This window comes from Cornus florida, unplaced genomic scaffold, assembly GCF_030987335.1.
Source record: "Cornus florida cultivar Cherokee Brave unplaced genomic scaffold, ASM3098733v1 CherokeeBrave_3.0.0_Hap2_Chr11, whole genome shotgun sequence".
NCBI lineage: Eukaryota > Viridiplantae > Streptophyta > Magnoliopsida > Cornales > Cornaceae > Cornus > Cornus florida.
This window is the reverse complement of record NW_026775581.1, coordinates 43,700,345-43,772,433: the sequence shown is the minus strand read 5'-3', so window position 1 is coordinate 43,772,433 and position 72,089 is coordinate 43,700,345. Positions and strand designations below refer to the sequence as shown.

Below are 72,089 nucleotides of genomic sequence, written 5' to 3'. Positions count from 1 at the left end.
TAGGTCAACTTCAATACATCAATAACCCTATAATGTATTTAGAACAATTTATAAACATATTAGATCCCACTGGAAAGCTCAAAAATAAGCTTGAGCAATTAAGTCTTCTTCCATCCCTTAATCGTGTACAATGTGCATAAAATTTTATACAGTTTGTTCCGTTAATTTAGAGGTAAACTTTAATCAATTAAAAGACCTCTTAATACCCAAAGTTAACTTCTTAATCCCCATGGCAAGTCCCAATATATATTTTTTTTTACAGTTCCAACACACAACAGCTTCAAACAGTGCATTAAACACCTTCCGGAAGCAAACTGAGCGAGAACAGGTTATGAACAAAGGTGGAGCCGGCTCCAATTTTTATTAGAGCCTGCTCTACTTGGGTAGAGCCGGCTCTACACTTCCTAGAGCCGGCTCTACACTAGGGGGGAGCCGGCTCCCTCCTCCATGGAGCCGGCTCTCTCCCTCTCTAAGAGCCGTCTGTCCGTCTGTAACTTCTGCGACCTTCTTCTTCAACGCCGGCCGCTTCCCATCCATTTTATTTAGTTTTAGACTGTTCCCAAGGGTCCTAACTATGTCCAATATAATCCCCATGGAGTGTTTACAACAGTTGAAATCAAAAACAAAAACTACAAGTTCCACAGACAAATCATGCTTAGGAAAACAACTACTGTAATGAACTTTAAAAAAACCATCACCGAATTCATTCAAGGCAAAGATAAGGTTAAATTGACATATAAAAACATGCTTAATTCAATTATTGATCCATTAGAACCCTAGAGTATGTCTAGGTGCACAGAACACAGGCCAACGGGAAGGAGGAAGAAAAGAACTTGCCTGAAGTTTTGGACTCAAAACTTGTCGCCGTCTTCCCAACGTCCGGTAACCACTGCAACAATGTCTAGCCTCCTAATACCTCCTTGGTCCTCTCTGTACACTTCCTCTTAAGCCTCACTCTGTTTTCCCCACAACTGCTCTCTGTTTCTCTCTCTGTATCTTTGGTACGTGAATAGGGTTTTTTTTCCAACCCTTGATACAGAGTAACCATATATATATAGGCGTAAAAACATAAACCCTAATCCGTGTTTAATCAGAGACAGAGCCCTAATTCTAAACCTAGTCGGCCCATGAAACTACCTTTGTTACGGCTTACCTAAACGTGAAATTTCCAACCCCAAAGTTAACTGTAACTTAACACAGCATTAAATAAAAAATAATTAAATAATTAAATCCGCTTAACTAATTAATTCCAATTAAAAACCCAATTAAATAATTAAAAATACTTAATTCAATTTAAAACACATGACACATAGGTAAATAACAATTAAACCAAATAATCACATAAAACAATTTAATTCAAATTTCAAATAACCAATTAAATAAAAATGCGATAAAGATAATAAAATAAATTAAAAGGCAATACAATAAATATGTTGAAAATGCTGAGACTATCCTTTTTAAAATCAGGGGTATTACATAACCATCATTAAAAAGTCCACCGTAATGATAAAAAAAGAAGTATGTAAAAGAAAAGTAAAATTGAAAGAAAGGAGTTAAGAATATGAATAAAGATAAGTAATCTTAGATTACTTTAAAAATTATCAAATAAAGTATTTTTTGAAAATAAGTATATACCGCAACAAATGAAGTCCATACTTTCTCTTTTTTTTTTTTTTTTTTTTGGTAAATAATGAAGCACATACTTGATCACTGCATTCTACCACTTTCATAACCAGATTCCAAGAAAATACACTTTTGTTCAACATATCCTAAAAAAGCCTATACTTTTTCTTGATAGCTTTCAAACGATTAACACAATGTTCTCAATGTAGTGACAACTAAAAATTTGAATTTAGAACTAAACAAGTTGCAGTATAAGCATGACCTTTAAAACACTTATCTACTTTATAGTGTCATTAACTTGATGCACAAGTTCCAAAATAAGACAATTATTCATCTCTTTAAACCATACCACATTCTTGCCTTTTTTCTTCCCATTTGCCTTTTTTCTTTGGCTCCATTCAAAGAAAACAACAATAATTCAACTCTTACATTCCAATAAAATTAAACTATACAATTCTAAACAATTGAAAATTTTACCAAAAACTCAACATTTGATGGAAAAAAATATTGTCATTTCAAAAATCTTTAGAGTATAAACAGGTGTTAGTATTACTAATTAGCCTATTGGTTATCCTAAATAAACTCAGCAAAATTGTATCATTCAAGGCCTACTAGGGTCATAGGGGTTTCAAGACAGCTATATATGGACTAAGTGTTGGAATACAACCAAATAATAATAATAAATAAATAAATAAGAGTTGTTGCATATACGCCAAAACAAGATGCACTAAAACAGACTTCCAAAGCAATTAAAGGAGCTTAAAAGGGGAATAAATTAAATAGAATGATGAGTAAGATCAATAATTGAAATTCATAAGAACTTTATTGAGGAAAATAGAAATGCACTACAATCTAATAAATACTTTTGTCCACCAAAATCAACTTATGTATACAAGCAAGAAAAATAAATAATTATTTAATAACTACATATAACAATATTAAAAACAAAATGCCAATAAGCAAGTTTACATTAATGATAATATAAATTCTAGCGACGTCCATGCCACATTTTGTTCATTATTTATGTTCAAATTCTCTTGTCTTCCCTTATGTCTTCATTCCTAGTTAAATATGTCTCAACAACATCACAAGTAGGTGTTCGTTGAGTGCAAATCTTGCTATCAACATCATTTAAAAGTAAATCATTTGGCTTCACTCCCCGAAGGTGGTTGTGCATGATACAACAAGCAATCACTAACTTCACTTCAGTGTTAACATAAAATATTGATTCATCCACTAAGATTTGGAATCATTTTTTTAATATCCTAAAGGCTCGCTCAATTGCGTTCTGTAATGAAGAATGTCTATAGTTGAACAATTCTTTTGCAGTTGTAGGAACATGCCCTCTTATTTCATTTAGGTGGTATCGTGTGCTTCTGAAGAGCGTAATATGATTCTCTAATAGAGAAAAACCCGAATCTGCAAGGTAGTAGTTACCTAAGAAAATTACAATAGTAGTTTTAGTAATTTTTTGGAAGTTTAAAAAGGATCATATATACTTGAAAATTACATAATTACTCGGGGGACGTGTAAGTTTATTTTCCCTATGAGTGGCACCTTCTAAAACTCTAGAATCAGATACCGAACCTTTCCATCCAGCTAGTACATAAGTAAATATCAAATCAAACGTGCAAGCTACATGAGGTATTTTCTATCATGAAATTGTACTATATATATATTCAGTTGGAACTTTTGCTGGGAGGTGTGTAACGTCAATTGCTCCCACACAATCCTATATTAAAAAAATATCTATGAAATTAAAATATTTTAGGTATTTTAAAGTAATGTTAGTTTATTTAAATGAGACCATACCTTAAAATATGGCCACATTATATTGTTATCACGTATCTTCTTTAGTGTCTTCGTTTTAGAGCTAGGTTTCTTTAAGAAGTCTTCTTCCATGCCTATTATTGCATCTAACACGGTTTTAAAATGTCAAGATATATAGTTTCACCTGAACGCTTAAAGTAGTATTTTACACTTTGATTTTTAACACTACGATACAATGTGTAAAAACATTGCAAGTTGCTCCTCAATGTAACAATGCATAGTGTCTTTTAGCCTCCTAGTTCCCCGAAATTTGTACACAAATCTTTGAAAAGATTCCACATTCATCCACAATAAGTTACGACAGTGTTCATTAGATTGTATAAAGTCACTTACTGTAACGACCCAAACTTGATAGTCTGGATCGCTACCCGGGTCCTTACCTAAACCCGAGGTCATATAAGAGTACTACGGTCATTTCTCATTTAAAATAATAGTTCTAGAGTCCCCAAGGGTAAAATACTCATTTGGTATGGTCAAATATGGTTTGGGGCCTAAAAATGGTAAATCTGACATTTAATATTGTCATTCAGTGATTACTAACAAGTTCAGGGGATAAATATGTAATTAAAACAAAGACTGGGGTCAAAGTACACATATTGGACCATCTGTGTGCACACTTGGGTCATCCTATCGATTAGATCAACATTTCTGTGAAGACAACAAACTATAAGGCCATTTATACGTACATATGAGGGGATCTGTGCGCACTGTTGCCCATTTATGCGCACACATAAAATGATCTATACTCACAAATGCCCATCTGTAGGCACAGATAAGGAATCTAGCCAAAATCAACCACTGGCAAGTCCATGTAACCGTTAAGATAGGAGCATTTGACCAGTCAAATGGTGTCCAAAATCCATGTGATCGTATAGATCACTTTCCCAACCTATTCCAAAGCAAACCCAAGGCAACTAACATGATAATAAATCCCAAAAACATTATTTAACATGTAAACAATTCAATGAATTTTCAAAATAACATCATATATTCATCATTGATAATTAAATCACCATTTAGACATTCTTACATCTTTGAAATGATAAAATGAACCCAAAATGGTATAATTACATGCCAAGGCCTTCGTAGCCACAAATACAATGGTTTCTCATGAAACCGACAAAAGAATAAGGTCATCACATGTCTTTAAAATCCAAACAAATGCCTTTACAAAAAAGATGCAAAAGAAATCATCAAGCTAACACTAAGCTTATGAGGGAACATCATCTATCACATCCTTGCCATTTCCTGAAAATGTTAAATATAGGGTAAGCACAACGGCTTAGCAGAGATAGCCTAAAATACACCTCTTGTAGTCCTGTGAATCACACGCAAAGCATAGGGTACAAGAAAGAGAGATCATATAGATTGGGGAAAAATAACAATGAAGCATCAACATTAAACTTTCATGCTTTTTAATAATGAGATGAATGCCAGGAATACACTCTCACTATTTCCCTAAAACCAATCCCGTCACAACACAACCCACACTGAAAATGTTAACACAACCCGACCCTGAGTCTCTAAAGCATCACGAAGGGAATTGACTAGCTATCTATGACCTAGGGCGTCTCCGTAACGTCATTTGGGGCCTAAGTAGTTCAACTATACATGTCCAAGCCGTCTTGTGCCCCTTCTAGGTTGGCTAACCCCGGACCACATGGCGACTCCATGTCGTCCGTTTTCACAAAACCATTTCCAAAACTCCTTTCCAGAACTTTCCAAAATCAATATTTTCAAAATAGTTAGAAACCATAAAACATCATTTCCAACCCAAACCCAACCAATGGCCATGATATGTAAGTTATGCATTATTCATCATCATTTTCTCAAGAATTTAAAATATATGCATCATTGTGACGACCCTGAATTTTTCAACCCAGTGTGCCTTGTGATGACCTAATACGGATCCAAAATGCGGAAGCAAAAGATATAACAATGGTCTCTAGAGATACAACACTCCTCTAAGACACCAATGTGACCCTCAACAAGGTCACAAAACCCAAAGGAAGTAAATGCGGAAGCAACGTTTCAAAAATGGATAAGAATGAACCTAGGGGCAAAATGGTCATTCCACACTGAAATAGGTGCCACCGTGCACACCATTGGAAAGACAACGAAAAATCAACAAGAATAGACTCAAGAATCGCATGATTCGGAGTCCGGACGACAAAAATATCAAGTTATGAAGTCGAAGGAAGGGAAACCCTATCCCGGTTCGAACCAAAAACAGACACTACCTTACTAAAACTCAAATATCTTGAGCTAAAAGAATAATATGAATCTTAAATTGGTACCATTGGAAAGCTTACTTCAATGCGGTCAATTTAGACTCAAGAACGGACCAATTCGGAGTTAAAACGAAGAAGATATGATGATTTGAAGTCGGAGGTGCAGTGCTGAACTAAGACACACATACACCTGTGAACATTAACTAGAGCGCTCGAGTAAGGACTTTGAGTGCTTAAAAATTGCCCCGAGAGTTCTGCCCAAAGTTAGAGCGCTCGAACCCCCCCTTTAGAGCGCTCGAACTACTGTAGGCTGCACCTGTAATGCCAACTTGAAATGCAATTTTGAGGACTTTCTGGGCCTTTTTGAGAAAAACACGAAGAAGAAACTACCTTCAAAATCATGTTTTCTAGCCAACCATGCCAAAATAAAACTTTAATTATCAAGTGAAAACCCCAAAATGCCCTTATGCTCAGTTTAGGCTTAAAACGGCAAAAATGTGAATTTTCACCAAACATACATTTGACCCCAAATGCACTTCTAGGCTGAAACGAATATGCACGCAAACGTAATAAGTGATTTTGAGCACGCGGGAATGGTCCGCGGCTCCCAGAAATGGTCGAGTCAAAATCCGACCCCCCAACGGCCAAAAAGGCGAAAATGAATTTGAAATGGGTATTTCGAAAACGAAATTTAGCAAATGATTAGAAATTACCATTTGGCCCTTGGTCACACTTCATGCATGATTAATGAGATCCTACGGAAGAATCAAAATGGAATTCCCACACCCGATGCAAACATAGTGAGACAAAACTTAACATTTTTTTCAATATTCTCATAATATTTCATGAAGTCAAAACTACATAGAATACAAATACATGTCATTGGTCTCCGGCCTCATCTCATACATGTCAAATACATTGTAAGGAGTGTACTCATATACACATTACATATATGAAATCAAATATACACGTTTTGTCAAATAAGACTACAATTGACATTCCGAGCCAACCTTCACAAAGATGGAAGTCTTCAAGTCCACAAGTCATCCAAGCATAATGGGAGTCTCAACTTTAATTCTTGTACCTGAAATATGCCCCAGTATCGTAGGGGTGAGTAACATAAAGCTACTCATAGGAAATGAGCATGCATCGACCTACGTTTTACAAATTTGCATGATTTAATTATTGTGGTTCATTCCACCTAACGTCTATGTCAAATGTGAGACTCAAGGAGCATCCTAGCTACCTAAGATCATTTCTAGCATCAATCACCTCATTCGTACAATTTTAGCAGCATAGGGTCATGCTTACACAAAGCAACAACATATAAATTCTCAAGGTAATCAACTTGAAGTCTAAAATGCAACATCAACTAAATATAACAACTTAGCATAATTAGAATATCTAATACCACACATCAAGACATAGGTTCTCTAGGTTATCAACTAGAACTCTAAAAATGTGAAATCAACTAAATATATCAATTTAGTATGGATGTACTTAACAACATCAAAATGATTCATTAAAGTCATAAACGTAGATGTACTTAACAACATCAAAATGATTCATTAAAATCATAAACATGGATGTACTTAACAACATCAAAATCGCCACTAACCAAAACCACAAGTTACAATATAAACATGATTGTTAACTTGGAATTCAATGTGAAACCAAATAGTGGAAGACTTGGACATCTAAGCTCGGAATTCTGCCGAGACCTCAACGGTTATTCCGGGCATTAACCCGCAGGGAAGACCACCCTAAGTGCGCACTATCTCAATTAGGAGAACTCATACCTCCCGCACTAGAGCCAAACTCTAGCCATGTTACTAGTAACCATGTCCTAAAAGAATCCAAAATAATTAAATAAGTTCACAACTTATACATAACTTATATAATGCATGAAAACACCTTCCATGCACAAGTAGGTTGAAACCACACAATCCATGGCTTAGAATTTCAATTCTAAAATGACATACATAATGTCAATTACAAAGTGTGCAATTCACTACACATGGCATCAATATATTCCATAAAGAAAACATGTTCTCATGAATATAAATATAATAACAAAATTGTCCAATGCTCAAAACACAACAAAGTGAATACATAACAAGTTCAAGTCTATGATTTGAATATAGAAACAACTTCTAAAATACCAATAGATCCATAGAGCCATTAGATAGAATTTAATTAAACAAGATAATCAAATTCTCTAGATTTCAAATAAAATTCGAATAACCTCAAATTAATATATGTTAAACAACATAGTATGCTCATTACATATATCAAATCAAAAGTATCAAATGAGCAAGATAGCATTATATAGAATTTAATTAATTCAAATTAATCAAATCTCTAGATTTCAAAAGTTATTCAAATTATTCTAAATTAATATATATCAAGCACCAAGTCATGGTCATACCATATCTCAAGTCCAAAATGGGATACAAGTAAAATACAATTTACTAGAATTTAAATCAAATTAAATCCATTTAATCTCTAACTTTGAAAACTCATCTAAATCATCCCAAATTAATATATATCAAAGATCAACTCATGGCCATGCCATTTACCAAGTCTAAAATGAGTTATATGTAAGATATGATAAATCACTAATTTATCAAATTAACAAAAGACATGCATACAACTTATATAAGCATCAATAGCATGCAAGATAACAAAAATACAACCCTAAAACATCCCCTACTTCACTAGAGAAGTGTCTCTCTAGAATCCAAGGCAAAATCAACACAAAATAGCAAACCCTTCTAGGGTTATGAAGAGGAAGATGAGGGGAACAAAATGTATTCCGAAGTTCAAGATTGGAAATCAATGAAAGGCTCTCAAAAATCAAGGTCAAAGCTTAAGGCTTTAGGCTCCATCCATGGAGGCTAGGATTTTCTTTACAAGAGAGGGAGGAAATGGAAAATAATGAAGATGAAATGTGAGTGGAGGGGATAGAGATCCTCCACTCACTATGTGCTCTTACACAACCTCTCACACACACACTAATGCAAGATCAAATTGTGAGCCTACACTTGTCACTCATCCAAGCATCCATTGTAGGCTTAATCCTAAGCCTACACTTGTCAACCATCTAAGTTAACAAGTGCACCAATCATTGGCCAACAAGTGAGTGAATCTTCACCCTCTATGTGTCATCATCCAAGGCCTCAAAGTATTTCCACACACATGTCAACAAGTGGACCAATAAGAGTGTGACACTTGTCACACTTTTCGAAAATTACAAAAAGGTCCTTTTTGAAAATATCTTCCAAATTAAATTGCAAAATGGTCCCTAAGACGAAAAATAATTACTTTACAGTAATTACACAAAAATCCCAAAAGTTAGGAAAATTACAAAAAGGTCATGCATTTATACCCTTTATAAGAAAAGTAAGCACTTAGCATGCTTTTCTACAAAAGTGAAAATGCACATAGGACGGAATTTAAATATCGTGGATGCATGCAAAACCAGAATCGAATCCGAACACAAAAAGTGAGGTTATGCCAACAAGTGATAACCGAGAAAAAGACGGAAGGTAAATAGTGGCACAAAAGTGAAAATGTGAAAATGACTCGGTCCTCAAAGGAAGTCGTCAATCCACGGAAAAGAGTCTTGGAAAACATCCCCGAGCACTCAAGATGACACTAAGTGACGATTAACCGAACTCAGAAAGGAAAAGATCAATGGAAAAAAAATATCTGTGAAAATCTGAGAAAATGCAAGGAAAGAAAATAATCGGGTCATTACAATAATCATCATCAATATAGCAATTCTTAAGAAAAACAATATATAATATCATAGCATTTCTTAAAGAATCAACATATATACATCATTATCATCACAATAGCATGTTTTTGCCCAAATTAAACACATCTTCACATATATATATGTATAACATGAACTCATGAGAAGCAAAATAAATCTCAAAAATCTCATCAAACAAGAACACATTTTTAACGTAAACATGTTTTCCACAAAATCATATAAAGAAAACTCACAAAACTCAAGACCTTGTAGTTTAGACTTCCATACCTCAAATGAAGATATATAGCTCAAGGTCTAAACCTAAAATCCACACAAAGTAATGCAAGACCGGTGCTAATACGTTCCCCTGGTCGAGATCTATAACTTTCCTCGTTATGGCTTTTTAAGAATCCTCCTCTAACATGGAGGAAATCTAGAGCGAAGAAGGAGAAGAAAAGAAAATGAAAATGAAAATGAAAATGGAGAAGAAGAGAGAGTGTCAAGAGAAATGAGAGTGGTGATGCAATGACCCGGTCATTTTTCTTCCTTTCCTTTTTCTCAAATTTTACGGATAAATTTTTTCCGTTGAATTTTCTTTTCCGAGTTCAGTTTTTTATCACTTGGTGTCATCTCGAGTGCTCGAAAATAGTTTCCGATGCTCTTTCCTTTGAATTGACAACTTCCTTAAAGGACCGCGACATTTCTACATTTTCAATTTTTGGACACTATTCACTTTTTGTCTTTTTCCCCATTTGTCACTTTTTTTGGCACAACCCCGCTTTTCATGCTCGGAGTTAGTTTTTAACTTTATGTACCTTCATTTTAATTGGTTTCCACGAAATACGTATCTTTACTTTTGTAGAAAAGTACTCTAGTTGCTTCCGGTGTCCATATGGCATGGATGCAAAGTTTCTTCGGAAACATTTTCTTTTCTTGGGTTATTTTTCATAAATATTTTTTGAAGATATTTTATTTTGGGAGTTTTTAAGAAAAATTTTTTAGAAGATATTTTCTTTTCGGGCCAGTTTTGCAGTTATCCCTTTTTATAGGACCATTGTGCAATTAACGAAAGTTATTATAAAATGCTTCGTCTTGAGCTTGGATTCTCGTGCGGGATTCATTTTCACATTTCATCGAGTCTTGTAATATTAGAATTGTCTTCCAGTCAATCTCCCCAATTTAGGGTTTTCGGCCCCAGTTAGCGCCAAACTTGTTTGGCGCATATCTCTCTGCTTGGGACTCAATTTTTGACGTCGTTTCTTCTGTTGTTCATTTTTTCTCATTTTTGTTCTTTTTAATTTATAAAGTTTTGCAGTTTGAGCGCGTCTGCCCAAAATCCACTTTTTCGAACTCGATGGGGCCCGTTCGGGTCACTTTTAGGGTTTTTCTATAAATAGGGGGTTCTAAAATGAAAAGTTAACCCATTTCATCTCTTTCCCCTCTCTTGGCCAGCATTCATTGTGATGACCTTGGTTTTTTAGGCCAGCGTATCCTGTGATGAACCGTAAGGATGATCCGATAACGGATCCGAATGCGGAAGCGAAAACAGAAAACAAGACTCTAAGAAGTCAAAGTGACCTTCCACGAGGTCGTGGAACTCAACAAGAACTGATGCGGAAGCAAAAGATCGAAAATATGACAAATAAGCCCCCAGGGGCAAAATAGTCATTTTTGAAAATTGTAGATTCGGGTGCCACCGAGCACACCACTGGAAGGACAACGAAAAACTAATCAAGATGGACTCAAGAATCACATGATTCGGAGTCCGAACGAAGGAGAAATGGCATGACGAAGAAAAACGAGCACTTAAAGTAAAAAGGGTAAACTGGTAATTATCCAGGAAGAACCGGGTGCAACCGAGCACACCGTTGGAATGACAACGAAAAATTAGTCAAGTAAAAAAAAAATTCACTTGAATCGGAGTCCGGACGAAGGAGAAAAGCCCAAAAGAAGAATTGACGTCGCGGCGGCCCGACGAGGGGCCATGACGCACACGGCGCCCATGCGCGAGCCCACTGGCGTGCATGCCGGCGCCCAAAGACATGGCTGGTGGCAGCCCTTGGCTGCTGCTACATTTTTTTTTGATCTGCCCAGAACTGAGACTTGAAATGGAGGTCAAGACGAGTTTTTCTGGAAAAACACGAAGAAGAAACCCCCCCTAAAATCGAGCTTTCTGCCCGACAGCGCAGACGGAATCGGAAAAAACCCAATGTGAAATCCCCAAAATGCCCCTAGATCAGAACTGAACAAGAGGGTCATAAAGCTGCTAAATGAAAACTGGAAGCTAAAACTTCATGAGGGATTACCGGTACCAAGACGACATTTTCCGGAAAAACACGAAAAAAACCCCCCCCTAAAATCACGTTTTCTAAGCGACCATGTCGAAAGAAGAAAAAAAAACTGAGGTGAAAGGTCCATAATGCCCCTAGATCAGAATATGCAAAAAAAATGCGAAATGAATTCACAAGAGGCTCAAAACACAAACGATAAGGTTTTGCCCGGAAACGACCATGCACGCAAACGTAACTTACCTATTTAGACGCGCTACAATGGTCCATGGCTTAAAAATATAGCCGATACAAAATCCGACCCCCCAAAAGGCAAAAAGGCAAAAATGGACTTGGAATGGAAAACATGGAATCCAAAAATGCAAAACGAGATCAAATAACCGTTTGGCCCTTGGCCACACTTCAAACATGATTTATAAGACCCTATGAAATAATGAAAACGGAATTCCCACACCCGATGCAACTATGGTGAACCAATGACTTGCGACTTTTCAAGGTTTTCATAGCTTTTTAAGAAATCAAAAGATACATATGATACAATATAATGGTCATTGGCCTCCGGCCTCATCTCATACATATCAAATACATTGAAAGGAGTGTACTTAAGTACACATTATATACATGGAATCAAATATACATATTTTGACATATAAGTCTACAAAATGACATCTCATGCTAACATTTGCATGAAACGGAAACTTGAAAGCTACACGACATCAAAGGAATGCTAGGCTTCACGAACCAAGTCTTCATACCTAAAATATGCCCCAGTATCGTAGGGGTGAGTAACATAAAGCTACTCGTAGGAGATGAGCATGCATCGACCTAGCATTTTACAAATTTATCACCTTAAGGTGAAACATGTTAAAGGGGTTCATACCACCTAACGTCTATGTCCAAGTGAGACTCGGGGAGCATCCTAAGCTACCTTAGAGTCTAAGCAACAAGAATCATGATATACATACGTGTATGAAACGAATCATGGTTGGGATAACATGAATTGCATTCTAAGCAACAAGCATCCTAATCTATGCTTGAGCATAGATTAACATGAATTGCATTTTCAATACAATTGAACTAGGTTTAGAGTAATCCATACAACATGACAAAAGCATATTTGAATACAACTTAACAAAAATCACATTATCCATGCAATTCAACAACAAAAAAACATGTTATACAATGCAACAAGGTTTAAGTTCTCAAAGCCATCAACTTAGAATCTAAAGCACAAAATAACAGTAGTGGTTCATGCCACCTAACGTCTATGTTATAAATAAATCAATAGGATCAATCCTAAGCTTTATTAGAACGCCAAAACACGATTTTCAGTATCGATGCAATTTAACCAACATTAGAACTTCCAATACAACGCATAAAACACAATTTCGCAAAGTTAACATCATGTAACTTAAAATGGAACGACAAATAAGAAACAACAAGTTACAACATCATCTAGTTATCAACTTGAAAATGAAATGCAAAATCAAACAAAGTGGATACTCGGACGTCACGCCGAATCAGACCGACAACATAGTTACTTTAGGGTTACTAGCCCATGGGTAACCTCCCTATGTGCGCACTAGACTATATATAGAGGGACTATCCCCCGTACTAGAACCACATCCTAGCCATAGTCAAATAACGACATTCCCAAGTTTCCAAAATCAACAAGTTGTGCAACAACGCATATATCAACAGGATTATGCAAGATAATCAACTATCTACTAAGCACAACCAAATTTGGAAACCTATACAATACATGCTCTAAATCCACAACTAATATGATATGATGAATGTCGAATCTTCAGTGTGCGATTCATTATACGCTATGCATGAAAGATGTTAAACACGAAGTGTGCAAATTATTACACAAGGCAACAATATATTCAATAAGGAAAACATATTCTCATGAATACAAACATAGCAATTATGTTATCCAATGTTCAAAACATAACCAAATGAATATACAACAAGTCCAAGTCCATGATTTGAATATAGAAACCACTTCTAAAACACAACTAGATCATGGAGCAAATTGATAGAATGTAAATAAATAAACACAATTAAATTCTCTAGATTCCGATTCAATTTCAAATAACCTCAATTTAATACATGTTAAAGGACATGGCATGGTCATCACCTATATCCATTCTAAAACTCAATTAGGTTGTTGGAACAACAAGGTAGAACTTTAATTAAATCATGCTAATTTAATTACCAAGGTTCTAAAGCAACTTCAAATGGTCCACAATTAATATATACTAGTAACAAGTCATGATCAATACAATTATCAAGTTAAAAACTTAATTAAGCTAAGGGGACCATTAAATAGATTTTAATTAATTCTTTTAATTAAAATCCCTAGATTTTCAAACTTAACCAAATGCTCTCAATTTAACATATCTTAGAGAACATGCCAAGGACTAGTAAAATATCATATTACAAGTTTATTTTATTCAATTTACGACCATGTGAATTAAACTTTCACTAAAGTTAAATATAAAATAAAAGTTGCAATTCTCATGCAATTAATCTCAATTTTATATATTTGAACAACTATACCTAAGCTTAATTTTCTAGCATGCCACAATTCAATTCCAAGTTGTATATCACCATGAGGATTAAATCTTAAACAAGGAATTTAATTAAATGAAAGGTTTGAAAACCTAACCGAATATTCTAAATCAAACATATGTGAAGCTATATGGCATGTAAGTCAAGAATATCAAGTCGGAATTTAAATAGAGTGAATAGTGCACTTGAGGCAAATTAATTAATCAAATTAATTAATAATTACTAATTTTCAAAACACCTCCAATTACTTTCAAATTCAACTATGTTGGAGAGCATGTAAAGGCCTAATTTAATATGCTAACACATATTGATTTTAAGCTAGTTAAGGCCATGTGAATTAATCTTTTACCTAAGATAAATATTAAATAAAATCTTTAATACTTATTCAAATGTTCCAATTTTAATACACGACAATGAGCATATCAAGGGGCAATATAAAATCATGCTACATGTTTAAACCAAGTCATGAGCAACCGGGAAAATTAGATCCCGTACAAGAAAAATAAATAATAAAATTTCTAGATTTTATATTTAATCATGCAAACAAGTAGTATAAGCATCACAAGCGTACTATATAACAAGAATTTAAACCTAAAACATCCCCTACCTCAATTTGAGATGAAAATCCCAAAGGCCCACCAAAATAAAAATGCTCCGAATTCGACGATACCGAGAGGTTTTGTTGGGGACAACACCGTGAACATAACCCCCATCAAAGCCCCATCAAAATCATAACTTGACCTCAAAACCAAACTCAAGAAATGGTCAAAACTGAATTCTAATAAGGGGGAAAGGTAGAGCACGGCGAGGGGAACAACAAACGTTAAAGCCGAAGACTTTCCATTAAGGAAAAGTAAACCAAAAGAGGAGAGAGAAGATGGCAGCACCCCTTGGGCTGCCATGGGAGCTTCAGGTTGTGCGTGAAGAGGGGAGAAGATCAAAAATGAAATATCTCACCTCCCCTTTTATAGAAATCTCAAAAAGTGCCCCGAACGGGCCCTGCCGGATCCGAAAAAGTAAAATTTGAGCAGACGCGCTCAAATGGCAAAACTTTGTGAACAAAAAAGATTCAAAATGATAAAATATGAATAATGGAAGAAACGGGCGTTAAAAACTGAGTCCCGAGCAGAAAGTTATGCCCAAAACAAGTTTGGCAAAAATCGGGGCCAGAAACCCTAAAACTGGAAAACATCGACCAGGAGGAAATTCCAAGAGTACCCAACTCGACGAAATGTGAAAATAAATCCCGTACGAGGATCCAGGCTCAAAACAAGACATTTTGTAATAACTTTCATTAATTGCATAATGGCCCCTCCAAAAAGTGAAAACTGCACTTATAGCCCAGAATGAAAATATCTTCCAAAAATATTTTCTTAAAAACCCTTGAAATAAAATATCTTCAAAAGATATTTACGAAAAACACCCCAAGAAAAGAAAATAATTTCAAAGAACTTTGCATCCATGCCCCTATGGACACCGGGAGCAACCAGAGTACTTTCTTGCAAAAGTAAAGATACGTATTTCGAAGAAACCACTCAAGATGAAGGCACGTGAAGTCAAAAACCAACTCCGAGCATGAGAAGTGAGGTTGTGCCAAAAACTGACAAACAGAGATAAGACGAAATAGGGAAAATGACAGAATAGGGAAAAGATGAAATAGCGCATAGTGTCCGAAAAACGAAAAATGCGAAAATGACTCGGTCCTCAAAGGAAGTTATCAATCCACGAAAAAGAGTCTCAGGAACCAATTCCGAGCACTCGAGATGACACTAAGCGACACGAAACAGAGCTCAGAAAAGAAAATTAAACGAAAAAAATTCATTCGTAAAATTTCAGGAAAAAGAAAAGGAAGGCAAATGACCGGGTCGTTACATTCATGGCAACCCAAGGGGCTGCCACCTTCTCGCTCCTCCTTTAGACTTCTTCCCTTTAGTAAAATGCCATAGTGCCTTAGGCTTTAATGTCCTCCTTGGCAAGGCCTTCGATTCTAACCGATTGGAATCTTGTTTCGGTCATTTTTCGAGTTCGGGTTTGAAGCCAAGTTTGGATTTTGGTGTAACTTCCTTGGGGTTTAATGTTCACCGTGTTGTCCCCAACGAAACCCCGAAGTTTCATAGGATTCAGAACGGTTTCATTTCGGTGGGGATTTGAGATTTTTCATCTTAAATTGAGGTAGGGGATGTCTTAGGTTTATTGAAATATTGTATTGATTGTTTTATAGGCTTATACAACTTGTATGCATACTTTTGTTCAAGTTCTAGAATTTAATTTAATTATTTTCTATGTATAAGATTTAATTCTCATGGTTGTGTATAGCTTAAAATTAAATTGTGGCATGCTATTAAATTTGGCCCTGAGATGTTTATTAACATATATTAAATTAGGAGCATTTGACTAAATATTGCAACTTTCATTTAATAATTTTCTTTTATGAAAGTTTAATTCACATGGTTGTAATTTACATGAAATTAACTTGTATTGTGATATTAAAATAGGCCTTGGTATGTTCTTTAATTTATGTTAATTTGAGAACTTTTGGATGACTTCAAAAATCTAGAGATTTTAATTAAAAGAATTAATTAAAATTTATTTAATGGTTCAATTGGCTTAATTAAGTTTTTAACTTGACATTTGTAATGACTAGGACTTGTTTACTAGCATATATTTATTTGGGACCATTTGGAGTTGCTTTAGAATCTAGAGATTTAATTATCATGATTTAATTAAATTCTACTTTACTGTTTCAATAACCTAATTAAGTTTTTGAATAGATATATGTAATGATCATGTTATGACATTTATTAATTAGGGATTATTTGGTTGAGATTTGAAATTTAGATAAATTAATTAGTTTATTTAATTAATTTCCGTTTCTATTGTATGTATTTGACATTGGTTGTATGTTTAAATCATGATTTTGGGCATGTATTAGATTCATGAGTTTATGTTTTTAATATTGAATGACATTGTTATAGCGTGTAATGAATCGCACACTGAAAATTCGACATATGATGTTATTATAGCGTATAATGAATCGCACTATGAAGATTTGACATTTGTCTTGCCACAGTAACACTACAACAGATCTGACTTTTACCAGCGCTCAAAAGTGCTGGTAAAAGTCTTAAAAAGCGATTACCAGCGCTTTTTCAAAAGCGCTGGTCAAGCCTGCGTCGGTAGGGCTTTACCAGCGCTTTTAAAAAAGCGCTGGTACAGGGGTCATTTTAATTTTTTTTCCCCCTATGCCAGCACTTTTTCAAAAATCGCTGGTACTGGGGTCATTTTAATTTTTTCTTAATTATTCTATTTTCCCTTATACCAGCGCTTTTTCAAGAAGCTGGTACTGGGGTCATTTTATTTTATTTTTTATTATTTTATTTCCCCTTATGCCAGCACTTTTTCAAGAAGCGCTGGCACTGGGGTCATTTTAATTTTTTTTTAATTATTTTTTTCCCCCTATGCCAGCGCTTTTTCAAGAAGCGCCAGTACTTGGGTCATTTAAAATTTTTTTTTTTATATTATTTTTTTTCCCCTATGCCAGCGCTTTTTCAAGAAGCGCTGGTACTTGGGTCATTTTAATTTTTGTTTTATTATTTTATTTTTCCCTATGCCAGTGCTCTTTCAAAAAGCGCTGGTATTGGGGTCATTTTATTTTATTTTTTATTTTTTATTTTTCCCCCTATGCCAGCGCTTTTTGAACAAGCGGTGGTAGAGCGGTCATTTTAAATTTTTTATTTTTTTAATTTTTGCAGCTACTAAATGTTATCCAATATAACACAAATCAATATAAAAATACCGTCCAAATTGTTTTTACATGATACAACCACAAGTTAACCTGCTGCCAATATGAAAAATACCATCGAAATTGGCTACTAATTGATAAAGTTGGTAAATGTCAACCAAAAAGCTAAAATGTATACTAATATAACCACAAGTTAACCTACCAATATGAAAATACCATCCAAATTGTCTAGATAAAGCTACTAAATGTCACACAAAAAGAATTAAGAATTTTTGACAAATGTAGTACAAGTTTTTCAAAAAGGACCCATCCAAGGGGAAGGAAATTCAGAAAGCACAGCCACGACCCCATCTTTAGCTTCAACTTCAACAAGTCTTCTTGCCCATTTGATTTGAATTACCCTACATTTTTTATAAATTCATTAAGCGCACATTATAATAAATGAAAATTTAACATATAAGAGAAATTGAAAGTTCATAACCTTAATTGAATTGGCATCATGACTAGAAAATGGACTCAACATCTATATCTTCTGTGCGTCATAAACATCTATATCTTCCGTGCATCATTCCTCAATAGCAGATTCATTATAGTAGAGAGACATTTCCTTTGCTATGTTTTCAGTACTAGTTCACATAAGGAACCTAAAAAGTATTAAAGAATGTCAGTAACATTTAAAGTAGCAGAGGGAGCAATTTGAGACATTTTGAACCAACAACTAGTAGATCATTTATCCTGTGTGGGGAACTAAGCACTATAAAAGGTGACAAAAATCAAACTAGACTTACGAAAGAGTTTCAAAACATGGGCATAATGGAATGAAACAACATAATGATACAAGGATAATAAGGAAATGCAAGCATAAAGTACAACATAATGTGCTGACTATGGTCCAAGTTATTATAAACAATGATGTTCTACCACCCTGTACTTAAATATGAAGGGGTCACATGAATGAGAGTTACTAAGATTCCAAGTCTCTGTACATTTTAATTTGAATGTGTTCCTGTATATGATTTCTACCATTCAATGACTCTAAGGCCTGAAGACATCTAATACTGAGCTCTTGTTCCATATAGCAAGGTTACATTAGTTTTTGCTAGAGAATTTTTTTTAGTTACAAATTTCTAAATTCACATTGAACATGATATAGTTGTGTGTCACACAAAATTGTACTACATGTTTCCTCACAACTGAGGAAACAAAGCTTGTAAAGTGATACAAGTATTCTCTGGGCAAGTCACCTCTCAAATCTGTTAAATTTTTAGTTCTGGTCAGTTTTACTAAGTCCGTTTTTCAACTTGTTTTGTTTTTTCAATCTCACTGCTCTATATTCAAAAGACCATTGAACTGGTATGAGTAAGAAATTAACATAAACAACAAACAACAAATAGAAAATACTTCTCCTCCACAACACAAATCAATCAACAAGAAGCCTCCACATACAATGATCCCATACTCCCATGCTTTTCAACAAATACAAGAAAGTAAATTGCCTCCACACGGGCCGATTAGAAACAATGAAATTAAAATGCCTCCACACGGGCCGATGATTTAAAAATTGGTCACTTCAAGGCATGTGTAAACCCCTAGTTTTCAACCCTAGTTTTCAAAAGAATAAAATGGGAATTAAATTTTAATTTTTATTGCATTTTTATTTAATTATGTGACTTATGTGTTTTGATTCCTAAATTGATTAGTGGTGAATTAGTTTTATTATTTGCGTAAGTGATTAAGGGTGTATTTATTTTAATTTAATTGTTTAATTAAAATTGTTTTAATTTTAACTGTTGGTTAAATTAAATATTTAATTAATGATGTTTTAAATGACGTGTCTTTGGTAGATTATATTTGGTAGTTTTTAATTGGTAGCTATAAAATTTGTTTATTTATTTTCTTTGTTTCAATTACCTCTTTGAATTAGGGTTTTATGTTTTATGTATTCACGTTGGGTTAAGAAGTTAGGTTTAGCCAACTTTTAAGTCATGTTGGAATTAGACGTAGGTTTAAATAAAAGTCTATATATAGAACAATATATGTGTCTGCAAGGGTTTGAGAAAACCCTATTCACGTAGTGTTTGGAGAGAGGAAAAATAGAGAGGTTGAGGGGAAAACATGAAGGGAACTAGGAAAGGGCTTTGGATTGAAACTCATGTCAAGGAGGAAGGTATGGTTACTGCAAGATAGAGCTGAACAATAGGAGTTCGTCGGAAACTCCATAAACGGTGTTGTAAGGTTTCAAACCAAAACCTAAAGGCAAGTTTCATTCTCTCCTTCTTGTAAACTTGTGTTCTGTGCATTCTGTATAGTCTCTAGGAATTAACTCGATTTTTAAAACTGATGTTTGATGCATGTTTGCCGGACTGTAAACTGATTAACGTATAAATCACTGGTTTGTTTTCCTTGTATAAGCTATTGGATTGTATATTAAACCTTTGTAAATTAATTTATGATGGATTTTAAGGAGTTGCTAGGATGGTTAGGAAGTTAATTAAACTTTCAAACTGAATTTTGATGCATGGGATCAGACTTAAAACTGGTTATTTGTTCAGTTAACTGTGATTGGTGTTCTTGTATAAACTGCTCTGTTTCTGTTTAGATTTTTGGTCAAACAACTTGGAGTGGAATCAAAAGAGTTTCTAGGAGTATTAGGGCTTAAATTGAACTCTTAAAATCCTTAAAAAACTTAGGATAGATAGTTGGAATTATCGCCGGAAACGAAGACGAAGAACAGAGGAAGCAGAGAGGGAAACTGGAGGCTAGGTGAGTAGAGGCGGCTCTACAGCAGGTAGAGCCGGCTCCATAACAAGTAGAGGAGGCTCTACAAGAAGTAGAGCCGACTCCAAGGGTTTCCAGAGCCTGCTCCCTTGGTTGCTAACACCTACGGGTGTTTTCATGTGGATTTCTAGGTTTCAGGGGCTTGGATGTGATTTCGGGAAAATTGTGGGAGGTTTTAAAGTTTTAAAATTAATCTGTTTAAGCATGAAAATAGTTAGTATAAGCTAGTATGCTAATCTTAAAAGGTTGATCATGAAAAATAAACATATGATTAGGCATACTGTTAAGGAAGGATGAAGGATCAAGTTGCTGATTTGTTTAGCAACTTAAACGAACTGTTACTAAATTGTTTGTGAGACGTTATATGATTATATATATATATAACAAAATGAAGGCTCAGGAAGTTGGTTTAAAGTGTGTTAATAGACATCATGAAATTTTAAATAATAATTTGCATGTCGTCACGGAATATGAAAGGGTTGATGCTAGCGGCTATTTTAGCAAAGTAAATGGACTAATAGGAGTGTGGTTATAGAATCTGAGTGTGTGTGCTTAGTTTATATATCTGAGCATCATTATATCATACTCCGGACTTACAGTTGGGGATTTAATAGTTGCCATGAGAATTAAATATTAATTTGCATGCCGATAAGGATTGAGGAGGATTCAAAAGCTAGTCTCCGTTTTAATAGTGTAAATGAACTAGTATGGATGTATTAGTTGGGAATTCTAGTATAATGTGCAGTTTATAATTCTGATATTCATTATATTATGTTAGGGATGATAATTGCTGAACTGTCGTAATTTCTGTTCTGTCAATTATATGGAAATGGATGGTTTAAATTGTTAATCATTACATTAACAATTTAATAGAAGGATTAATGATTATAATCATATACTGGATGCATGATGGGATCTTAATAATATCTATTTTCTATTATGCTGGTTTCTAGATGTATTTGATGTTCATTTGAATGTGCATCATCTGTGGATCATATGCATGTATGTACCGGTATGGGACGGTAACATACGGAGGGACGGATTAGGTCAAAACGCTAATTCCAACCCATTCATACATAAGGAATGGATTAACTAAAACAGTTAAATCCTACATGGTTGCATGTCTTGTCAGCTAAAATGGTTAAACGACACAATGGTTATTTGTTTTTATCTTTCTGCACTAGGAAGAAATTTATATATATACTTATAGTGCCGTGATACGAGCTTGAGTCTCCTGATCTCGGTTAGGGTGCGTATATCGCAAAGGTTGGATAGCTAGATATAGCTGATGTTCCCTGGTAGGTTTAGGTACTTGGCCGCTGTAAAGCGTATTTTTATGTCACCTTCTACTCAGGCTGAACTATGTTATAGGCTAGTGAGCATCCTTTAGTGTGTATATATATATATGGACTATTTTAGATATTGCCGAGCTATCTAGGATGTATCTGCGTATCGGGTTTATGTACGGAGGGTAGTAGGATGGAACTTGCATGTGGGCCTGACCCACCTTTATTTTTCAGGTGTTCATGAGTATCAGGCTTAGGGCTTGATCATGGTGATGCAGATACATTCACTCACTCTTCCGACTACATAGGATTTCATTTCTTATTTTAATTTTGAATTTTAATTCTGTAAATTTATTTATCAGTTGGAATTATTAGGGGTCCACTAAATGGATTCCCGAGTTGTACGGATTTGGAGGATTTAAATAATATTAATTTATTATTCAAAGTTTGGGGATTTTTATTTTAGTTTCTTTCAGCGCATTATTCTTTATTGTTAATTCAGTTTATTTATTTATTCCTGCTTGTTTACATATTAATTGTTTGGTATTCCTCGGATCTGTGCTCAGACTTGATTACCCGTGGCTCTAGAATTGAGGGGTATCTCAGCATGTGACCCCCTAATACACCGCAAAGAGTTTAAAAATTGGTCACTTCAGGGCACGTGACCCCCTTTTTGCAACATGGAATCATGAAAACTTACAATCATCTCCGAAGCAGCAGCATCAGTAGCATTGCCATCCTTATTTATATGTGTACGAATGAATAAATCTGCGGAGGTGGTTGGGATGATTTTGAAGTTGAAGCTTGGGTATTTTTGTTCACTCACTTTTTCCACTTAACTAACCGTTCGTTTCATTGTCAGCTTATTATTTATCCTTCTTGGAAAAGCAAACAAAAAGGTAATCTATTAATAATCTATTAAGTTCATATATTTTGGCTTGGAGAGGGAAAAGAGGTAATGAAATTAAGCTAGCTGGGAATCAAAACAAAAATGGAAGAGGCAAATTATTGATGATGTCATTTGTAGAAAATGAAATAAAATTTATAGCTGTTGAAATAGTTTACTCAGTTAACTGCCAAAAAAAAAGTTCAATATGATTTATAGTACATGAACAGAAGGTGAGCAAATTAAATATCAATAGCTCCTATCTGTATAGCATTAAGGAATAAGGATAATAAGATAGAGCCAAATCAAAAATATAATGGAATATGTGTTTTAACTAAGAGTCATAACACTGGAGAAATAGAAAAACACATGAAAGACAGAATTAATGTATGTTGTCTCAATCAACAATCCTAACATGAAATAATTTTCCTGTGTACAAGAACAGTCACTACACTATCTTAATTACTATCTGGAATGCAAGGAAGGAAGACTTACAAAAATATAGACAACAAACTTCCCAAGAGTAGAAAGTAGCCCCCACAAGCACCACAAGTTCACACTTCAAAATCCAACTTAAAGCCCCATTCTAGTTTGAAAACAAAAACATCAGAGAAACAAAAATTAAAAAGGGATCTAACTTGAAGTCCGAATGACTAAGTCGGTCAACTTCTCTTGCAGCTCAGATGGATCGATGTTCCTCCCATCATTCACCTGTGCACAAAATTAGGAATAACATAGTGTTGTTGCAAGAAAACGTGCAATTAGAAGAAGAAAATAAATAAATAAATAAATAAAAATAAAAAAAGGTGCAGCAAATCAATCAAAGGTTTTTAGTTGCATTCAATTTAATAGTCTATCCTTCTTTTCAAACAAATGGTAGCAAAATACAGTACTAGTGTACCCCATAAGCCACGAGACACTTGAAACCTCTAAACACTATAAGAAAAATGCAGATCCCTTTGATCACTAATGGACTTAATTTGGTGTTCAAACCCTTCTAAGTAACCAATGACCTCAATTTGAAACCTTCACCTCCGAAGAAATTGTAACATGAAAGGGGAAAAAAAATAAAATTACAACCAAAAAATCTGAAACTTGATAAGAAAATGCTTTTACATATAACAGCAACTGGCAACAGAAGAATCAAAATTTCTTTATAAATGTCTCAGGCATATCAGCACAAGAAACAAAACATTTTATCACAATGCATAAGAAACATAACATATTAATTTTCCACATGCACACTCAACTCTGAGTTGGCCATTAATTCTTCATCAAACTGCTAATTTACAGAAGCGTAGCTTTCTTCAACAGAATGTTATATTTGGTTCAATTTGAGATGGCTATAGTTTTTTACTGACAAAGAGAAAAATAAAGTGACTTTAATTTTTTCCTGAAAATTAAATGAACTACTCATTTTGTAGGTAATACAAGAACCACTCCTAAGCACAAAAAATAAGAAAATTTATGTTAAAAGAACTTGATAACTTGTGATTTAGAAATTATAACACCACAGTAGAGCATGGTTCTAAATAAAAACCTTTAATACATTAAAGGAATAAACGTGATAAATTAACACAAAATGTTAAAAAGGATAATATTATATACACAATTATTGACTCAACCATGAGAGGGTTTTGCAGAAATCCAAAGTTTTACAGATTCAAAATCAGAACAATTTTTTCCTAAATTTCCTGTGCATATCAAAACAATATATGTACATACACATATATATGATCCAAAGTTTTACTTCCTTTACAAATTCAGAATACAAAATTTGAAGCATATAAATAGTTTGAGGAACTCAAAATTCTCACCCCCACTGGTCTTTGATTGTGTTGGTGCAACTGGAAGAACCTTTTCCGTCATATTGGAAGGAAGTGGAGGCATATTCAAATTTGTCTGCATCGACAACATCGTATACCGCGGAGCACTCACTCTACAAACAGAACACACATACATCATAATCTGACTTGGGCAATTTTCTGTAACTTCCTTTACATCTCTCATCAATCAAAGGGGGGAACCGCCTTAATCAAATTATAAGAAAATTACAGAAAAAAATAAATTGTTAATCCGAGTTTTGATGTAAATATTGATGATCTGGTCCCTAGAAGTGTCGTCTTCCTCATGTTTTTCCATCACAACAAGCCAGTGATTAATTGATTTAGCAAAAAAAAAAAAAAAACCCATACATACAAAGAGAGAAGGGGGGGGGGGGAGGGGGGCAAGCTTGAGAGTTAAGAGACAGCGGCTGAAGCTTATGAACGGCGAACCCGAACTAGAACAGCTGGCGATGGAAACTAAAAGATATGGGTTTTGATTTTTTGAACAATCTGGCATATCAGATATGGGTTTTGATTATGTAATAGGTTTTTAAAAAAGCGCTGGTACGATTGCAACTATACCAACGCTCTTTAAAAGAGCGCTGGTAAAACCCTAATATGGTGTAGTGACCTTTCTTGCCCTTTTGAAAATATAACATTTCTGGCATGAGCTTATTCTGTTTAGAACTTGTGGACTGAAAAGAATTTCAAAAAATTTAGTAATCTGTATAGCACAGAAATGATAATGTTCAAGCGCATAAATTTTTAGCACCAGTGTATGAGTCTTCAGGCTTTATGTATCTACCTTTTTATGTCAGTTTATAGTACGCTATCTAAATATACGTAAAATCCCTCTTTTAAGCTAATTATAAGATCTACGTGCTTTGAATAATGTAAAATTACAACTGAAAAAGAAAAACACACACACACACACACACACACACACACACACACACACACACACACACACACTATATTAGAAATTTAGAACATCCAAGAAATTAGATATCTGATCAAGTGCTCCATCCAAGTGCAGTCACTCCCAAGGTGCCTATAACTTGCCAGTCTCTACTCTCACTGTCTCACATTTCCTAGAATTTGCATAAGAAATAGCAAAGGTTAACCTTACTCAAGAGAGGGCCTACAAATTCAAGATAGTTTCTACCGAAAATCATACAATCTAGTAACATTCTAAAGAAATCAACGCTCTGTATGAACAATTTAGAATATTAGATTGCTCTGCACTTGAAAATTCAGAAGAAAAAAAAAAACATGAATTTTTTCTAACTTAAGGTGCTAGGTTAAGTTCAACAAAAGAAGAGGAATTTTTTTTTTTTCATTATTTGAATAACCATTCATGTAAATAAAAGAGCCTATATATGTAATTAATATAGACTCCACTTATATAAATACCAGAAGGAAGTTTGTTCACAAAAAGAAAATGGAAAATGTCTCTATTCTAAAATTGTAAATGACCAACTCAAGGTATTCTTCTACTTACTACATCAACAAACCACGACCAATCACAGTTTCACAATTACAGTTCCATAGCCACAGTTCACAGCCTCATTGGAAATTTGAAATACAGACTATATATGCATATCAAAATAGAGTTTTCAAATTTTTAACACACACGACACATATGCGTCATCAAGGTTATAGCCTCCACAAAAATTTGAAACTCAAAACATAGAAATATATATCAAAACATAGAGCATGCTTCACAAAAATTTATTATGACAACACAAATAAATTTAGAACTTCAAATCTCCAAAGTTAGGGACACAGCCCTTGACAAAATTTTCAGAAATAATTTTCAAACACAGCCCATCATTACTAACCATCCTCCTTTTTCAACATCACAGAATATATATCAAAGTATTCTTAAATTGCAATCCCAATGATCAAATACATGTTCACAGTAATTTCTCAGTTTTTCCACAGTCTTCATTATCACAGTTTCATGCTTCACAATATTTGTAACATGGCAAAACATATAAAATCTCACATAACTAAAATCCGGAATTCCCATTTCAAAATAAAATTCCAAAAATCTCCAAAACAGTTTAATTAACCTTTCCTTCAGAAATTTTCAAACATGAACTCATATATATATTTATATGAATGACAGGGGAAAGATGCTTACCCGAAAGATAGAGAGAAGAGCAAAGGAATGAAGAGAAAAATCCGAGAGAGAGACCAACCCGAGAACGATGAGGTGACGGCCTGAGATTCGCCGGAGTAGATGACCGAAAATTATAGCTGTGGATGGCGGCGAGATGAGAATGTTATCTCCTTGGCCGAGGGTCGGCCAGAGACGAAGCCGATAGAGAAGAGATGAGATCGAGAGCTAGAGGCTGAGGTTTGGCCAGAGATCTCGCCAAAAAACCCATAGCAGAAAGCTCGAACAAAGTGAGAGGGGTTGGCTTTAGTGGTGGTGTGAGGATATGGGGTGGAGTGATAGTGGTGGTTGTGGTGCAATAGGTTGAGAACGAGAATAGAGATAGAGGCGATTGGGGAGTTGCAGAGAGAATGAGAGGGGGCAAGTTCAGAGTTGAGACCGAGAATAGAGATGGAGGCGAATGGGAGGCTGAAGAGAAACCTAGGGCTTGGATGAGATAAGGTTAGAAGAAATAAATGGAAAATTAAAAAAAATAAAAAAGTGAAATAATGTTAAAGCGCCAATTTTTCCTGCATTAAATTTCACACTTACCGATGCTCTTTTGTAAAGCACTGGTACTATTAGCCTTATACTAGCACTCCTAGTAAGAGCGCTGGTGTACGATTGCACCTATACCAACGCTCTTTCAAAAGCGCTGGTACGATTACACCTATACCAGTGCTCTTTAAAGAAGCGCTGGTATGATTGCACCTATACCAGTGCTCTTTAAAAAAGCGCTGGTACGATTGCACCTATACTAGCGCTCTTTAAAATAGCGCTGGTAAAACCCTAATATGGTGTAGTGTAATTATGGACTTAGAGCACGTGTTGTGTGTTTCCAAAAATTGAATTTTGCATGGTAGATAGCTAATATCTTGTATATACATGTTGATATATACGTTGTTGCACAATTTGTTAATTTTGAAAACTTGGGACGTTGTTGTATGACTACAACTAAGGCATGGTTCTAGTATGGGGGATACGAGTTCCCCCTATAGTCTAGTGCGCACATAGGGAGGTTACCCGTGGGCTAGTAACCCTAAAGTAACCTTGTTGCCGGTCTGATCCGGCGTGATGTCCGAGTATCTACCTTGTTTGATTTCGCATTTTATTTCAAGTTGATAACTAGATGATGTTGTAACTTGTTGTTCCTTATTTGATTTCCCATTTTAAGTTTCAAAATGTCAACTTTGAGAAATCATGCTCTATGCGTTGTATTGGAAGTTTCAATATTGGTCAAATTGCATCAATATTCTGATTTGTGTTTTATTGTTCTAATGTAGCCTAGGATGATTTCTTAAACTCATTTGGAATATAGACGTTAAGTGGCATGAACCATTTTAGTTGATTTCGCATTTCAGATTTCAAGTTGATAACTTCAATAATCTATATCTTGTTGCGTTGTATAATATGCTTTTATATTGTTTAATTGCATAAATATTGTAATTTATGTTAGAAATGCTTTAAAGTAGCTTTGGATGATTCCTGAGTCTCACTTATGACATAGACGTTAGGTAACATGATCCTTTTGAATTGTTTCATGTTAATGTAATAACTTAATAAAAAGTTAGGTCTTTGCATGCTCATTCCCTATGAGTAACTAGTTTACTCACCCCAAAGTTATTGGGTTATTTTTCAAGTACAGATACCTTGATAGGGGATGCACAATGTCCCTAGATCGTTTCGTTGGATTGAAGTTCATTTAAATGCATTCTTGTTCACATGCAAGTGTTAACATGTTTTAGTTTTACTTTAAAAGTTGTAATGTATAGTTAGGTTAAAAATGTCATTTTTACCTTGAGACTTGTAATGTGTGTCTAAGCACACTTTTTAACATTTATTTTATGTATATGATATATGGCCAAGGGCCAAACTTCTTTCGAAATTCATGTGTATTCATAAAGGTAAAATTTTGCCTTTAATGTGAAATATATGAAAAACTAGGGTTTTAACATGTCGTTTTTGCACCAGAGCGTGCATTGTGTATGAAATTTGTTGTTTAGTATTCATTTACCATGTATGAGGTGTTGCCAAGTGCCAAACACCATTTTGTTTTAGGTTTTATATTTTGGTTTCATATATTGCATTTTTAGGCTAAAATAGGAAAATTCGAGCGTTAGGGTTCATTTCCAAATCGGGTAGTGCAAAGTGTGCACGAGCACATCCACTAGGTCTCATTTAATATGCATGAAGTGTGACCAAGGGCCAAATGGTCTTTTGATTGCATTTAGGTCCGATTCTTGCATTTTTTGCCTTTAAAGGGGATTTTTCCCGCATTGGGGTTTAGGTAGGTCATATTTTGCATTGGCGGTATTTTTAAGCCGTTGATCATTGTAGCACGTCATAATAGGTAAGTTACGTCTGCGTGCATAATCGTTTCCGGGAAAAACTCTTTCCTTAGTGAAATGAGCCTTATATGGACTCATTTCACATTTTTCTCGCATAATTTGGTTTAGGGGCATTTTAGGTATTTCACTTGAGAAAAAAATGTTATTCTTGACCTGGTTGACCAGAAAACGTGATTTGGTGGGGCGGGGGGTCACTTCATAACTTTTTTCCAAAAAATGTCATATTGGCCCTCAAAAATCTATTTTTTCTAAAAAACCCTAGCTGCTGGCTTTTTGCTGATCTATAGTACAACTTTACGGGTGAGCTGATTCTCGTAACCGGTTAGATGACTTGTGGCAGCATTACGACCATTCTGTTTTGCCATGTAACCGGTTAGAAAAGTCTCATAATTGGTTAGATGGTCTTGGGTTACCTTCTTTGGACCTTTTTCTTCCGTTAGCCATAACTTCTTCGTCCAGACTCCGAATCAAGTGATTCTTGAACCTAACTTGATTAATTTTTCGCTTTCCTTCCAATAGTGTGCTCGGTAGCACCTAAATCTTGCTAAAAATTACCATTTTTCCCTTGGGGCTAAACTTTTCCGTCTTCCTTTTCAATTCACTTCCGCTTTGTTTTCTTTCGAGTTCCGTAACTTCATGGGAAGTCACGTTTGTGTCTTAGGGATGATGTACATTTCTAGAGACGTTATTTCTATATAAAAAGACTTTTTTGCCCTTAGGGGGCTTGTTCAGTCTTTTTCTGATCTTTCGTTTTCGCATTTGTTCTCGTTGAGATCCGTGGCCTCATGGAAGGTCGCTTTGATGTCTTAGAGATACATTGTATCTCTAGAGACTTGTTTTCTATTTTTGCTTCTGCATTTGGATCCATTACCAAGTTAAACTTTGGTCTATCACAGGACACACTGCTTGAAAACCAGGGCCGTCACTTGTGGTATCAGAGCTCCTAGGTCCGAAAACCTTAGGACGACGGGTTTTGGGCGCATAACATGCTTGTGTTGCCATGCTGTATGTTTTTAGTTGCTTCTTTTTTATTTGATAACATGTTTACATGCTAATGTAGACGTATATTTAGAAGTTTACTTTAACTGCCTTAGCATATTGTATGTGTTTGTTTGCCTGAGTACATTATACAAGCCTGTTCATTCTAGCATATTGTATATGCTTGTCTGCCTAAGTACATTGTATATACTTGTTTGCTTTAGCGTGTTATATGTGCTTGTTCATCTTTGCATAACTGTATGTTGTGTGTATCGATATGTCTTATGTGATTTTACTACTTGTGTAAGTATGTAGTTCATTGCTATGTTACATGTTAACTGCTTTTTTCTATGTCTTGTCTCAGCATTATGGGTTATTCCAGCTTGGTTGGTAGAGATTGATGCTAGGACATTGTCTGTTGGGGTCTGTTGTATTCCTTAGACACATTCATGTCTTGCGAGTTTCTCCCTTGGATAGGGGAAATTCATTCCGTAAGGACCCACGACGAAAGCCTTCTTGTCTGTTTTGTTGGTTTGGGTGTTTCAAGACTTTAGTCTGACGGTTGATGCGGGTAAATGTAATGACCCGGTCATTTTTCTCCCTTTCCTTTTTTCTTAAATTTTACGGATATTTTTTTCCGTTGTCTTTTCTTTTCTGAGTTTAGTTTCTCGTCTCTTGGTGTCGTCTCGAGTGCTCGGAAATGGTTTCCGAGACTCCTTCCTTTGGATTCACAACTTATTTGTTAGAACCGCGTCATTTCCATACTTTCGTTTTTCGACACTATTCACTTTTCATCTTTTTCCCCATTCGTCTCTTTTTGGCATAACCTCACTTTTCATGCTCGGAATTGGTTTTTGACTTCACATACCTTCATTTTATGTGGTTTCCACAAAGCACATATCTTTATTTTTGTAGAAAAGTACTCTGGTTGCTCTAGGAAATATCTTTTGAAATATTTTATGTTGGGGGTTTTTAAGGAATATCTTTTGAAAGATATTTTCATTCTGGCCTAGTTTTGCAGTTACCCTTTCTTGGAGGGGCCATTGTGCAATTAACGAAAGTTATTATAAAATGCCTCATTTTAAGCCTGGATCCTCGTATGGGATTCATTTTCACATTTCATCGAGTCATGTACTCTTACAATTCCCTTCCGGTCGTTTTCCCCAGTTTTACGGTTTTCGGCTCTAGTTATCGCTGAATTTATTCGGGGTATATCTTTCTGCACGGGACTCAGTTTTCGACGCTATTTCTTCTGTTGTTTACTTTTTCTTTTTTTTTTCATTTCGGTTCCTTTTCGTTCATGGTGTTTTACCATTTAAGCGCGTCTGCACAGATTCCACTTTTCCGGACTTGTCGGGGCACTTTTAGTAAATGAAAAAGTCAGCATTTTAGCCTTTTTCCTCCCTCTTTGGCCGGCAGCCATGGCAGCCTCTAGGGTTGCCACTATTCTTTCTTCTACTCCACTCTCTTCCCTTGGTTATTTGTTTCTAGCCTTAGCGTTTATCGAAAGCCTTGGCAAAGCGCACCTTTCCCCCTTATTAGAATCCATTTTCGACCATTTTTAAGTTCGGGTTTGGATTTTCATGATACCTCAAAGGTTAAAGTTGTTTCCCTCGTTGTCCCCGACATAACATAGTGTTACCCAAGTAATGACTCTAGAGGGGGGTGAATAGAGTCAATGGCCAATTTTCGCAAATTATAGAAATATAATTTCTAATCAATAATATAACCTATTGTGCAATAATCAACATATGAAATCAAGATATGAAAGTAAACAATTTATAGCACAATTATAAAATAGATAAGGGAAGAGAAATTGCAAACTATAACACGACGATTTTTGCGAGGTTCGGAAACTCCTACTCCTCGGCTCAAGATCCCTCTTGAGACTTCCCAATCCAATATAGCTTCTCCTTATGGGTGGAGAGCAAACATTTACATGAAGCAACTCCTTGCTTCGCCTTGCTAAGAAAACAACCTTCCCTTAGTCTTCCTTTGGGTCACACCAACCCGGTGGGTCAAATCAACCCTTACGATAGATAGTAACAAGAACAATGAAGTATAATAGATCTCTCAAAGATAGTAGTACAATTTTCAGCTCACAACTAGAGTATTGATGAATATAAATAAAGCTCAAACTCTATAAATGATATGGATGAGAGAAGATGATATAAGTGAAGAACAAAAGCTTTAATTAACTCAATAAGATCTCTCAAGTGTAGAATAGAACAAAAACTCTATGAAGATTCGAATTAGAGCAAAAGCCCTTTGAATCCTAAGTTAAATCTCTCAAGATTTGTATATAAGTGAATGAGAGAGATGAAGAGAAGATTTGAGAACAAAAGCTCTCTTTAATGCAATATGAAGTCTTTCAAATAATGTCTCTTAATTATTAAGACATTCCCAACTCTATTTATAGAGTTTCCAAACTCAATATAGCTGTTGGGAGTGGAATGCACGAGGGTCGAGAAGAAAATAGCCGTTGCAGTTTGAAATCTGTAGATCTGCGACCAAACTGGTCGACATGTGGCTAAACCGGTTGACATCTTGGCTTGAACCGGTTGATGTGTACTCCAAACCAGTCGACATCTCTTGCAAACCAGTCGACATCTACTGAGCTCCATTTGGACATTTGCTACTGCCTAGATACCGGTCGACATGTGTGTCAAACCGATTGACATGTGCGAGCTTCAACTTGGATTTTTGCCACTGCCTAGATACCGGTCTACATGTGCATCAAACCAGTCGACATGTGTATTAACAGTTTTGACAGACAGTTTATGCATATGACTTTCAGTACAAGACATGTGCACACAGCTTATTTCCATTAAAAACATTTAAGTAAATGTCTTTACTTTAATCTATATGTCCATTTACTTTAAGTTTACAATGTAAGTAAGGAATTACCCCCATTTGGATTCAATAAAAAATACTGAAAAATTGAAATCCAACTAAATCAAAATGTAGAAATTCAGTTTCAGTACAAATTTGGATTCTCGACAGTTTTGGTAAAAATGAATCCTTATGTAGACCAATGTAGACTTGGTCAAAAATTCTGATAAAATCAGTTTAGGCTAGTTGAAGTATAAAGAGTTATTACCGGGAAAAATTATTTTAAAATAATTATTATTTCAAAAATTCATTTTTCACACTTAGCCAAAAACATAGTTTTTCATGACGCACATTCTGGGGTCCTAATGTCCGTTACCAACTCATGGTAATAAAGGCTTCTCATGCCTTAATTATTGACCAATATGAATTTTATGATTGATGTGCACGGTCTGAGCATTTCTAGCACAAGTGATGAGTTCTTTCAAAACTTATGCAAGTTTGAACTAACTCACTCTTTAGCAAAGACTCCATATGTCAATTGTATATGAATGAAGTGCATAGTCAATTACTAATGGATATAGGAGCATACGAATGATGATATGATATGCATGGTCCTGTAGAGATGAGCTTCAAATGGATTCATAGATACTTTGACATTGAATCCTAAACACTCACCATCCTATCTACCCTTTCTTCAAGCTTTGTTCATGATCTTTAGGCTTTGAGGTAGTCTTGCTTTCTTCCTTCCTTTGAGTTGCTTTCTTGCTCATTGTAGTCCAAGCTATTTTTCTTTGCAACTTCAACTCTTCTTTGTATCCGTTTCTTTCCTTGATGTGATCTTGAGTAATGGAATACTTGGAATGATCTTTATAACTTCATTGAGGTCATTCTTTGAATGTGAATAATCTATATAACACTCAATGTAAACATTAGTCCTTAAACACCATTAATGGTTTATTATCATCAAAACAACTAGATTGTCTTTGGATAAAATCCTTAAGGTCAACACATAGGAGTATTGTTGGATTCGGAGCACTTTTCTTTCGGTGGAGAATTGAGATTTTCATCTCAAATTAAGGTAGGGGATGATATAAGTTTATATTCTTGATGTATTGCATGCTATTAATGCTTATACAACTCATTTACATGCCTTTGTATCAAATCTAGAAACTTTAATTAATGATTTCTTTATGTAAGATTTAATTCTCCCGATTGATTATAGCTTGGATTAAACTTGTGGCATGCTATTAAATTAGACCTTGATATGTTCATTGACATATATTAAATTGAGAGTATTTGAACAAGTATTGAAATTTTTATTTAATTATTTTCAAGAATGAAAATTTAATTCATATGGGTGTATCTAGCTTAAAATCAACATGTAATGTGATATTAAATTAGGCCCTAGCATACTCTTTAACATATGTGAATTTGAGAGTATTCGGAAATGTTTTAAAATATAGTAATAATTAATTAATTAGATTAATTAATTTTATTCCAAGTGTACTATTAACTTCATTGAATTTTCGACTTGATATTGTTGATGAGCATGCCATATACTTTCATATATATTAAATCGAGAATATTTGCTTAGGTTTTGAAACCTTTAATTTAATTATTTTCTTGTATGAAGGTTTAATCCTCATGGTTGTATCTTGCATGGTATTCACTTGTACTATGCTATTAAGTCTTGACATGTTTAATAACATATTTTAATTTGAGAGCAATTAGATTAGTTTCAAAATCTAGAGATTTTAATTAAGTGAATTAATTAAAAATCTATTCAACGGTTCCATGGATTTGATTAAGTTTCTAACTTGATATTATTGATTACCCTGACAAGTTCTTTCACGTGTATCAAATAGAGAATAATCGAATAAGTTTTGAAACTTATATTTAATTATTTCATTTGTATGGAATTTAATTCACATGGTTGTATCTTGTTTGGAATAAAATTGTAACTTAATATTAAATCCTTGACATGACCTTTGACATTTCTTGTTCATAGAATATTTAGAGTTACCTTATAGTCTTGAGAATTTAATCCTTTAAATTGATTAAATTCCCTTTGATATTGAATTCTTGCCAAATTTATAATTTGGAACTTGCTATATAATCACATGATAGTATTCTACAAGTTAAAGTTATGATTTAACTTGTTAGCATACATATTTACTTATATGACATTTAATATGCCATCGTAGAGTGAATGCCTAGGGCATACCTTGTGTGAATATATATATATTATATCTTGATTTTCACAAATTGTTGATTTTGGGAGTTGGGATATCAAATAAGAATTGAAATGGCTAGGACTTGATTCTAGTATGGGAGATAGAGAGCTCCCTACAACAGATTACGGTTTTAATCCGGGCGATATCCGAGTATCTACATTGTTTGATTTCATCCTTAAGTTTTAAGTGTCCATTCCTTGAAGACTTAAGAATCTTTTCGTGTCATTGATTTCATCCTTAAGTTTCAAGTGTCCATTCCTTGAAGACTTAAGAACCTTTTCGTGTCAATGATTTCATCCTTAAGTTTTAAGTGTCATTTCTTGAAGACTTGAGAATCTTTTCACGTCATTGATTTCATCCTTAAGTTTCAAATATCTATTCCTTGAAGACCTAAGAACCTTTTCATGTCATTGATTTCATCCTTAAGTTTCAAGTGTCATTCTTTGAAGACTTAAGAATCTTTTCGTATCGTTGATTTCATCCTTAAGTTTCAAGTGTCAATTCCTTGAAGACTTAAGAACCTTTTCGTGTCATTGATTTTATCCTTTAAATTTCAAGTGTTGCATTCCTTGATGATTCAAAACCTTTTCATGTTATATGGAATGATCCTACATAAGTATCTTGACTTAGATTCTAGGTGGCATGAACCGTTTCGGTTATTAGCGCATTCTAAGTTACAATTTGACAATTTTGGATACCTATGTTCTATCGCGTTACGCCATACGCTCTTATGTTGTTTACTTGCATAAATATTGTGCTTTATGCTAGAAATGCTTTAAAGTAACTTGGAATGATCCCTGCATCTCATCTTGACATAGACGTTAAGTGGCATGAGCCCCTTTGACATGTTTCACCTTAAGGTGATAATATTGTAAAATGCTAGGTTTATGCATACTCATTCTCTACGAGTACCACAGGATACTCACCCCTCGCTGAGCGCGACCTGTTTTAGTTACGAAAACTTGGTTTGAGATGCACATCATTCCTTGGATGACTTGTAACTTTTAAGTTTCCATTTCATGCAAATGTTAACATGAAATGTCATTTTGTAGCTTTATATGTCAAAACTTATATATTTGATTCCATATATGTAATGTGTACATAAGTACACCTTTTACAATGTATTTGACATGTATGAGATGAGGTTGGAGGCTAATAACGTTTATTTTGTATCATATGTAACTTTTGACTTCATAAAATATTATGAAAATATTAAAAAATAACAAGTCATTGCTTCACCATGTTTGCATCGGGTGTGGGAATTTCATTTTTATTCTTCCGTAAGGTCTCATTAATCATGTATGAAGTGTGGCCAAGGGCCAAACGGTAATTTAAAATCATTTGTTAATTTTGGTTTTCAAAATTTTCATTCTAGTTCATTTTTGGCCGTCGGGGGGTTGTATTCTGCATCGGCCATTTTTGGGAGTCGCGAACCATTCCTGCACACTCAAAATCACTATTTACGTTTGCATGCATGATTGTTTTCAGGTTTAGAGTCATATTTCACAAAATGAGCACTCAATGGATTTATTTTTGGCGTTTTCTGCACAATCTAATCTAGGGGCATTCTGGATATTTCATAGCAGTTTTTTTTTTTTTTTCTTTCAACATGGTCGAGTAGAAAACGTGATTTTAGGGGGGTATTTCTTCTTCGTGTTTTTCCAGAAAATGTCGTCTTGGTACCAGAAATCCCTTACGAAGTTCAGTTTTTCTGTTATGCATGTAGCAGCTTTTTAACCCTCTTGATCTATTCTGATCTAGGAAATATCAGAAAATGTTTGTTGTCAGCCATTCATGTCATGGGGGCGGCCATGGGAACGCGGCATTCCCTTTGCGCGCGCACAGCAAACCCCTTGCGCGAGCACAGCGCGCGCATAGGGACTATCATGGTCGGGCCGCCGCGACGTCGAATTTGTTTTTAACCTTTCTCCCTCGTCCGGACTCCAAATCGAGTGAACTTTTTTTTGAATTTGACTAATTTTTCATTGTCTATCAAACGATGTGCTCGGTTACACCTAGATAATTTTGGATCATTACTAGTTTACCCTTTTTGCTTTATTTGCTCGTTTTCCTTTGTTTTGTCGTATCTCCTTCGTCCGGATTCCGAATCATGCGATTCTTGAGTCCATCTTGATTAGTTTTTCGATGTATTTCCAGTGGTGTGCCCAGTGGAGCCCGAATTTATATTTTCAGAAATAACCATTTTGCCCTTAGGATTAAATTTGTCCGGTCTTCTTTCAATCCGCTTCCGCTACTTCTTTTGAGTTCCGTGAATCCATGGGAAGTCACGGACGTGTCTTAGGAATGATGTACATTCCTAGGGATGTTTCTTCCATGTGGAAAGACTAATTTGCCCTTAGTGGCATGTTCGGTCTTTTTCTGATCATTCGCTTCCGCATTGTTCTCGTTGAGATTCGTGGTCTCATGGAAGGTCACTCTGGCTTCTTAAAGATGCATTGCATCTCCCGATTCTTATTTTCTGTTTTCGCTTCCACACTCAAATCCGTTATCGAGTTAAACTTCGGTTCAACACAAGACGCACTGACTTGAAAAATTAGGGCCGTCACAGTAAGGCTCATGTGAGCGTAGAATCGTAGTCTTTGTCTGGTGGAATGAAACGTGGACTAAGGAGGTACTATTTCATTTCCTTTTTCCTTCGTGGCTTCACAACGTGGTTGGGGAATGTCTGGGATATTGATATCATCTCTTGGGGTTTTGTAGTGACCTTGATGTGATGACATCATTGAGGTCTTTGTGAATTAATAATTATCCACATATTTATAAAAATATCTTCCTAAGTATGAGCATATAATTTTTTATCCCCTACCAACTTGTATATACATCAAACTCCGCAATATATGCATAAGGAATATTTTTCGTTCTTTACGTTCTAGCTAACTCATTCTTTGGGATTGCATTTGGCTAAATTTATCCCTTTTATGTATGGAGCAATACTGGTTGAACAATGTTCCATACAAAATCTTTCTAGAACTCTTGTAATATATGCTTTCTGAGACAATCCTAAAAATTTACGTTATCTATTCATATCACATAAGATACCTCATCCATATATTTCATTTCAAAGTTCTTAGAGATAACTTCTAGTTTCATATAATAAACTAAGATCACTACAACCAAACAAAATATCATCAATATATATAGAATCAGAAATATAAACTTACTCTCACTAACCTTGTAATGTTTCCAAATTTTGTCATTTTCTATGTTCAGGAATTTTTTTGATTTTTGTTCGAGGGTATTTTTGTCTTTTCTCGTTTTACGTGCCGAACACTGTGGGGTATGCCAGGTGTTTCAGAATGTTGATTGGGACATTTTCTTGAGTTCAGAAATTTTAAAAATGCATCGGTTGCCATTTCGGCATTTTTCTATTTTTCGAATCGAGAGGTCCCAGGTGGGACCTGTTACTGGAATTATTGTACACGGGAATTTTATTTTGGGCACATGACATTTCACCCATTATTATTTGATACATGTTTATGTGATTTTATGTTTAAAGGTGTGGTGGTAATGTGTTTAATGAATATATATATATATATATATATATATATATATATAATGTTAAAGATATTATTTTATGTTGTAGGACCCACCACTAATTAGTCACTGTTATGGCCATAAGGCCATTTGCCTAACTATCATTCTCTTCCTCTCTCCTAGTGTCGTCACTCTCTCCGTCTTCTTTTTTTTTTTTTTTTTTCTATTCTTTTGGAGGCTTCAATTTTTCCTCCATTTTTTGGCCAATCGGTCGGTTTTTCAGTCTTGGTTCCTTAACGGAAAATGTTCATCTCGTCGTTCTCTATCTCATAATTAAAGGATTTAATTTTTTAAGGAGCGGTGATTATTTTATGAATTTTTTAAAATTTTGTACTTAAGGCTTCAGAGGGGGTTTCGGGCCACTTAGAGTCGAATTCATGAGCTGGGCCTTTGGAATAGTAGAATTTCCTCATTAACGGCTATGTTCCCACCAAATAGTTTTCTGTTCCGCCATCATTGACCAACGTTGACTTTTGTTGGTCGACATTAACCGCGTTGACCGACGTTGACTTTTCCGGACGGGGATGCATTTTGGCTACTTTTGAGGTAAGGATGTCTAAACCGTCACGTTTTGACTTTAGTTGAGTTCATTTATTTAATTTCTTGCTAACAATGCTTAAAATGATAAATGTATTTAATGTTGATAATGTATTTACTTGTTGATGTGACGAATCATGACTTAAATGATATTAATTTCGTATATTTATATATGTGCTTAGTTGTAAAGTTAAGTTGTTTAATGAACATGCCTTGTGTTGAATTTATTTCTTGAGATTACATATATATGATGATGAGTATGTATATCTAAATTGATAATGTGCAGGCATGTTTGCATCGCTTTCATTCATGCATGATTCCATTCATAGCATGGGCATGGGCATGGTTTGGGAAAAGTGAGGTTGGAATGTTTCTTTTTAAATAAATGTGTTTGAAAAGGATTGTAAGGAAAGGATTTAGAAATGAACCGGGTATCGCGAGCCCGGGGCTAACTTGACCTAGAGTGGGCGCGACTCCGTGTAGGGCGTGAAAAAGTTGACATTATGAGTGTAAATCCCGGCTCGGTAAAGTCAGTTAGCAGCTAACGTGACCTAGAGTGGGCGCGGCCCGGTGTAGGGCATGAAAAAGTTGACACTAAGAGTGTCAATCCCTGCTCGGTAAAGTCAATTAGCGTAGATGGGGATTTGGGGTTGGTGTGAGACCAAGCTCAGGACAGTTATGCAATGCATTGCATTTCATGGCATTTTGGCATCGATGATTATGACTGATTATGTGATGATAATTTTTTTAAAAATTGAATGACGTGAATTGTGATTTTGATAATTCCCCATGTATGATCCCCGACATCTTTTTTTCCCGTTCTTTGGTTATTGGCTCAAGGGAGTCCAAAACCGGTGTTTTAGGCATTACTTACTGAGTTGTTGAGCTCATCCCTTATCTTAACATTTTCAGGAAACCAGAGGAGTATAGACTTATGACTTGTATCCACGGACTTAGGCGTCATTGCCATTTTACCTATATTTGTGAGTTTTCTAATGATGTTAGTGATATGATGTACTATGAGTCTTGCGATGACGTTTATATTTAATGCATTGACATAGGAAAGAATGGTAATGCCTTAGATGACCTCAGGTTTGGATAAGGACCCGATTAGTGATTCGGACCATTGGGTTTGGGGCTTTACAAATTTGGTATCAAAGTGTTAGGTTCAAATACCTTTCGAACGACGGGTAGTGGTTTACCTAGATGGGGTAGAGAATTGACCTGCATCATTTATGTGCTTATATGTTAAAGTGCTTAACTGTCTAAGAAGCAGGCTTATTTATTACCTGTTTAAATGTTTACTGTTTTGAAAGGCATGCCTCTTTGCTAAGTGCTTACGTGTTTAAATGCCAGTATATGTAAATGAAGTGTATACGTAATCTGAAAACATGTTAATTGTGAAAAAATGACAATGATAAATGTGATGTTTATTTTTACATAATGATTTAATGGACTCGTTGTTCAAATTGATGGGATAGGATACGGTCGTGTCAAGGTATATGTTTTGGTTATTATATACATATGTATACATGTATAAGAATATGTGGTCAAGCACGGAATGGTTGCTAGTACGGTAGAGTACTTGTCGCGGCATAGCTAGTTATGTGAGTTTTGACCTGAGTAAGCAAGGAGCTTGGTTGCTCCAGGGTTGTTTGGGTGCTGGTTCTTATTGAATAAATGGCATAGGTCTTTAGCTCGTGGATCGAGCTATTTGGTGCATGGCTGCTTCAGTTTTTTCGTCGGTTTTGGGCATAGTGCTTAGGGCATGACTTTCGAACGATTGCGTATGGCACAGTGCGATGTCCAGGGTGAGACGTATGAGTTTCTTATGTTAGCGCCTTGGTTTTATTTGATAGTGGAGGTCAGGTGTACGATGTGAGGTTTTCATGAGGCGTGTATGACTTTTAAGGGCTAATGTCTGTGACTTCGGTCACGGTTTAGTACAGAGGTTCTTTTCGAATTGATTTGCATTAGGTGTGACGGGGTTTGATAGAGTCTTGAGCATGGTCTGGCGATCGTGTACGTATATTTCGGGTATTCTGGTACGGTTCGAGGAAGCATGTCGGTTACGACTGTTAAGGAGGCTTGTTGAACTCTGTAGGTCTAGGGTGACGTAAGCATTGACTGGAGTCATGTCAGTTTCGGATGAACGATTGCAGGTTATGGATCATTTTGTGGTCTTGCAAGAGTCTATTTTAGAGACTGGTTAGTTGAAGAGTGATCCTCATTTTAGAAAGTTACAGGAGTGTGTTGCGGGTAATTGACTCTCAATGAGTCGATTGCAGAGCTCGGTCGACGAGCGGGGTTAGGGGTTGGCACGGTTGACAAGAGAGTCTCGAGGTGGTATCTAATAGTCAGTTTTAGCTGTGTAATGCAGGATTGCACGATAAGGCAGCTAGTATGGGGTTATTACGGTGCTTGGTTAGTTGCAGATGAAGTGATAAATGGTAAGTATTGTGTTATCAAATGGACTGTGTTCAAGAATTTGAGAGCTGTGGATAGGGGTGATGTTTCAAATTGCGTCTGGAGTATTAGGAGGTGGTACTTGATGTTTGAGGATCCAAAGAGATGGACTATCGATTGGAATGATTGGGACGAGGGTGATCCCATAGGTTTAGTTGGAAGACCCATCTGACTTTTGTCGGGGCCAAAGTGTTATGGGAAATGGTGAAAAGGAAAAGTAATGATGTTGAACCTAGATTGTGAAAATTCTTTAATTAGAGTTGTAGATTGCCTCGGAATGAGTGGTTCGAGTAACCGGTTGAGTGTTAGTGACTAATTGTGTTATAGATGGTTTTGAGGAAATAGTTGGGTGTTGAATATTTTGGTTTTTGTGCCCATTTTTCCTTTGGGATTTGTCGGCATGGCATTGCCATTTAGAGTTTCTTTTCTGGTAGTAAGTAGTGGTTGTTGTGGGGAGTATTGAGAGTGAGGCATACTGATGAGCGCTGAAAAGTGCGTATTTAAACCCCTTAAGCTTAGGCATTCTAGTACCTTTATCTATCTTACTTTACCGTTTTAGATTGATTTCGTATTATTTCTATTTTCAGGTACTTATCCCAAAAATAAGTTAACTCAGCCAAATAAGAGCAGAAATGAAGCAATTCTAGGATGAATCAAAGAAAGAAGCCAAGTGGAAGTAAAAGGAAGAAAAAGGTGGAAATCAACATCTTCGATCAATCTCAGATCAAAGTTCGATCGATCCAACATGATCGATCTCAGCACTTCAAGATGGATCAGAGCCATGATGACATTTTCAGAGATCTAAAAAGTTTGATCGATCCAATATGATTCTTCGATCTATCGAACTACCTTGTCCTTATCAAAATGATTGATCTTATCTAGTTGTACCACCCTACCAACCACTTTTGTCCTTTTCCCAAAAATATCTTCAAAATATCTCAGATTTGTCTTTATCCAAAAAGCACCGCCATTGAGGATCGATCCAACTTCAGTTCGATAGATCTCAGCCATGTTCGATCGATCCAAGTCCAAGGTTCGATCAATCTGACTTCCTCCAGTGCGAAAAAGTTAAATCTCCAGCTCACAAAAAGTTTTCCTTTATCCAATCATTGGGGAGTATTTTGTGCACGACCCCAGCTCATTTTGTGTGTCATTTGACCTACCTATATAAGGATAAAGATTACTTTTCACATCATAACACATCATATCACATCATATCATCTCATACCTTGAAAGAACTCTTGGAGAGCAAGCTTAGAGGAGGAGGAGGCTAGAGACACCATTGGAGACTCTTCATCAACCAAAGAGCAAATCTCTACCATGGAGTTAGCCCTTGATGGTTGGAGAAGCACTACCATGAATGGCTAGACATCCTCTTGGGGCTAGAGTTAACCCCAAGCATGCTTTCTACATCTTGATTTTGTGTATTATTGAGAGATTAATGTTGTAATACATGTTTTGGCGCTTTTATATATATATAGATCTTGTTTATTCAATGATTTATATGGTTTAATACTTCCAATTGATCATTTCATTCTATCCATATGTCTATGTATGCTAGAATAGATGTTTATGTGTTTGTCTCTATTTCTTGTGTTATTGGTGCACGTCTATGTGTATTAATGCCATAGATTTAGAGATTGTCAAAACATTGTGCTTAAAGGAATGCTCTTGTAATTTTCTAGATGGTTCACGCTCATTTCTTGATGGATTGTGCCTCTCCCTTAGCTTAATTAGTTTAATTTTATGTCATTAGCTTAATTGTAGTGTAGTGGTAGCATAGTTGTTAGATGGGAGGACAATCCATGCTTGTTGTTTGATGTTCCATACTTTTGAATGCAAGTAACATATGTCTCTAACCTTGTGGTGTATTTGGCTTGTGAGCTTAGTGAAAGGATTAATGACTTGCTAGATATATTGTGCTTTTCATATGCTATTTAGACAATATATACTTAATTGTTAGATATATTGTGTTTTTCACATATTGATTAGACAATATATACTTAATTGGTCACCATTGCTAGTTGAATTAACCAAACACACACACACATTAATATTGCAACACACATTTCCCTCATTAGTCACTTGTTAAGGGTGTAGAAAAGTATTGTTTGGTGGTGACCTCTAAACCCCAAGTTCTCTCTCTCTTATTTACTCTTTATTGCATTCAATTATTTAGTTTAATTTGCTCTCTAGTTTAATCAACCAATCAACCATTTGTTTAATCACTCGACCTACTAACCCTAATAGCAATTCCACAACCAAATTCAACTCCAATCCCTTGGGACGATCCTTACTCTCCCTAACTATATTTTTAGTGAAGGTAGTAGTGGCTTCTATAAATGTAAAACTTGGCCCTCGCCTTAATTGCACTCTCTTAAGCTTGTGGTGCGATGACACACCACATACTCTCTTGTTGTGATGGTGTCATCCTAGGGATGCTTGAGGGGAGATCATTTGGCGGTAGCTTGTTGAGTTGGTGGGATGTGAGTTCGAGTTGTCATTCGAGGATAATGGTAGTAGAGGAGTTATGGCGGGATGTTTTGCACTGATGAACATAATGGTTTAAGGTATGATCTGAGTGTGGTTTGGAGAGTATGAGTAATTTGTTGTGTGTTGTTACGTGGGTGATGGGATTGTGCGCTAGTTAAGGCTATTATGGACGGTTTAATCTCTAGAGCCAGTAAGGGCGATGTTGCCTTATAGGCACCTTTTTTCTTTTAACGAGTCAGTGGGTTGTTGAGACTAAGGTCACGAGTCTTGTATGCATGGTGATCGAGGAAGTATCACCTGGGAAGGTAGAGATAGAATGGGTGGTTTAGTGTCGTGCTAGAGCATAGAGGTTGTCATTTGGGAGTAACGGGTCCCAGATGGAACGGGACGTGGTGTCCAAAGGGCTGTGATTGTTTCTAGTGTTGGTATGCCGTGAACGTTAAGGCTCTTGTTTGATTGGTCATATTATGGGATATACCCTGGTACTAGACGAATGGGTGGTATTGATCTGATTGGTGTTGGCTAGCATGGGTATTGTGGTATAGCGTATATGAGGTTCCGGTGTTAATAGTGTATGACGGTCCGTTAGTGGTGAGATCATCTAGATGAGTTCGTACACCGTTAGTGGTGAGATCATCTAGATTTGAGTTCGTAGTCCGGTACGAGTATCCGGTTGGTTCTCCTCCTTGTGCGTAAAAAGTTCATTTCATCTCTGGTGAGATTGGCTATCCACAGTTGGATGACTAGTGAGTAGCATGTGACAGGGTGTCGGGTGTATTTAGGTGCAAGTCGTTAATCTCTTGTGAGAGCGAGGTTCGTTATCCTTTCTGTTTTTTCTAGTCCTGACATCGTTGGTTGGGGTTCTTGTTCTCCATTTAGGAGTTGTGCATGTTCACAGGTGGGCAAACCCGTGTTTGGTTTGTTATCCTGTTAGAGTTCACCGGCAAAGGTTTGGTTGAATGGGTTGACTCATTCCCACGGAGGAGGTGGAGTCTTTGGTTTTAGTGGTGCTTATTTTGAGAGTGGTTTCGACCGGTAGTGTGCGAGGCACGAGTTGCCAAATAGGAATTGTATGTTTCTGGTGTCTGGTGCTAGCAGTGATGGCTAGGGGTATGTCATGAACTATAAGATTGGGGATGGTTAGGTGATGTGATGTGAGTCATGTACTTGAATGTTTTTATAGAAGTCCGATTTGAGCAGTGTCTTGAGGACAAGTGTCCATGTCACCTCAGAACTACGTGATTAGAGAAAATGAATATGGGATTCTGTTGAGGAAAAATGGGAATGATTGATTTTGGTTTTGAGATTTCAGGCATGAGATGAGATAATCGTATTGTGTGTTTCACGAGGTCAGAATTGAATCAAATAATGTTAGGGAGTTGTCTACCTGGTATGGGTGTTATGATAGATTGGTTTATGCGGGTCAATGATTGTGATATTTGGTGCCATGTTGCTTTTAGTTTGTTATGGTTGTGTGATTAAGGTATGATTGGGATATTTAGAGCAAGTATGTGACTATATAATTGTTAAGGATTATGTAGAGTAATGAATTATTAGTGAGTGGATCTCATGGTTGTCTTGTGGACTGTATGAGATTGTATTTGAGGTTTGAACCTGAGGACAGGAACGATGTCTATGTTGAGACCGGATTGATGATGAGAATGGCCCAGCCAACCATTTCTCCTGAATCAGTCCCTCTTTAGCACAATGTCGGGTCAAAGGTCAATGATTGTTTTGATTTGTCAGGGTTAGTGAGAGCATGGTATTGTACGTTGTGTCGGTGTAACAGTGTGGATTTGGATGATTTGTCTCGGTGACGAGGTTTGTTAGGTAGGACCAAGTGTCTGTTAAGAGTTTGTGGTATGATCATTGATTATTGAAGATCTTGTTTTGAGAGTTTGTGTCCTGGGTACAGGATAGTATGTTTTATTATTCTGGTGACTCGTGATTATGTAGTCATTGGGAGAATTATTATTTAGTCATCTTGAAATTGTTAAGTATCATGATTGCCGAATGGTGTGGGTGGTGGTCACTTGTACCGATATGTGATGGTATAGCTATGTGTTAGATAGCGAGTGAGTGGTCTAAGAGAGATCTGTGGATTTGGGTTTGAGTTTAATTATGTGTTGGACGGGATTCCTTGTATGGGGTTTAGTGTGTCCTTTAAAGGATGAGTTGTGACTAGATGTCGTCTTGTTCAGTAGTCTTATGACCATTCTTTTTCTGGCTCTGAAGCCTTGCGTAGCGGTATAGAGTGGACCGGTGTCGATTTTGAGTCGGATGTAGAATCCAGTTGGTTTTGTGTTTTGATATTGTGAATGATGGGTACCCTCATAGGGTAGTGAACATTACATTTTTGTGGTAGTGGTGTGTGATTGCTTGTTGAAGTCTGGTGTTAAAGGTAGTAAGCACTACGAAAAATTAGGTTTTTAGTTACGACCAAATCTGTCCCTAAAAACCCTAAAACCGTCCCTAATAATCAAATATGACCGTCCCTAATAGTTGTGTCACAAATGATTTTTAGGGACGGTAAAAATTTTCCATCCCTAATAAAATCGACCTTTAGGGACGGACTTACTGTCCCGAAAAGGTCCATCCCACTTTCATTTATTAGGGACGGACTTACTATCACTAATAAGACCGTCCCCCTTTGATTTATTAGGGACGGTGTTTACTGTCCCTAATAGTTGATATATTAGGGACGAACTTACTGTCCCTAAAAAAATATCTGCAAAACAAAATATATGTACTTGATGCATAGGCTCTCTCTTTTTTTGGTAGGGAGGGGGGAAGTGGTAAAATATCATTAAAAGGCGCCAAAACAAGGGTACGACCCATATAAACAGGAGGTACACAAGAAGGAAAACAAAAAAATATGCATAATCACGATAGATCCATGACGGAGAGCATTAGAACTAAATATCTAGGTAATACAAACTTATAGAGCATTAAAATCCAGAAATTGATAAATAAACAAATAAAATAAAACATAATAAGAGCATTAAAATCCAGAAATTGATAAATAAACAAATAAAATAAAACATAATAAGAGCATTAAAATCCAGAAATTGATAAGTAAACAAATAAAATAAAACATAATAAGAGCATTAGAACTAATTATCTAGGTAATATAAACTTATAGAGCATTAAAATCTAGAAATTGATAAATAAACAAATAAAATAAAACATAATAAGAGGAGTAAGAAATATATCATACCTAAAATTCTGATCAAACTCAATCTTGGGTGAACAGCTAGTGGATATGACCTGCAATAAGTATATAATGGCACCAATTATCAGCTCTGAACAAGATCTTGTGCAGGAGATATTCTATGTTTTGGAAGCGAACTAATACAACCTTCAAATGGGACCCTGGCTAAATTGTTAGCATCAGAACTTCACTAACAAGTCAACTGCAAGGCTTATTCTGGTTTATGAAGGGTCGCTTTCTAGAGCATTCATAAAATTTCCTTCCTTTCACTAACAAAGGGATTGTAAGGGCCTATTTGATTTATTTTTTAAGTCACTTCTCTTAAATTTTTTCCTAATAAAAATAAAAACTATACAATCACTTTAATATTTTTTATTGCGACCAGAAACTGAAAGACAAGATATAGAGAATATCATTCAGATGTAATAGTAGTGCCGGTATTTTTAAAACTTGACTTCCTAAACAATTCTCAAGATTTGCCTAAGGTTATGGCTTTAAAATGGAAAAGAAAATAGGATTTATGTAACCAAACCTAAATAGTTGAAATAGACTTTGTTGAGTCGAGTATGATTATTTTACACCAAATCATCCAAACACCAAAATAACAATAAATAAAAATGAAGCACTAAATAGTTGTAGTGAAAAAAAAAAAAAGAAAAAAAATATATCAATTCTGATCAAACTCATTCTTGAAATCTGTACGAAACAGTGATGAAACCACAAAATATATGTCTGAGGTGGAGGAGACCTTGAATAACAATAAGATATAAAAAAGATTCATATAACTATAATAGGGGGCTATATTAAAAATTCTTTTTGGACATAAATGAAATATATGGCAAGATGCCATCACTCTGCTGTGTTTTGCTTGATACTTGCAATTAGCAAACTTGTCCATGGACCACCAGCAATCTAGGCTACTCTGTTTGTATATAATTCCCTATTTTCTGAACATAGTGGGAAGGAACACAAATATTTTGCTAAGCCAGCATACCAAATAAAATTTAAGATAAGTTTCCCTCATCAATAAAGAACATTGCATAACCCATTAAGTGCATACAAACGGTATGGATATGTAAAAATAATTACAAAACAAAGGTGACAAAGGATAAAATAAGTATACTTTTAAATTGTGGTACCAGGTAATGTAACAAAAATCTAATGGAATCAGAAATATCAGCCAAAGTATGCTTCAAATCAGTTACTATAGCCGTGAAGTTTTTTAATCAATAGTAAATCAATCAAACTTAAGCAATTAATGATGTATTAGATAGATTATAAATAAATTTTAATCAATTTGAACATTTGGTTATAACTGTATGAGGCTACCTGCCTGATTCATAAATTAGAGTTTGGGTTTATTAAAGAGAGAAGAGTGATGTAGATAAAAGTTATTGCACTTGGGTAACACAAAAAAGTCCCTAATAAAGGTCTCAACAACTCCCTACTGAGATTCTTCTTGGGTTTTGGGGGATCATAGGACACAAAGGTGAGAACTATAGTTGTGAAACAGGTTCAGGGGTAGTAATGGCAAGGATTAGTCAATTTTGGGTCAGATCATAATTGGATTGAGTTGAACTTAGAATGAGAAGTTAATATTGTTAACTCAAGACTCATCTAGCCATCAAGTTTGTTGAGTTTTGAACAGATTCAAGTTTATACAGAAATATACTTAGTTAAAAATGGTTTTATTATTATCATTATTATTATTAACAGTGATCAAATATCCTTGAAGAAAATAAATTTAGATCTACCAAATGAGAAGCATCGAAAGAGAAGATTGAAACTTACTTTGAGATAGCCCTATAGCTGCGGACTTAAACTTTCCAGAATCAATGGGGGTGTACTTATCACGGCGCATATCATTCGCAGTCGAGGCTAAAACTGAGTTTTCTGAATTGGGCAACATCCATCTGCATGTTATATGTGTTAATTGATCAAAAGCAATGTAACAAACAACTACTGAGGGAAAAGTTTAGTTTCGAATGAATTCTTCCATACACAAATATTTTGCTGAAAATATAATTCCCTATTTTCTGGACATAGTGGGAAGGAACACAAATATTTTGCTGAGCCAGCATATATATATGTTATCAATTTTTCACTGAAAAATCTCCTATATTGCGCATGAATTAATGGAATCACCACTTGGATCAGAATGTTCTGCAATATAACTAAAATAAATGAACATGCTTGGAAGGAGAGGTTCAAAACTACTAAGCTGATTGAAATGGTCAATAATGCGCAATTTGTCAGAGCAGAGGACAAGGTTCAACAAGTAATACATATTGAAGTTAATTTAAAACACTAATAATAATAATAATAATAACAATAAAGAAACACCTATAGATATATAGATAACATGTATTAAAATGGAAATTAAGTATATCGATAGCACAACCCACTATAATACATAACATATATGACTGATTAGTCTCCAGAGCTAAATCCCCTAAACTTTAAACAAAAAAGGTAAGCTTATGCAGTGTTTAAAGTAGAGTTAACTTGACAATGCATATACATTAACACAAGCAATTTGATTGCATATCCAAAATAAAAAAATAAATTAAAAAAAAATCCAAAATACACTTCAACTCAAGAATACCACTCATTTTTCACTTTCAATTGAGAGGTCTTAAGCAATGTTGATGTGAGAGTTGGACCCATTGCCAACATTCACTTTACCAAGCATTCACAAGTTCACATTCCCACCATAATTAATAATCATCTCATGCCACTTTCAGATTGCACATGAAAGCAAAATCCATTTATCAAAGTGGTATATAAAACTGTAATATATCAAAATCACTAACTGTAAACACAGCAAATTACCATCAAAGAATATACTAATCAAGTTGGGTGTGAATCAAATGGTAATATGGTATTGAAAACAGGTTCATCATCATCAGTATGTAATTTTGATACAATAAAAATGATAAGCCCACATCTTTCTATCATGGGGACAAAAACCACGAAAATTTGTACTAAAATATTTCTCTTTGCACATCTAACACTTTACCACTAAAAATTATATCCCAAACGAAGCCTACTCCCCCATTAAAATCTATCAACAGAAACACAACAGCTCCATTGAATAATCAGAAATGACAACCCTAAATCTGATAAACAATATAATTTTTTTTTTTTTTTTGAAAATTCCAAAATTCAGGAGGAATAATAATCAACAGATTGTTAAAAAAAGGTAATACCTGGGACGAAGGTGCAAAGATAGAGCCGAAAATCCCAGAAGATGAAGAAGCAAATGAGTCCTTTGAACCAAAAAGATAGAAAGTTCAAACAACTTGTATGATTTCCAACAGCGATTCAGACTCAGACGACAAGCCTTTTCCAGATTTGTAGTTTACCCCTTTTTGCAATTTCGAAACCCTAGAAAAAACTAAGGTGAGGATCATGAAAAATGACAAATAGGAAAAGTACAAATGAACTTTTGCTTGGCTCTACTGAGATTAGGAGGTTGGCTTGGCTGGAAATGGAAGAAACCTTCCAAAAGTTACTATTAGGTCGTAGAGCAAAGCGACGTTGAGAAGAACAGAAGAGGTGAAGAACTGAAGAGCTTTGTGAGTTGTGACGGTGGAAGAGGTTTGCAAATGATACTAACTGTTTTTAGATTAAAAACGACGTAGTGTGATGGGCTTCCCTATGTTGTAAAATAAAATAATTTTATATTATTTCATTTTTGCGCCAAACAAAAGAAAATGAAGCGCTAAAGTTTGGCGCTTTTTTTTTTTTGGGCATTGGGGACGGTCCTCAATAGACTGTGCCAAAAAAAACTTTTTTAGGGACAATTTTTAGGGATTTGGTGACATATTAGGTTGACTGTCCCTTAAAGCCTGGTATTAGGGACGGTAAAATTTGCCCGTCCCTAATAATAAAACCTTTAGGGATGGGTTTTAGTGCGTCACTAAAAGAGTGTCCCTAATACCCTAATTTCTTGTAATGAAAGTTAGCGAACTTATAGTCTTGTGATCTTATGAGGTGTTTCTCGAAAGGGAGTGTGACTATGGGCCTCCTTCTTTAAGGAGGGTAGATTTCGAAGACGAAATCTTTTTAAGAAGGGTAGAATGTAATGTTTCCAAATTTTGTCATTTTCTATTTTCTGGAATTTTTTGATTTTTTTTCAAGGGTATTTTTATTTTTTCTCGTATTACGTGCCAGACACCGTGGGGTGTGTCGGGTGTGTCAGAATGTTGATTAGAACATTTTCTTGAGTTCAGAACTTTTGAAAATGCATCGGTTACTATTTCGGCATGTTTCTGTTTTTCGGACCGAGAAGTCCCAGGTGGGACCTGTTACCGGAATCGCTGTGCATGGGGATTTTATTTTAGGTACATGACATTTCAACCATTATTTTTTGATACATGTTTATGTGGTTTTATGTTTAAAGGTGTGGTGGTAAAGTATTTAATGAATATATATATATATATATATATATATATATATATATATATATATATAATGTTAAAAATATTATTTTATGTTGTGGGACCCACCACTAATTAGTCACTTTAATGGCCATAAGGCCATTTGCCTAACTATCATTCTTTTCCTCTCTCCCAGCGACGTCACTCTCTCCCTCAGTTTTTTTTTTTTTTTTTTCCTTTTCATTTGGCGACTTCAATTTTTCCTCCATTTTTACACCAATCGGTCGGGCTTTCGGTCTTAGTTCCTTGACGGAAAATGTTCATCTCATCATTCTCTATTACATAGTCAAATGGTTTTAATTTTTTGAGAAGTGGTGATTATTTTATGAATTTTTGAAGTTTTTGTATTTAAGGCTTCGGAGGGGGTTTTGGGCCACTTAGAGTAGGATTTCGGAGTTGGGCCTTTAGAACAGTAGAATCTCCTCATCGACGGCTACGTTCCCACTAAATAGTTTTCTGTTCTGCCATCATTGACCGACGTTGACTTTTGTTGACCGGCATTGACTTTTCTGACCAGGGATGTATTTTGACTACTTTTGAGGTAGTGATGTCTAAACCGTCATGTTTTAACTTTAGTTTAGTTCGTTTATTTGATTTCTTGCTAACAATGCTTAAAATGATAAATGTCGGGATTGAATGTTGATAATGTATTTATTTGTTTATGTGACGAAGCATGACTTAAATGATATTAATTTCGTAAATTTATATATCTGCTTAGCTGTAAAGTTGTTTAATGAACATGCCTTGCGTTGAATTTATTTCTTGAGATTACATCTATATGATGATGAATATGTAAAGTTGTTTGCATCGCTTTCATTCATGCATGATTCCATTCATGGCATGGGCATGAGCTGTGACAACCCAGATTTTTAAGGTTGAAATTATATTTATTTTATAATTTTTAGTTGTCAAAATTGAGTTTAATTTTAAATTGGAGACTTACCAATTGAGAGATTTAAATTAGTTTGATTTGATTTTGTTACATTATATATATATACATACATATATATATATATATATATATATATATATATATATACATATATTGTATGCTTGGTGGAGCTACTTGCCGAAAAAAGAAAGGAAGCAATGAGCAGGTGGACGAAATTTGGCGAATCAATTGAAGAGGAATGAGCAGTAGCCGAATTAGAAGGAACCAAAATGGGAATTATGATGCGGGACCCACGAGAGGAATTATTGGGTTTTGATTTTTTTTTTTTTTTTTGTAGATATATGATTTATATGTATATATATATATATTTGGTCAATCTAATATTGGATAAGAGGTGGCTGCCGACCTTTTTGTGGAAGAGAGAAAAAGGAAAAATAAAGACTGGAAATGAAAGATAAGAAATGGTAAGGTGATGTGATAGAGGTAGGGACCATTAAGAGATATTTTTGCAATTTATTTCTTTGGTTTGAGTACTCACGTGGCTTTGTAGGAGAAGAATAGGCAAGATGGCTGAATGCAATAATGAGAAAGGAAAGGTGAGAAAAGGGTGATAAGGAAGAAAATTGGTGGCGGGCCCATGGCCTTTGATCATTGTTTGATATTTTTGGTGAGCTGTTTGCACTGTGTCGGCACAAATGGCTTATTTATTGGGTGTTTGAGGTATTCATAGACAGTATGAGAAAATTAAGGAAACAGAGAAGGATAAAGATAGAGAAAATAGAGAATGATGAGATTTTATGAGCACAGAGAAGTGCACAGAGCCGAGAGCATGGTGATAAACAGACAGGGAGAGGTCCGAGAGTTACAGAGGAGGCCGGAAGGTTGAGGCTTTGATGATCTAGTGAGGAAAATTCTTTTTTCAAGGTAGAGATGTTCTAATGCATAAATTCTTGTATTTGTGAGTTTTCCTTCTTAATTCAATGTCAAGCATGCTCCATTTGTATAATCTTTGCAAGGATTGTTTAGATGTTGGATATGGAACACACGACTACTTGTTAATTGTTGTGTAGTGATTATATATTCCTATATGAAATTAAATTCGTGTCTTAAATGTTTACCATGTTAACAATTTTAATGTTGAGTTGATGATTTGAAACATGGAGCATTCTTGCATCCATTGGGAAGAGAAAAGGGAAAAATGTTTTCAAAACAATTGAAATAAATTTTTGGGAAAGTATTTCTAAAAGTGTTTGTGAAAATCGGATGCCTAGGAGGCGCCTAGTGGTCCGTGTTGTTAGTGTAGTCTGGAAGGGAGTATGGTTAAGCTAACTAGGCCGGATGTGACGGCTTGGAGGTGCCTTGTGGTCGTGGATAGTTAGTCAACCCTCCATTCGTGACGCCTTGAAGGTGCCTTGTGGTCGTGGATAGTTAGTCAACCCTCCATTCGTGACACCTTGGAGGTGCCTTGGGTCGGATTACACTAATGGTTTGGAAGTTGAAACGGAAATGTTTCGAAAATGGGGAACGACATTTGCATAACGTTGCACTTCATGACATTGTGGGAAATTTATAATTGGTTGACATTTGCTACATATTAGTTGTTGTGGTTGAGAATATGTATTCCCCATGGTATGACCTCGTTCCTTTTTACCCGTTCCTTATGTGGATTCACGAGGTCATAAGAAGTGTGTCTTAGACACTTCCTACTGAGCTTATGCTCACCCCATTATTTTTAATATTTTTTCAGGATACGGAAAAGAGATAGCGGATGACGATCCACCACAAGTTTAGATGAGATTGAAGATCTATTTTATTTTGCTATCTTTTGTATTAGAACTCTAATATTTTGTAAATCTAATCTTAAACTATTTTGTGAAACTTTAGTTTAATTGGTATAATGTTGTAAGCTGTGGACTTTAAAATTTTAGCTACATTTATGGACTGTAACTTAATGTAACTAAGGTGTGTTCCTTGTTTGGATAAGATAGAGGAATGGGACTTTTTATATGAATGTATTCATTTTGGGAATGTGATATAATAATTGTGTTGTGCGTTGGGACAGGATATGTTAGTTTTTAAGGCCCAGTAAGGCCATTGCATTTTTTATGTATTTCAACAGGTTGTAGAGGGATTTTTTTTGCGGAGGTCATGCTGAAATTTTATATATTTTATTATTATTATTTTGGTATTTTTTTGGGTCGTTACAAATTTGGTATCAGAGCAATGGTTCGAATACCATTAGGATGACAGGTAGAGGCCTACCTAGGGTTATGTGGGAAGTCATTTGCATTATTTATGTGACTATTTGCTAAAGTGTTTTGTTGTTTGAAAAACATGCTTAACTGTCTACTTGTTTACATGTTTATGTGTTTACGATTTTAAAAGACATGCTTCTTTGCTATGTGTTTACACGTTTATATGTTTATATGCTAAATTTTTGTTACATGGCCATGTACGTGGAATAATTAGATGATCTAACCGTGTAAATGGAAAAAAAAAAAAAAAAAAAAAAAAAAAAAAGCATGTTGGTTGTGTATGAGGAATATGGGGACGAAAAGTGGTAGGCACGGTGTGTGCAGTTCTAATTTAAATGCTAATGTAACGAGTAATGAGCATGGTATATGCAAACATGTTTTGTGCAACATTGTGGGTTTCATTCATTTTGTATATGTATATGTCTATATTCTTATGTGGTTATGCGGCTAAGCATTGGGATGGTTGTTAGTATAGTAGAGTACTTGTTGCGGCATATCTAGTTGTATGAGTTTTGACCTAAGTAAGTGAAGAGCTCGGTTGCTCCAGGGTTGTTTGGGTGCCGGTCCTTGTCGATCTAATGGCGTGGGCTTCTAGCTCATGGATTGAGCTATTTGGCGTGTAGTCATCTTGATCTTCTTAGTTACATTTTGTGCGGTACTTAGAGTACGACTTTAGAACGGGTTCATATTTTCATTTTTCATGGCAAGGTGCCCTTGTTGTGTGTGAGTTTCATGTATTAGTGTATGAGTTCTGGTGACCGTGGAGGTCATATGACCTTAGGAGGTCAGTGTTTTTGCGACATAAGTCACGGTTTGGTGTGGAGGTTCTTTTCGAACTGGTCGTGGTAGGTGTGACAGGGGTTGTTTGAGTCGCGAATGTAGTCTATGGATTGTAAATGTATATTTCGAGCATTTTGGAACAGCTTAAGGAAGTGTGTTGGCTTTGACTATCGTGGAAACTTGTTGGATTATGTAGGTTTATGGTGATTTAGGACCGGTTACCAGATGTAGATCATTTCATGGTCTTGTAAGAGTTTGTTTTAGAAACTGGATTGTCGAGGAGTGATTCTCATTTCAGAGAGTTACAAGAGTGTGCTATCGATAATCAACTATCGGTGAGTCGGTTGCATGGCTCGGTCGATGAGCGGGGTTCTAGGTTGGTACGGCTATCTAGAAAGTCTTAAGGTGGTGTATAGTGGTTAGTTTTAGTTGTATAGCGCAGGATTGCACAATAAGGCAGGTAGTATAGGGTCATTGGAGTGTTTGGTTGTTTGCTGATGAAGTGATAGCTGGTGAGTATTGTGTTATCAAATGGATTGTGTTTTAGAATTTGAAAGCTGTGGATTAGGGTTGTATTTTAGATTGTGTCTGGAGTATCAAGAGATAGTGATTGTTGTTTGAGGATCCGAAGAGATAGACAAATGATTGGAGTGATTGGGACGAAGTTGACCTTGTAGGTTAATTGGTAGCCCCATTTGATTTTTTGTCTGGGCCAAGGATGTTTTAAGGAACGGGAATGAGGAAAAGTAACAATGTTGAACTTAGGGTATGAAGTTTTCTTATTTGGATGCGTAGATCACTTAGAAAGAGTCGTTTGATGTTGTCAGTTAAGCGTTAATGATTGATGGCATCGTTGATGGTATTGAGGTGACAATTGGGTGTTGAGCATTTTGAGATTTATACTCATTTTGTTTTGAGGGTTTGTCGGCATGAAATTGCCGTGTGAAGGATCTTTTCTAATGGTAAAGAGTGGTCGTTATGGGAAGCATTGAAAGTAATGCTTATTTTCTTATTATGATGTTGTTGTCCTAAGGATGTTTGAGGAAGAACCCCTTGGTAGTGGCTTAAAGGTCTGGTGAGATGAGAGGTACGAGTTGTCCTTCAGGAAGAATGGTAATAGGGGTGTTATAGTGAGATATTTAGTGTTGATGAGCAAGACGGTTTAAGGTATGACCCGAATGTGGTTTAGGGATTATGAATTGATTGTTGTATATTGTCAAGTAGGTGATGGGGTTGTGTGCCAGTTGAGGCGATTGCGGTCGGCTTAGTCTTTAGAGTCAGTAAGGACGATGTTGTCATATATGCACCTTTTTTTTATGGTGATTAGTGGATTGTTGTGACTAAGGTCACGGGTCTTGTGTGCACGGTGTTGGAATGGGTGGTAAAGTGTCATTTTATGGCTTAGAAGTTGTCATTTGGGAGTAACGGTTTCCTGATGGAACGGGACATGGTGTCTGAAGGGTTGTACTTGTTTCTAGTGTTTATGTGTCGTGAACATTGGTGCTCTTGCTTGGTTGGTTTTGGTTGGCATGAGTATTGCGGTGCAGTGTTTGCGAGGTTCCGTATTAGTAGTATTTGACGATTCTTTGGTGGCAAGGTCGCCTAGATTTGAATACGTAGTCTCGTATGTGTTCCAGTTGATTTTTCTCCCTGTATGTAAGGGGGGTTCAGTTCATCTCAGGTGAGATTAGGTATCCATGGTTGAACGATTGGTGTGTAACGTGTGACAAGGCGTCGAGTACACTCAATTGTGAGTCGTCAGTCTCCTATGAGAGTGGTTTGTTACCCTTTCCGTTTGTTCTAGTCCTGGCAAGGGCGTTGTTTGTCGGGAGTCTTGTTCTCCGTTTACGAGTTGTGCGGGTCCGTGGGTGGACGGACCTATGTGTGGTTTGTTATATTGTTAGAGATCATGGGTAAAAGTTTGTTTAATTTGGCTGACTCACTTCCACGGAGGGAGATAAAGTCATTGGTTTTTAGTGGTGCTTGTTTTGAGAGTGGTTTTGACGGCACGAGTTGCCAAATAGGGATTGTGTTTCTAGTGTTTGGTGCTAGCTAGGGGATGTGTCGTAAACGGCAGTTTGAGGTTGATTTGGAGATATGATGTAAGTCATATACTCGGGTGTTTTTATTGATGTTTGATTTGAGCAGTGTCTTGAGGACAAGTGTTGGTATTATTTGAGTACTATGCAACTAGAGAGTGAATGCGTGATTCTATTGAGGAATAATAAAAGTGATTAACCTTACTTTTGAGGTTTCAGGCATGAGATGATCGTAATGTGTATTTTGAAGAAGTAAGAATTGAATTGAAGGATGTTATGGAGTTGTTTACCTGATATGGGTGCTATGAAATCATTAGAGAGCTTTTATGCTGATCGATGATTGTGACGTTGGTGTTATGTTATTTTTAGCTTGTTGGGGGGATTGTGTAACTAAAGTATGATTGGGATTTTTAAAGTATGTATGTGACCGTATAGTCGTTGTGGTTATGTAGAACTATGGATTGATAATGAGTAAATCTCATGGTTGTTTTGTGGACTGTGTGTGACTGTATTTGAGGTTTAGACCTGAGGACAGGAACGACGTCTGTGCTGAGATCGGATCGAGGATAAGGATGGCCTGCCAACCATTTCTTTTAAATCAGTCCCTCTTTAGCATGATGTCGGGTCAAAGGTTAATGATTGTTTCGACTTGTCAGGGACAACGAAAGCATAGTACTGTGTGTCGTGTCGGTGTGACAGTGTAGATTCAGATGGTTTGTCCCTAATGACGAGGTGTGTTAGGTAGGACAATGCGTCCGATAAAGGGTTTGCGGTATGATAATTGATTATTGAAATTCTTGTTATGGTTTTTCCTACTGGGACTTTCCGTCTCACCACCCTCCAGTTTCAGGTACCGAAGATGAACATGGATTGTTAGATTCAGGCTTAGGTGAAAGAGTCGGTGTTGCAGGATTTATTTTATTTATTTGGAGAATTATTGTGTATATTTGAGGAAATTGATTTTGTGTAAAGAGGACATTTTTTTTTTAATGACAATGGGAGTATAGTGAAATAATTGTTTTTGAATGAATTGAGAATTTTATTAGCTTATACCCAACCGAAAGTGTGAGTGTAGTGATGATGTAGACGGGTGTGAGTGGGCAAATGTGTAGTACTGACTAGCTATCACTCGTAGCCAGGTGTGTGTGGGCGGATGGCGCTCACTGGCAACTCCTGGGATGGTTGGTTAGTGTGGTTGGGCAGGTAGCTCGGGTTTGTTATTATTTTTTTTTTTTAGTGGGCAGATGACGCATCGACTAGCTACCACCATAGTTACGGACTGTGTGGGCGGGTGACTAGCACTGGCAGCTACCATAACGTTCTACATATCACGGTATCTCACATTGCCTGGGGTAAGGATTTAGATTTTGTTTTATGATTGTTGGTGTTTTTGGGTATGCGAAGACTATTGGATATGAATTTCAGGACAAATTTTTTTTAACTGGTGGAGAATGAGACAACCCAGATTTTTAAGGTTGAAATTATATTTATTTTATGATTTTTATTTGTAAAAATTGAGTTTAATTTTAAATTGGAGACTTACCAATTGAGAGATTTAAATTAGTCTGATTTGATTTTGTTATATTATATATATATATATATATATATATATATATATATATATATATATATATATATATATATATATATATTGTATGCTTGGTGGAGCTACTTGCTGAAATGAGATAGGAAGCAATGAACAGGTGGACAAAATTTGGTGAATCAATTGAAGAGGAGTGAGCAGTAGCCGAATTAGAATGAACAAAAATGGGAATTGTGATATGGAACCCACGAGAGGAATTAATGGGTTTTGATTTTTTTTTTTTTTTTTTTGTATATATATATTTGGTGCATTTAATGTTGGATAAGGGGTGGTTGCCGACCTTTTTGTGGAAGAGAGAAAAAGGAAAAATAAAGAAAGGAAAGGAAAGATAAGAAATGGTAAGGTGATGTGATAGTGGTGGGGACCATTAAGAGATATTTTTGCAATTTATTCCTTTGGTTTGAGTACTCACATGGATTTGTAGGAGAAGAATAGGCAGTTTGGCTGAATGCAATAATAAGAAAGGAAAGATGAGAAAAAGGTGATAAGGAAGAAAATTGGTGGCGGGCCCATAGCCTTTGATCATTGTTTGATATTTTTGGTGAGCTGTTTGCACTGTGTCGGCACAAATGGCCTATTTATTGGGTGTTTGAGGTATTCATAGATAGTATGAGAAAATTGAGGAAACAAAGAAGGATAAAGATAGAGAAAACAGAGAGTGACGAGATTTTATGAGCACAGAGAAGTCCACAGAGTTGAGAGCATGGTGATGAACAGATAGGGAGAGGTTCGAGAGTTACAAAGGAAGCTAGAAGCTTGAGGCTTTGATGATCTAGTGAGGAAAATTCTTTTTTCAAGGTAGTGGTGTTCTAATGCATAAATTCTTGTACTTTTGTGAGTTTTCCTTCTTAATTTAATGTCAAGCATGCTCAATTTGTATAATCTTTGCAAAGATTGCTTAAATGTTGGATATAGAACACACGATTACTTGTTAATTGTTGTGGAGTGATTATATATTCCTATATGAAATTAAATTCATGTCTTAAATGCTTACCATGTTAAATTGATGATTGATTGAAAGCATGAGTATTGTGTTTTAGAAACTTATGTGGGATAGTATGTGTAAAAAAATTTATTGTTGAGCTGATGATTTGAAGCATGGAGCATTCTTGCATCCATCGGGAAGAGAAAAGGGAAAAATGTTTTCAAAACAAAGGAAATAAATTTTTGGGAAAGTATTTCTTAATTGTTTGTGAAAATCGGACGCCTAGGAGGTGCCTAGTGGTCCGTGTTGTTAGTGTAGTCTAGAAGGGAGTATGGTTGAGCAAACTAGACTAGATACGATGCCTTGGAGGTGCCTTGTGGTCATAAATAGTTTGTCCACCCTCTATTCGTAACGCCTTGGAAGTGCCTTGGGTCGAATTACACTAATGGTTTAGAAGTTGAAACGGAAATGTTTCGGAAATGAGGAGCGACATTTGCATAACATTGCACTTCATGACATTGTGGGAAATTTGTGGTGGTTGACATTTGCTACATATTAGTTGTTGTGGTTGAGAATATGTATTCCCCATGGTATGACCCCGTTCCTTTTTAACCATTCCTTATGTAGATTCACGGGGTCAGAAGAAGTGTGTCTTAAACACTTCCTACTGAGCTTATGCTCACCCCATTATTTTTAACATTTTTTAGGCTACGGAAAAGAGGTAGTGGATAACGATCCACCACAAGTTTAGATAAGATTGAAGATCTATTTTATTTTGCTATATTTTGTATTAGAACTCTAATATTTTGTAAATCTAATCTTAAACTATTTTGTGAAACTTTAGTTTAATTGGTATAATGTTGTAAGCTATTGACTTTTAAATTTTAGCTACATTTATGGACTATAACTTGATGTAACTAAGGTGTGTTCCTTGTTTGGATGAGATGGAGGAACGGTACTTTTTATATGAATGTATTCATTTTGGGAATGTGATATAATAATTGTATTGTGCGTTGGGACATGATATGTTAGTTTTTAAGGCCAGTGAGGCCATTGCATTTTTTTTTATATATTTTAACAGGTTGTAGAGGGATTTTTTCTGCTGAGGTCATAATTTTATATATTTTATTATTATTATTTTGGTATTTTTTGGGTCATTACATGGGCATGGTTTGGGAAAAGTGAGGTTGGAATGTTTCTGTTTAAAGAAATGTGTTTAGAAAGGATTGTAAGGAAAGGATTTAGAAACGAACTGAGTATCGCAAGCCTAGGGCTAACTTGACCTACAGTGGGTGCGGCTCGGTGTAGGGCGTGAAAAAGTTGACACTAAGAGTGTTAATCCCGGCTCAGTAAAGTCAGTTAGCGGCTAACGTGACCTAGAGTGGGCGCAACCAGGTGTAGGGCGTGAAAAAGTTGACACTAAGAATGTCAATCCCGGCTCGGTAAAGTCAGTTAGTGTAGGTGGGGATTTGGGTTGGTGTGAGACCAAGCTCAGGACGGTTACGCAATGCATTGCATTTCATGGCATTTTGGCATCGATAATTATGACTAATTATGTGATGATAATTTTAAAAAAAATTGAATGACGTGGATTGTGATTTTGATAATTCCACGTGTATGATCCCGACACCTTTTTTTCCCGTTCTTTGGTTGTTGGTTAAAGGGAGTCCAAAACCGGTGTTTTAGGCATTACGTACTGAGCTGTTGAGCTCACTCCTTATCTTAACATTTTAAGGAAACTAGAGGAGTATGGACGTATGACATGTATCCACGGACTTAGGCGCCGCTGCCATTCTACTTGTATTTATGAGTTTTCTAGTGATGTTAGTGATATGATGTATTATGAGTCTTGGGATGACGTTTATATTTTATGCATTGACATAGAAAAGAATGGTAATGCCTTAGATGACCTTGGGTTCGGGTAGAACTCGATTTGCGATTCGGACCCTTAGGTTTGGGGCGTTACAAATCTTATAGTATATACACTAATCAACAGTGTTTTACTTAAAATTAAAAGAAATAATGGTATCATTGAACTTAATATACCATTTTTAGGAAGCTTCTTTAAGTTCATATGTTGACATCTTAAGTTTGTAGACCATGTATTATTTACTCTCTAATGTAAGGCCTTCAGGTTGTTCCATATAGACTTCCTCTTTCTAAATTCACATTCAGATAATCAATCAAAATCAAATTCTTATAGATATATCACCTAGTCATCCGGAATAGTAGATCTCATTTTTTAGATCGCCTTAATGTTACTCCTTGTGGTTCTTTTACAATCTATTAATTAATGACAATCTCATCATTGAGTTGTTGATCATTCAATTATGCTTCGTTGTTATATGGTTCAACAACTGAAGGAACAATTATTTCTTTAGAAGTTATAGGTAGAGAGATTTGTACCATAACTTCTGGAATGATCACATTCTTATTTTTATCACTCCCACTGATTTCACCATTCTCAATGAATCTGACATTACCGGTTTCAATAATTATAATACTATGTTTAGGATGGTAAAACTTGTACCCTTTAGAATACTTAACATCCATAATATTATGGGTAACGAGGAATTACTTAACATACTCCTAACCATATCCATAAGAGTACAATTATGCCTTTCAGCTACACGTTCTGCTGTGGCATGCCTGATATAGTATATTGAGCACAAATGCCATTCATTTCAAGGAGTTTAGCAAACAGTTAGAGTATTAACCCATTTCATCATACTTTCCATAATATTCACCACTTCTATATGACCTTATGATTTTCACTTTTCTATCTAGTTGTTTTTCAACCTCATTTATGTATACTTCAAGAGTAACCACTACTTGAGATTTTTCATGCAACAAATAGATATATCCATAACGTGAAAAAATCAACTATAAAGGCGATACAATATTTTTCTCCACCAAAAGATGGAACATCAGAAGGTTTACAAATGTCTGTATGAATAATTTCAAGAAACTCTGTACTTCTTGTAGCTCATTTCTTTGTATGTTTGGTTTGTTTATCCTTACTATAATCTTCATACATACCAAAATCAGTAAAGTTTAGATATAGAAGAATCACATCCTTTACTAATTTTCTTAACCTTTCACTGAATATTATCCAGTCTTTTATGCTACAAGATAAATGAATTTTCATTAATTGAGCTACACTTAATTCTAATATTATGATGCAAGGCTAAAAGGGTTTTAATAAATAAACTATCAAGTTTGAAATTACAGAAATCATCAACAATAATACCATAACTCGTAAATTAGAATTTTTTGAATAGACATCATTATCAAACTTAAAGGAAAAATCATTGACATAAAGTTTTGAAATAAAATCAAATTGAGATAAATTGAAGAAATATAAAGAGTTTAAAATAATTTAAATAAAATTTAGTATCTAAGACTAAACAAAATGTCTCAATATTTTTAACAAAACTTTTTCCCAATTCTCATAAATAAGAAATTTTCATTTGAATTTGTAGTTTAGGCCATAAAAAATCCTTACATCTATTAGAAACATAAACATTAATACTTAAGTCAACCTATAATGTATTAGAAGGAATATCAATAAGTGATTCAAAAAATACAAAACTTAAAAGACTTCTCTTTCTTTTCGAATCATTCTTTATGTTTCATGTAATCTTTCTAAAAGTGTTCAATACATAAATGACACTTTTACATTATTACATTTATTTCTTTTAGTAGATTGACCTAAATCTTTTAATTTTAGGAGTTGTTCACTTGATGCCTTTTCAGGCTTATTCCCAAATTTCTTTCTACCTTCTTGAGTCATGAGATGAAAATGATTACTTGCTGCTTAAGCCTTGTTTCCTCCTAAATTAACATAATAGTCAATTCTTTCACTTTCCACTTGTCTTAATAGTGTTAATTCGAAATGACCCATACTGAGTAGACAAAAAATTGAGAATAAATTGAATAAGAAAATTATCATCCACAATCATCCATAAGGTTCTCAATTTTGTAGCAACATTAGTCGTCTTAAGAACATACCCATACCTGGTAAGAGTACCAACAAAAATGCATAGTAGTGATAAAAATTAATAATTTTCGTTTTAGATATTTATCTACAATACGAAAACATTCTTCTAGTCAAATATTCCTTACCACTATCACTATGGAGGACAATTATTGGCATAACCATAATGCTTAATCTACTCGATCTCTCCTAAGCTTTATGTAGTATCTTTTCTTCCATACTGTCTTTATCAGTAATAATAGTAGGTTTATCAATTTAAAATGCTAACTAAATTTTAAACTTAACTTACTCATTCCTTTATGAAAAATTAGTCCTATTGAGAATTAGAGCAGATGTAGCATACGAATTAAGGGATGTAATAAAACAAACATAATAAAATAAAATACTCACAACAATAATGCTTTGAGTTAACAACACATATGTATAATTTAAAAATATAAATACAATGTATAACTATAGTACCCCTTTGGGTGGCAACTATAAAATACTAATAATGATGCTTACATGTATTTAGATGTATACCTTCATTGATGATGCATTATTTAATTAAACAAATAAGTTACCTTTGGATATCCTATATTAGTTTATTTTCATAATTAAATAAACTCAATATTCATAAATATCATAAAATAAAAAAAATAAAAAATAAAAATAAAAAATCATAAGCATAAATTATTCATGAAATATTGCAATTATGTCTACTACTAAAATTAATATTCATCAACTATTATGGTTAGGCCACTTTGGCAGGTACCAACCTTTATATAATATGAATATTAAATTAAGTAGTGACTAATTTATCATTAATTATATTTACTACTAAAATTAATATTCATCAATCATTATGTTTAGGCCACTTTAGTAACTACTAACCCTCATATAACATGAATATTAAATTAGCTAATTACTAATTTATCATTAATTTACCCATTAAACATTATACACACATACTTATACTGATCGATCCAAGTTTAAGCAACTTAGTCCCAAAAATTTAATAGTCTGGAATTTTAAAGAAAATATCATTTTTTATTTTATATGCATAATAAAATATATTATTTTATTTCCGGACTCTAAGATCATAATTGAATCAATTCTAAATTGATTATTTATCATGTATGTAAGTATGGGTACAAAATAATAATTTATTTGCATGTCTAATAAGATCAAATATCTAGACACATATTATTCTAGAAATTCAGATTTCTAATTAAAGAAATCAATCTATAAAATTATTTAATCATGCAAATCACAAACTTAACTTACATAACCATTAACTTGACATATATGATTATTCTATAATTTCATGTCAAGTACTAATGTGACTCTGTCATTAACTTATATTAGACCATGCATGAAAATCAAGAATTAAGCACATATATATAATTCAATTATCAAGCAATTCAACGAGGCTAAGAAATCAATTTATGGAAATCAAAATATAGGCTCGGAAATCGATGCATGTAAACCAAAATAAATTCACCGATCTATCATACGAATCCATCATGCACCCACACTGATCACGAATCAATACCCATATTTATGCATCTGTTTTAATAACTATATTTATGCATCTGTTTTACATATATGGAAACTATCATGTAAACTATGTATCATTATTCAATTTTCAGTAATTCATTTAAGTTCGAATATCGAGGCACACAATTTTGATTAATTATTTGATGCCAACAAATTGATTAAAACATATCACGCACAAACAGTTCCATGAGAACGCTATTGTATATGTCTATATAAACGTAGAATCTAATAAATTAAATTTTTTAATTTTAATTTAAACTTATGCAACATTATTCAAAATAATGAGTTCATAAACCGTAAGCTCTGATACCACATGTAAACTTTAATTATTCGTGCAAATCATTAATCACAAATAAACATGAATTCCAAATCTTAGAACTTCATTATTCTCACATACCTATAATGCATAAATAAATAGTTAGATATAAATACCTTCATCTGTAATTATAAATATCGTAGATATCAAGGCAATCGTCGAGATCCTTTCTGCGAAACGAATAACGTGATAAACTGCAAATCAAAGTGTGGAAACTGATTTATCTCTCTTGACCTTTTGCACACATAAACATTACGTGTTATTTCATTAACGTATATAACTGATGGGAATATGCACTTTTATAGAGACAGAGAGAGAACCAGTTTTTCATTTAGTAACTTTTATTTACACTTTCCATCAAAGTAAGGAATAAATAGGAAAATATTTCTCCAATAATTAATTACCAAAATAGTAATTTATAAGTTGACTAAATAATATAATATTAATCTGATATCTATTTTATTTAATCACCAAATAAATAGAAGTAAATCACGTGTACAAATTATATGGGCCACAAATATAAGAAAATATCTTACACCTAATGGCTGTTATGAATATTTTAATAAATAATATAATTAAATTACATTTACGATGAATATTATCATATAACTTAAATTATATATTTATGGTGAATTTTATTTCTTAATTCTTATATTTATTTAACCACTAACAATTACAACTATAATATTATATTTATATATGTGGTCACCAATCATTTGTTTTGTCTGTAAGAAGAAAAGCCTAAATCTTTAGAGATATTCCTACCTTGTTCTTCCTCTGCATATTTTTTCTTTGAGAGTACTTTACGTATTATGTTTATGGGGAACTAGACACATATAGATTTGAACCTAATCTTCATGTGATCGTGCACACGGAGGAGATATCGTTACGAACTGATTGAGTTATATCTTAGAATTAACAAGTTTCGTAAATACTTGTAGAAAGAGAATAACTATCAGTTTTAAGTCAATGTGTGTACGCATATCTCAACAACCAGGCCAGCTCTTTTTTTACATATTTTATTATTGTACTTTTCACTTCTTAATTTTTATTATTAGATTAGATTATATTTTAAATTTTATTACTCATGGTTATCTACTTTTATTCATAGTGTAATTGATGTATTATTTAGTTTACTCAAAGCATTGTTATTTCATTCTTATTTGATGTTATTGTTCTTTATTTTAAAGCAATATGAATAAATTGACGCATTGTGTTCTTTGCCTAATTCGGGCCACTCAAGTTGAATACAAGGCTGACATTGACTCTTTCTGGTGTGAATTCAATTTGGTATTGCAACTTGGCTTGGGTAGGTCTAAATCAACTACCTACTAATTTCAAAATTGGTCATTTTTTTTTTTTTTTTTTTCCTGAAATTTTTTGTCAATGGAGTTACAACAAAGTGTATTAATTTAATGTTTTAGGCGGATAACATTGTGTTTTGGGCTTGACCGATCCAATCCAATGATCATCATTATGTGGGCTCTGAATATCTAAAGAGAATATGCTAGTTCATGACTTGGGATGTCGTTAGAGGTTTATATCTCACATGGACTTGTTTAAATTTTTGTTCCTAAATATGTTCAATTATTGATTCGATATCATGTGAAATGCTCACACGTTCAGGTCATAATTCGTTTGACCACAATGAGGATGTAGGAGTTTCGGTGGGGTTAAATGCCCATTACAAATGCCCAAATAAGTTCCATTATATGTTTTTTTGTTAACATTAATTTCATTTTAGGTTTTCTTCCTTAGTATGTTGTGTGTGTATATATGTATATATTTCTACCCACTAACTCTAAATTTCTGATGTGGACCTACGAAAATAGAAAAAAATATTATATGATCTCGAGGTCATTAGTTTCGGTCGATCAACATTTCACACAATGTATCAAAATTATGTAACATTTATTGGGCAAATTTGTCAAAAATATATAAGTTTTATTCTTGTTTTTTTTCTTTCTTTTTTTTTTTTTTTTAACTCAAGTGTCAAAAGGTGATTGCCCGAAAAATATAATAATACCTCCGAAAATAGATTGAATGTAAAGCACAAAAGGCGCATTCTTAGATTGAAATTTAACTACTACTATTATTTTCACATCTTTTTCTTATTTATTCTGATAAGATTCTTGTCATGATAAGATTATTGTCACCTGTAACCCTTTTGGACTTCTTTTCATTGGTTACTCAGAAAACTTCTCTATAGCTTAGGCTTCATTAATTATCTAAAACATTAATGTGCAAAAAATAGAAAAAAGATTTTTGTACAGTTTTTTACCGCCAAGGGTATCTTCGTCCTTTTAAAATGGGAGGCCGAGAGTTCTATTTTATGGACGAAGTCTTGGAACATTGGTAAAGTTCCATTGTAGACGGTTGAAAATGTACAATCCACTGTATTTGATCTAGTCTATATTTGAAGTCTCAAAGAAGTCGTTTAAGATAATGGAATTAAACCTTTCAGCTGTTTGGCTGCTGAGAAAACAAAACTGAAAGGAAGTTTAGAATCCTACAATCATTTTACATCCTTGAGATGGTTCTGATTCTCAATGTTTTCTCCTTTTAACTTTCCACTTGAAAATTTAAAATCTTTCCCAAGTAGAAGACAAAGCACAAAATATACTCATAGATCAAGTATAAGAATAGACCATATCAAGTATTTATTACATGATAAAAAATAAAAAATAAAAATAAAAATAAAAAGCAGGGATAATATGACAACTCTGACTTCAACAAATATATAATTCTAAGGCCAAAATGATTGGCAGTTTAAAGGTATCAAACATTAGCAGAAAAGAAAAACATTTAAAAAAAAAAAAAAAAAAAAAAAAAATTTGAACTTTCTGTCACAAATTTCCAGTTCTAGCTTTAGACCCCATGAGACTGTAGTCTTATGCCAAAGCAGGCATGTCCTTGAGCCACTGATCTAATGGCTTCCCAATTGAGTACACAATAAATCCAATCTCCCTCAGCTTCTCTGCATTCACTACGTTTCTACCATCAAAAACGAATGCCGGCTTCTGCATGTTGTCGAAGATTTTCTGGTAGTCGAGCATCTTGAATTCATCCCACTCGGTCAAAATGCAGATCCCATGTGCGTCCTTGGTTGCCACGTAAGCATCCCAAACTACGCTTACTTGATTCCCAGAGGTAGGGCTCATTGGCTGGAGGTGAATTGGATGGTCCCAGTCGAACTTGTTCATCGACAGATCCCTCTGAATCTGGTCTTCAGAGACCTGAGGGTCATATATGCTCAAGCTGGCCTTATCCCTCAACAGCCCCTTGCACACATCAATGGCTGGAGTTTCCCTTGTGTCACCGGTGTCTTTTTTAAAGGCAAAGCCAAGTATGGCGATCTTCTTGCCAGACACCGTGTTAAACATTGAGGACACAACCCGATTTACAAATCGGTTCTTTTGGTAATCATTCACCTTGATGACTTGTTTCCAGTAGTTTGCAACTTCCATGAGGCCACTGCACTCGCAAATGTAGACCAAGTTGAGAATGTCCTTCTGAAAGCAAGAGCCACCAAAACCAACACTGGCATTGAGGAACTTGGGCCCAATTCTGGTGTCTTTACCGACAGCATGAGAAACCTGCGAAACATCAGCCCCAGTTGCCTCACAAAGAGCCGACATGGCATTGACAGAAGAAATCCTCTGAGCCAAGAAGGCATTTGCAGCTAGCTTTGAGAGCTCTGCAGACCAGAGATTGGTGCAGATTATTCTGTCATCAGGGACCCAATGAGCATAAACATCTTTCAATGCTATGATTGCCTTTTGCCCATCAGGGTTGTCTCTCCCTCCAATGAGAACGCGGTCTGGGTTAAAAAGGTCTTGAATTGCAGTTCCCTCCGCAAGAAATTCCGGGTTTGAGAGAATTTGATAGTTGATCCCCTTGCTATTGTGGCTCAAGATTCTTTCAATTGCCTCAGCTGTTTTCACTGGAACAGTTGATTTCTCAACTACAATCTTGTTGGATTTCGACACATCAGCAATCATCCGGGCGGCACTCTCCCAATATGTCAGGTCTGCAGCTTTTCCAGCTCCAAGGCCCCGGGTTTTGGTCGGGGTGTTAACTGAAACGAAGATTATGTCTGCCTCTGATACATGCTGTTCAACGTTGGTGCTGAAGAACAGATTTTTCCCTCGGCATTTCTTCACCACTTCTTCAAGACCTGGTTCATATATTGGTAGCTGGTCGCTGTTCCATGCTGCGATCCGAGAAACGGAGATGTCAACAACGGCAACTTCAATTGAGGGGCACTTGAAGGCAATTACTGCCATCGTAGGTCCCCCAACGTACCCAGCTCCAATGCAACAGATCTTCACCATTTTTTCTGTTATCGAGAGTATGAAACAATGGATGTGTCATATTAACATATTTTTCTCAAGAGCACATCCTTTTATGTATATATAAATATACACAGGCGCACACACACACACACACATATGTATATATATATTCAACTGGGAAGGACCACAAAACAAAGTTTTTACATGCTGCATGGATGGAAGATGTTCCAAGGAAATGGAATTGAATCCAGAAGAAACCATTCATGAATCAAAATTAATATAAATCAAGATCAAGTTTTTTGTCCAAATTCTGCATAAATCATAATTGAAAATATATATATATTTTTTGATAGTCATTCTCCAAAATTAACAGAAATGGTTCACCACCATGGTAGTCCTCACAACTTAGCTAATTTATAGTTTTCATTCATCCATTCTCATCAAGGCAGGTGCAATTCAATCTACTAAAGAGAAAAATCTTCTATGCAGACTATGAGCCTACGTAATCAGCCTCCGTCATATTTCCCAAGAGACAAAAAGAAGGGATTAATATATATAAACTGATCAAGCAAGTGCAGCGAAAGGGCAATGAAAATGAATGGTTTGATGGTTTGTTTTTGGCTCAAAGAAATCAAATATAAACAAAAAGTTAAATATGTTATTTGGGAAAAATCAATGGTAGACAAAAACAAGAAAATGGACAAAGAGTTGGTTGACTGAGATAAGTTCTAAAGACGAAGAGCTTTGGGAATTTTCCCAACAAAATTTTCACTTCACAATTCCGGAAAACTTATGTGAAAAGATAAAAAGAAGCAGGGCATACAACCAAGAGCCAAATCGCAAACTATCTATACTAATAGAACCCAAAATCTCTCTTTCACACACATACAATACCTCAAAAATCCACAAAATCAAGAAATAGAACTAAATTTATAAATGCAAACATATATACATTAGGAAAGAAAATTCAAATAAACAAATAGATGGAGAAAATAGAAGAACAAGGAAACATTCAAAGAAACAAATAGACATAGATAGTACATGAAAATGATGTAACACTAGAACCAGACTGTTTCAAATTGAAGCTCAGACAAGAATTATTACCTTAAAATTTGTCCTATTCACTTCAAAGAATACAGGTGAGAACACACCTTCTTACATATATGAAAAGAAGGACCAAGACCTCCTTATATACCCAAAACCCATCTAGGATCTACCCATCTGGATTCTCTCACAAACTAAGCAAAGTGTCACAAGTCTTAAAAAACCGAATAGGTGGTACGTTCAACACGTTTTCAAATTGGGCACCTTACAGTAACAAACAAGGAAATTCAACTAATTTCTTTCAGTAAAAACTGAAAACCACC

At 35.1% G+C, this 72,089-nt stretch overlaps 1 protein-coding gene and 1 long non-coding RNA gene across 5 annotated transcripts in view; both read right to left on the bottom strand.

The window, feature by feature from the left end:
- Positions 1–17,658: 17,658 nt before the first annotated feature.
- On the bottom strand, positions 17,659–51,274 carry LOC132283451 (uncharacterized). Of its 3 annotated transcripts, none has more exons than XR_009472035.1 (8): positions 50,849–51,274; positions 49,431–49,552; positions 47,646–47,695; positions 33,819–34,049; positions 24,816–24,937; positions 23,494–23,709; positions 18,530–18,692; positions 17,659–18,449 (listed from the first exon to the last, which is right to left on the bottom strand). It is a non-coding gene; the product is annotated as an uncharacterized LOC132283451 (long non-coding RNA). The 3 variants fall into 3 exon arrangements; XR_009472034.1 differs by lacking the exon at positions 33,819–34,049 and adding an exon at positions 22,813–22,987 and having other exon boundaries at positions 23,490–23,709; XR_009472033.1 differs by lacking the exon at positions 33,819–34,049 and having other exon boundaries at positions 17,775–18,449; positions 50,849–51,270.
- Positions 51,275–68,968: 17,694 nt separating this feature from the next.
- The window catches only part of LOC132285799 (UDP-glucose 6-dehydrogenase 1-like), a 3,891-nt gene continuing 770 nt past the window's right edge, over positions 68,969–72,089 (bottom strand). The window contains exons 1-2 of one of the 2 annotated variants that reach the window (XM_059788025.1): positions 71,827–72,084; positions 68,969–70,766 (exon numbers count right to left, since the gene is read on the bottom strand). In XM_059788025.1, coding sequence (XP_059644008.1) covers positions 69,319–70,761 — 1,443 coding nt within the window. In that variant the 5' untranslated portion in view covers positions 70,762–70,766; positions 71,827–72,084 and the 3' untranslated portion in view covers positions 68,969–69,318. Of the gene's footprint in view, positions 70,767–71,826; positions 72,085–72,089 lie in introns of those variants that run through there. The other variant, XM_059788026.1, reaches the window with a different exon arrangement.